General features: G+C 41.5%; 4 protein-coding genes across 4 annotated transcripts; all 4 read left to right on the forward strand.

The window, feature by feature from the left end:
- The first annotated feature begins 6,015 nt into the window (after positions 1-6,015).
- Positions 6,016-8,714, forward strand: LOC309500737 (extracellular superoxide dismutase [Cu-Zn]-like). The gene is made up of 2 exons (XM_082172450.1): positions 6,016-6,769; positions 7,993-8,714. The coding sequence occupies exon 2, from the start codon at positions 8,008-8,010 to the stop codon at positions 8,644-8,646; it is 639 nt and encodes a 212-aa protein (XP_082028576.1). The 5' UTR covers positions 6,016-6,769; positions 7,993-8,007; the 3' UTR covers positions 8,647-8,714.
- Positions 8,715-16,859: 8,145 nt separating this feature from the next.
- On the forward strand, positions 16,860-17,613 carry LOC309500229 (extracellular superoxide dismutase [Cu-Zn]-like). Its single transcript, XM_082171798.1, has one exon. It carries the CDS (start codon positions 16,907-16,909, stop codon positions 17,543-17,545), a length of 639 nt encoding a protein of 212 aa, XP_082027924.1. The 5' UTR covers positions 16,860-16,906; the 3' UTR covers positions 17,546-17,613.
- Positions 17,614-28,200: 10,587 nt separating this feature from the next.
- On the forward strand, positions 28,201-28,954 carry LOC309500238 (extracellular superoxide dismutase [Cu-Zn]-like). The gene has a single exon (XM_082171803.1). It carries the CDS (start codon positions 28,248-28,250, stop codon positions 28,884-28,886), a length of 639 nt encoding a protein of 212 aa, XP_082027929.1. The 5' UTR covers positions 28,201-28,247; the 3' UTR covers positions 28,887-28,954.
- Positions 28,955-39,761: 10,807 nt separating this feature from the next.
- On the forward strand, positions 39,762-52,071 carry LOC309502013 (extracellular superoxide dismutase [Cu-Zn]-like). Its single transcript, XM_082174335.1, has 2 exons — positions 39,762-40,433; positions 51,977-52,071. Exons 1-2 carry the CDS (start codon positions 39,809-39,811, stop codon positions 51,991-51,993), a joined length of 642 nt encoding a protein of 213 aa, XP_082030461.1. The 5' UTR covers positions 39,762-39,808; the 3' UTR covers positions 51,994-52,071.
- Positions 52,072-56,580: the final 4,509 nt, after the last annotated feature.

The raw sequence follows: 56,580 nt of genomic DNA on the forward strand, positions 1-56,580 counted from the left end.
GTGAGGCAGCTTTCTATGAAGTTTCGGGCCCCTAGCACCTCCAGGGGCCGAACGAGGTTCAGAGTGGTCCGATTGCCCCGAAATTGACACATACGTCCCGTCACGGGCCCCTGGGACGGTGTCCAGAGTTCCGTGTCCCTCTGACCTTTTTTCGCGCTAATTGGCCACCAACAGCCCTATGGAATAAGTTGCAGGTGGGACGTCAAACAAACAGGGGCCAAAAGGGGTCGAAAGGTCGCAGCGACCCCAAATTCGACACGGTGGTAGTCCAGGGGCCCCCGGTTCTAGATCCTGGATTTGGTGGTTCTAGATCGGTTCTAAGTATGTGTTTCAGCAAAACGACTTGATGGAAAGGCCCGATCGGCCCGAAATTGACACATGCGTCTCGTCACGGGCCCCGGGGACGGGTTCTAGAGTTCCGTGTCCCCGTCCGCTCGTTTGGCCGGAAAAAGACCCCCTTGACCTGGAAGCGCCTGTGAAGTTTGAACTGAATAAGTTGCACGTGGGAGGGCGGAAACACAGGGGTCGAAAGGTCGCAGCATGCTTTCAATATGGAACTAGGCAAAGCTAGACAGACTTTCTTCTCAAATATTATAAACAGCAATTTAAACAACACACGCACTCTTTTTGCTACTGTAGAGAGACTGACAAACCCCCCAAGCCAGATTCCTAGTGAAATGCTCTCAAACAGCAAGTGCAGTGAGTTTGCTTCTTTCTTCTCTGAGAAAATCAATAATATCAGAAAGGTGATCAGCACATCCTTGAGTTGCACTGGGGTCAGACAGATCAGACCACCTGAGAAAGTAGTTACTATGTCTGACTTCAAAGAAATTGATGGCAAAATTTTGGAAGAAACCGTACAACACCTTAAAACATCAACATGCGCCCTTGACACACTTCCCACATCTTTCTTCAAAATTGTGCTAAACAGTTTAGAAGCAGATCTTCTAGAAGTGGTAAATGCCTCACTTCTCTCTGGGAGTTTTCCAAACTCCCTGAAAACTGCAGTTGTCAAGCCCCTCCTGAAAAAGAGAAATCTGGATAAGACCATATTAAGCAACTATAGACCGATCTCAAATCTTCCTTTCATAGGCAAGATCATTGAAAAAGTTGTCTTCAATCAGCTGAACAAATTCTTAAGCTCGAATGGATACTTTGACAATTTTCAATCTGGTTTCCGACCGCACCACAGCACAGAGACAGCGCTCATAAAGATAATAAACGATATTCGCTTAAATACTGATTCAGGAAAATTATCAGTGCTGGTACTACTCGACCTCAGTGCTGCATTTGACACTGTCGATCACAACATACTTCTTGACAGGCTGGAAAACTGGGTGGGGCTTTCTGGGATAGTCCTTAAATGGTTCAGGTCATACTTAGATGGGAGAGGTTATTATGTGAGTATAGGAGACCATAAGTCTGAGTGGACATCCATGACATGCGGAGTCCCTCAAGGCTCAATTCTTGCGCCACTCCTGTTCAACCTGTATATGCTCCCAATGAGCCAAATAATGAGAAATAACCAAATTGCTTACCACAGCTATGCAGACGACACACAGCTGTACTTAGCCCTATCGCCCAACGATTACAGCCCCATTGACTCCCTGTGCCGATGCATTGATGAAGTCAACAGTTGGATGTGTCAAAACTTTCTTCAATTAAACAAAGACAAAACTGAAGTTATTGCGTTTGGAAACAAAGATGAAGTTCTCAAAGTGAACGCATACCTTCACTCTAGGGGTAAAACAACTAAACATCAAGTCAGGAATCTTGGTGTGACACTAGAGTCAGACCTTAGTTTCAGTAGTCATGTCAAAGCAATAACTAAATCAGCATACTATCATCTGAAAAATATTGCAAGAATTAGATGCTTTGTTTCCAGACAAGACTTAGAGAAACTTGTGCATGCTTTCATCACCAGCAGGGTGGATTATTGTAATGGACTCCTCACTGGCCTTCCCAAAAAGACCATAAGACAGTTGCAGCTCATACAGAACGCTGCCGCCAGGATTCTGAGCAGAACCAGAAAATATGAACATATCACACCAGTCCTCAGGTCTTTACACTGGCTCCCAGTTAGATTTAGGATTGATTTTAAAGTATTATTACTGGTATATAAATCATTCAATGGCCTAGGACCTCAATACATTGCAGATATGCTCACTGAATATAAACCCAACAGATCACTCAGATCATTAGGATCATATCAGCTAGAAATACCAAGGGTTCATTCTAAACATGGTGAGTCTGCTTTTAGCTATTATGCCAGCCACAGCTGGAACCAGCTTCCAGAAGAGATCAGAGGTGCTCCTACAGTGGTCACATTCAAATCCAGACTCAAAACACTTCTGTTTAGCTGTGCATTTACTGAATGAGCACTGTGCCGCTGTTCGTCCGACTGTTTGTACTGTACTGTATTTTACTCTATTTTTCTAAACTGTTTTAATTATTCTTATTTCTTTTAATTATTTTAATTTCTCCTATGTCAGCAGGGCATTTAGCCCGAAACTGTAAATGCCCACTCAGAAGGTGATAATGTGAAAGTGATTAATGTGGGTTTGAAAGTAGAACAGTATTTAAATGACGATATTAAAGTTTTCGTCTGAGAAAGAATGTGAACGCAGTGCTAAAGTGCTAAAGAAAGTGAAAACAACATGTGAGTAAATGAGGGAGAAAAGAAAGTTAAAGGAAAGTTGATAGATGGAAGTCGTAAGAAGATTGAAGGTTAAAAGAAGGTTGAAAGATTTAAGTCTTAAGGGAATCCTTTGAAAGAAAGATCTATAATAAATATTATTTTTTATTTTTTAAAAGTACTGTATTTTATTTTATTTTTCTAAACTGTTTTAATTATTCTTATTTCTTTTCATTATTTTAATTTCTTCTATGTAAAGCACTTTGAATTGCCATTGTGTATGAAATGTGCTATATAAATAAACTTGCCTTGCCTTGCCTTGCCTTGCCTTGCAGCGCCTCCAAATTCGTCACCCTGGTAGTCGAGGGGCCCCCGGTTCTAGATCCCGGATCGCAGGGTTCTAGATCGGTTCCAAGTGTGTCTTTTTGCAGTGCGAAATTCTCCTCCCTTTGGTTCACTTTGACCATATGTCTGTCTATGTGTGCGAGAGGGCCTGCATTAATTGGACCATGTGCTTCGTGAAAGGTGGACAGAAAGGTCCGATTGGCCCGAAATTGACGTATGCATTATGGACCATGGCAAGCAGACTTTGGGACAAAAGGAGAACTAAAACGAGGATCAATATCGGCGTGGTGTTTTCGAGATGCCGAGAGCTCCACGTCCGTGACAAACTTCGACTTGACAGAGACGTCTTGCATGCACTTTATTAGACAGGTGAGCAAATGTACATAAAAGTAATCAATGTTATATAGCTCAACATGATGAAATGTTAGAATATGATCAGTATGTTATTCTAATGTTCATCTAGCTTACTGCTAGTCTCATACAGACAAACAAACACATAGAATAACATTATAACTTTCAACACACTCAAATGCAGTTTAGTGTGATAGTGTAGACCAAGTGAAACAGCGCTGCGTTACCTCACAAGTTTAATTCGCCAAATAAACTGACTTGTTAACCCTTTTCCACCAAGGCAGTGCTGGTGCTGGTTCGGAGCTAGAGCCTAGTTTCAAATCGGTTCTTTGTTTTTCGACACCCAAAGCACCAGCTCTGAACCAGGAAAAGTGGTACTTAAGTAGCACCAAAACATTGCTGGTCTAGAAGTATGAACCGCTTGCGTCAGGGGCTGGGGGCGGGGTTACCGTGACCAACAAGACGAACAGAAACTTGTCACCGCCATTTTTCAAATAGCAGCTCATCGAGCTAATAGCAGCTTGATTGTAATCTCCGTCTATGCAAGTTACGGCGAGCTGCACGAACACGTTGGATTCGCCGTGTTTGGATGCCGATGTAGGTTCGCAAAGCCATGAGCATCAATAGTAACGCAACGACCTCCATTGTTGATGGAAGGCTTGTTCGAGATGCATCGGAGCGGCACGGACCGATCGGAGCTGCGGGAGTGTTTGGAGAGCATACGACTCCTTGAGCTTTTGGATCGCTTTCGCAGTGCTTTGATGTCATGAGCCGATCGGTCTGCGAGAAGCCGAACCATCTCGAACAAGCCTGGTGTGTTTGTGTTTGGCGCTGCCACGCTAGCGTTGCTGGGCAACATGAGATGTATACAGTGACGTAAGATCTGCCTCTCTGGTGGCTCTTTGGCCTTGTGGAAAGGCAAACCGGATCTTAGAGAGCTCGTCAGTCGAACCAACTCCGGACTGGCTCTGGCTCTGAACTGGCACCCGGCTCATGCTGGTGGAAAAGGGGTATGTGTGAGTATTAATTCAGCACTTGCGGGTAGATCGGTAGAAGGAAATGTCCTTATTCCTTTATATCTGCGGGACTCGCATGTGGCGCTGATATCTGTCTCTCATTAGCAATCGCGACCTGCTTCATACCACAGTCATGTTAAAAACATCAATGTATTCACTCATCCATAAACATTATTAGATCCTTCGGCATGACGACAAGTTCCATAATTCCGCTTATGCGTCATCAACCTACACCTTTTTTATTGTAAGAGGTTAGCAAGCCTGGTTAGTACCTGGATGGGAGACCTCCTGAGAAAACCAGGTTGCTGCTGGAAGAGGTGTTCGTGAGGCCAGCAGGGGGTGCTCACCCTTGGTCTATGTGGGACCTAACGCCCCAGTGTAGTGATCGGGACACTATACTGTCAAAGAGCACCATCCTTCCAATGAGACGTTAAACCGAGGTCCTGACTCTCTTTAAAATCCCAGGATGTCCTTCGAAAAAGAGTAGGGGTGTAACCCCGGCATCCTGGCCAAATTTGCCCCTTGGCCTCTGTCCATCATGGCCTCCTAATCATCCCCATACACTGATTGGCTTCATCACTGTCTCCTCTCCACCATTAAGCTGGTGTGTGGTGGGCGTTCTGGCGCAATATGGCTGCCGCACATTGGTGGTGGTTGAGGATATTCCCCCTTCCATGTAAAGCGCTTTGAGTACCCAGAAAAGCGCTATATAAATGTAACGAATTATTATTATTATTAAAATGTAGATGCAGAATATAACGCTTTAAAATATGGACACAATTTAAGTTAATTTACAGTGTGCAACAGACAGAAAAAAAGTTTTACAATATGGTTACCATTTTAAATTTTCCTCTTATTGAATTTTTGTTAGCCTATTTGTTGTTGCATGTGTTGTAGTTCCATTTGTAATATGTTGTAGAGTTCATTAAAGGGGTCATATAATGTCATTTTTGTACAAGCTAATATGATTCTTTAGGGTCTAAATTAAAAGTTTGTAATATACTTTAATTAAAAATTCTCATTAGTATTGTAAGAAAACACTAATTTTACCTGGTCAAAAACAGCTCTGTTTTCAGCACGCCGTTTAAGTGCATGGGTCTTTAAATGATAATGAGCTTTGCTCACGTACCCCGCCCCTCTGTTCTGTGCGTACACCGTTTGTAACACAATAACCATAACGCGTTGTTCATTATAAACATGGGATTATGAATTATATTGAGGACGTCATACATAGAAAACATGGCGTAATGTACCCTGAGTGTAAAAATAGCCGCATTCATCGTGAAGCGTGCAAGCGATTTGCAAAGATTAATATAAAGATTAATATAAAGGTTAATAAAACGTTACACTCACTTCAGTTCTTCTGGAGGTGCAGCAGGAACACGAATAGTTGGTACCGATCCTTTTTTCAGGAGCAGCTTCTTAGCAAATAACCAGCTTTTTACTGACCTCATTTGTAAAGCAGTCTATCTATGTGCTTTTGGGTCTGTTAAATATGCGGTGGAATATGTTTGTCTGATGTGTTAATAAATCATGTGTTTTTAAGATCCAGGATCATTTTTGATAAATTAGGGATGGGTCACATTACCTGAAAAGAAATTTGTCTGGAGTGCATGATCTCAAAATGTTTATTGGTATATACCTTGCAAATAACACATATCAACTGTATTCAAAATGAAATATTAAAGTCGGACCTTAAAGTTAACAAAAGTAGTAAAAAGAAATAAACATCTAGGTACTGAATCTAAATGACACGTTTAACAAAAAGTGTCCCACCTTACCTGCATTCAATCAATCGATTTTAACATCGATGCCATAGAAGAATCATTCCCTTAGAAATGTTTACTTCTGCCTTCAAAGACAATTAAATAACAGTCCAATTGCATGTGTAATTGTCAGGCTTGGTACATCAGAGTCTGTAGAAATGGTTTCTTGAAAAAGAAGAACTGTCAGCTATTCACTTATGTGAGATGAATATCTGCTATAAGAAGTGGTGTCAAGCATGAACGTCAAGTGGAATTGTACACTAAGAATTAATGAGTCACAAATGAGCCAACAAATGAAGAGAAGAGGAATCTATGGCAGTACTTCTTTTAATAAACACAAAACAATGGACATAATCTACACTGGAGAACACATTGTGCAATGCAAGACAAAGAACTGAATAAACTGAGTGCTATATATAAACAGGCAAACAAAGGGAGCTAAATGAAACACAGGTGAACTTAATTAGTGACTAACAGACTATCATGGTTAACTTGTAGCTCAACATGAGTTCCTAAAAGAGCAGCCAAAAGTGTGATTGCAAAGGAACATTCTCTCAACCCCAGGTCAGGACTGCACACAGATTAAGTGTTGTAGTATTTTTGTGACTGCAATATTCAGGCTCCACACGGATTGAAGACAACTTTTCAGCTATACGGTGATGCACCTTTGCTGTTTTAGGCTTGTGTTTTTTTTCTCCATTCCATTTTCTCCATCAACTGACTTGATTTAGTAGGTTACAACAAAAAAAAAGTTAAAGCAAAAGTATAGATATTGTCTTTTATTTTACCTGTCCTTGTGAAGAAGTACACTTTAGCATGCTTTAAAGAAGAGTGCATATTATTGAAATTAAACCTATAAAAAAATATATACTTAAGTGCAAGAATGTAATGTAGTTTTCAGACTTAATTGCATGTTTATGCATATTTTAAATGTAAATTAAGCAGTCCTTTGTTTGACTGAAGTACATCTTTATTTGTAATCCATTTCATAATTACTTGTATTGTCTTTGAAATATGGTTAAAGTGCACTGCTGAATGTACTGATATTTACTGTGCATTTATGGTCAACAAAAATATATTTTAATACAATTTATATTTCATCTTATGTAATGCATTTAAAAATATACATGCAATGAAACATGAACTTTATATTTAATATTGAATAGCAAGTCTACTTCTTTAAAGCACAACAACATTTTTTTTAAAAAACATAATGTACTTTTAAAGTAAAACTCTTAGTTTGACATTACTTTTTTTTTCTTCTTTTTTTTGTGTACATGTACTTAATGTCTCTCCTGCCAGCAGAAGCGCTATGATAGCCACCAGAGGGCACTTCTCCCTAGACCTTTTCCATTTCCATAAACCTTTGCCTGCATTACATCCACCTGTATGTCATTGGTTTGTTCATGTTTGTGTGTATATATCATAAGCACTTTGGCTGGCAGGTGTGACACTTTAGTGGCTTTTTATAATTCATCAATGTTATTATCTGCAAGTGGACCTACAGGGTTTTTTATTATTATTATTATTGTATTTTCAAGATACTACAGGTACACATCCAATGCCAATAAGTGCTTTTTTTTTCACAAGGGTACATAGCAATGCAAAAATTATAGAGTTTTCCAGACAGCAACATGGTGTCGGCCCAGATCCAGCCCACATCTGGTACACATGGATTACACACGGCCCAGATGTGGGCCGACACTATGTTGCTGTCTGGGATATGGTTTTCCGTTGCAAACTAATCTGGTTGTGCTATTTTACCTAATGCAACTTCCATTCTCAAAGCTCCCTGCAACAAAGCATTGACCTTTTATCAAAAAATATTACATTCTTAAACCAAACGGCATGATTTCACTGAATCCACTCTTCATTGTAGGCTTTAAAGATCAACATGGAGAAAATCATCCTAATATTCCCTCTGATATTGCTGGTGCTGCATATACAAGGAGGAGAGTTCTCCAAAGATCCAGTTTGTTTGCCTGCCGAAGCTCCACAGCCGGAAGTCGTGGAGTTCGACAACACAATCTATGCCACTTGTGAAGTAACTCCCAGCCCCAATTTGCCACGTAACCAGCCAAAGATCTTTGGGCAAATCCTCTTCAAGCAGCTCTTCCCCAATGGAGATTTAGAAGTGAAAATCAACCTCCGTGGTTTGCCTGCCAACGATCATCAAGAGCGTGCCATGCACGTCCATCGGTATGGAGACCTGAGTCAAGGCAGCATCACTGTTGGTCCTCATTACAATCCAAACGGCGTTGACCACCCTCCTGGAGACCTGGGCAACTTTGCTTCCAAGCAAGGAGTTATAAGGCAGTCCCTGACGCTTCCAGACGCCAAGCTCTTTGGGCCTTATTCCATTCTGGGACGTGCGGTGGTGGTTCATGAGAAGGAGGATGATCCGGGAATGGATTCAGATGAGGAGAGTGCTGGACAGATAATTGCTTTGGGTGTGATTGGTATTACTACTCCAAGTCTGTGGCAGAAGACTGAAGTGCCCCCCAAGGAAAAATGTGGAGGTAGATTCAAATAGGATAATCATGATTTTCCTTGTGTATTCTTTGTATGTGTCCTACATTAAAGTATATTTCATAAAATGAACATTCCCATGTTTGTTTTTGTTTTGTTTTTTCTCTTGGTCTTTTCAGAGGCTTTTTGGCCATAGCTTCCAATAGTAAATGCACTCTTAAAAATAAATGTAGGGTGAATGCAGGTAAAGTGGGCCGTTTAGTTTGATTTACTGTGCTCAATGGGTTAACACTTTAAGAGCATGACAATGGCCTTTAATTAAAGATCCACTATTTCTTTAAATGATCAAATGGTTTTGGTTGATGCAATATGACACTGGAGGGTGTGGCTACATCTCAGGGGAGGACACCCTTATTGTTGAAGGTAGACATAACCTCTGACATAAGATTTTATTAAATATGATAAAACGTATAATTTAAGGTAGCAGATTGTTTTGGCTTTATAGTGGTTCTTAATAAAGTTATTTTCCAGCTAAAGTTAGTTTCGATTGATTCGCTTCCGTAGCAACGATCATTTGTTATTAAATTAGGGGCCGCCAAGACGACACCATTCTCTCTACACAGACCATAAACGAGAACCTGTGAGAAACGCTGATGGCGTTCACATGCGCATTAAGAATTGGTTCTATAGTTATGTGCGTTTCAATATATGTGCGCAGGTTTGGAATTCCCTACAAACCAAGCCTAAATAAAGTACTGGTCTTTCCTTTATACATTTTGATACAGTATTTTATTTTATCACTTCGGGGTAGGTACGCAAAATGAATTTCTCGCCAACGCTTTAACTGTAGAGTGGTAAAGTTGGCACTTCAGCACTGCGTTGTCATCGGGTCCAGGCGAAGGTCCTTCGTCAGATCTGGATACGGCCTGGATCCGGCAGGCTGTGGGAAAACCTCGGGATAAACAAAGACACTAAAATTAGCGTAGATGCCATTCTTCTTATGATGTAACGAGTAGATCAGGATTTATGGGAAGTGTTCCCGGTTCCGGCTGACCAAATCTATGCAGCCTAACATTGAATTATAGAAGTCTATAATGTATTATGTGAATGCTAGGTCAAAAAGATGTGTCTTTAATCTAGCTTTGAACTGACAGAGTGTGTGTGTCTGCTTCCCGGACAATGTTAGGAAGACTGTTCCAAAGTTTTGGTGCTAAATAGGAAAAGGATCTACCGCCAGCAGTCGATTTTGATATTCTAGGTATTATTAACTGGCCGGAATTTTGAGATCGCAATAGACGTGAAGGACTATAATGCGTTAAGAGCTCGCTCAAGTACTGCGGAGCTAAACCATTTAGTGCTTTGCACTATGTACGATGTTTAATAGGCAGCCAATGCAGTGTTGACAGAACCGGGCTAATATGGTCATACTTCCTGGTTCTGGTAATTCAATTCAATTCAATTCAAATTTATTTGTATAGCGCTTTTCACAATACATATTGTCTCAAAGCAGCTTTACAGAAAGTGTATTTCAAAAAATTGTACATAGAAAAATACAGTTAGTTAATCATGCATTAATTTAGGGCATAACATATCGCCGGCGTCGAGTCGTCGCCGGTAAGAACTCGAGCTGCTGCGTTTTGAACTAGCTGTAGTTTGTTTATTAAGCGTGCAGGGCAACCGTTTTTGGTACGTATCCTAGAGACAAAGACAAATTAATGATATTAAGAAGAGGATCTATGACCTCTGGGAGCATCTCTCCCCGTAGCTTAGTCGGAATAGGGTCTAACATACGTGTTGTCGATTTAGATGAATTAACGAGTTTGCAAAATTCTTCCTCTCCTATAGCAATAAATGAATCAAATTTTTCCTCAGGGAGACTACAATGCACTGCCTGATTCGATACTGTAGTAGACGATTGCATAGTTATAATTTTGTCCCTGATATTATCACTCTTATAAGTGAAGAAGTTCATAAAGTCATTACTGCTGTGTTGCTTGGAAACTTCTGGGCTTTCGTTAGTTTAGCCACCGTTTCAAATAAATACCTAGGATTATGTTTATTTTCTTCTAATAGGGTTGAAAAATAAGCAGATCTAGCAGCTTTTAAGGCCTCTCTGTATGCAATCGAGCTCTCCTTCCATGAAATCCGAAATACCTCTAGTAAGGGAAACTAGGCTGTTCGTGGGAATTTTCCCATTCATTTAAGTTGCCATTGTCGGCCTAGGCACTCGGAGGTCCGCGTGCTCGAAATGGACGACACGAGCTGCTTAACCTAATGGTGACGTGGACGTTTTGTAAAATCGCATATAAAGTGGCCAAAATTACCATAAATTACCATAGGCCCTGTGTGGACGCCTCTGGGGGTGCCAGTGCACTACGGGGAGGTCCACCAAGTGCTTTTGGGGTCCGCCAACTACCTACTCTTCACCATAGTCCTCCTCAGTGCCACGAAGCACCTATTTTGACGCCTAACCACCTATCCTCTTCTTCATTGCCACGAAGTTCCTATGGGGTCCCCTGACCACCTACTCTTCACCATAGTCCTCCTCGTTGTCCACGAAGTGCCTATTTTGACCCCTAACCACCTATCCTCTTCTTCATAGCCACGAAGTGCCTATGGGGTCCCCTGACCACCTAAACTTCACCATAGTCTTCCTCGTTGTCCACGAAGTGCCTATTTTGACCCCTAACCACCTATCCTCTTCTCCATAGCCACGAAGTGCCTATGGGGTCCCCTGACCACCTAAACTTCACCATAGTCTTCCTCAGTACCACGAAGTGCCTATTTTGACCACTAACCACCTATCCTCTTCTTCATTGCCACAAAGTGCCTATGATGCCCCCTGACCACCTAAACTTCACCATAGTCTTCCTCATAGTCCACGAAGTGCCTATTTTGACCCCTAACCACCAAGTGTTTTTTTGTGTAGACGTTCCCCTCTCTGTATGTTTTTGGGGGCCGTGTGAGGCAGCTTTCTATGAAGTTTCGGGCCCCTAGCACCTCCAGGGGCCGAACGAGGTTCAGAGTGGTCCGATTGCCCCGAAATTGACACATACGTCCCGTCACGGGCCCCTGGGACGGTGTCCAGAGTTCCGTGTCCCTCTGACCTTTTTTCGCGCTAATTGGCCACCAACAGCCCTATGGAATAAGTTGCAGGTGGGACGTCAAACAAACAGGGGCCAAAAGGGGTCGAAAGGTCGCAGCGACCCCAAATTCGACACGGTGGTAGTCCAGGGGCCCCCGGTTCTAGATCCTGGATTTGGTGGTTCTAGATCGGTTCTAAGTATGTGTTTCAGCAAAACGACTTGATGGAAAGGCCCGATCGGCCCGAAATTGACACATGCGTCTCGTCACGGGCCCCGGGGACGGGTTCTAGAGTTCCGTGTCCCCGTCCGCTCGTTTGGCCGGAAAAAGACCCCCTTGACCTGGAAGCGCCTGTGAAGTTTGAACTGAATAAGTTGCACGTGGGAGGGCGGAAACACAGGGGTCGAAAGGTCGCAGCGCCTCCAAATTCGCCACCCTGGTAGTCGAGGGGCCCCCGGTTCTAGATCCCGGATCGCAGGGTTCTAGATCGGTTCCAAGTGTGTCTTTTTGCAGTGCGAAATTCTCCTCCCTTTGGTTCACTTTGACCATATGTCTGTCTATGTGTGCGAGAGGGCCTGCATTAATTGGACCATGTGCTTCGTGAAAGGTGGACAGAAAGGTCCGATTGGCCCGAAATTGACGTATGCATTATGGACCATGGCAAGCAGACTTTGGGACAAAAGGAGAACTAAAACGAGGATCAATATCGGCGTGGTGTTTTCGAGATGCCGAGAGCTCCACGTCCGTGACAAACTTCGACTTGACAGAGACGTCTTGCATGCACTTTATTAGACAGGTGAGCAAATGTACATAAAAGTAATCAATGTTATATAGCTCAACATGATGAAATGTTAGAATATGATCAGTATGTTATTCTAATGTTCATCTAGCTTACTGCTAGTCTCATACAGACAAACAAACACATAGAATAACATTATAACTTTCAACACACTCAAATGCAGTTTAGTGTGATAGTGTAGACCAAGTGAAACAGCGCTGCGTTACCTCACAAGTTTAATTCGCCAAATAAACTGACTTGTTAACCCTTTTCCACCAAGGCAGTGCTGGTGCTGGTTCGGAGCTAGAGCCTAGTTTCAAATCGGTTCTTTGTTTTTCGACACCCAAAGCACCAGCTCTCCAAAACATTGCTGGTCTAGAAGTATGAACCGCTTGCGTCAGGGGCTGGGGGCGGGGTTACCGTGACCAACAGACGAACAGAAACTTGTCACCGCCATTTTTCAAATAGCAGCTCATCGAGCTAATAGCAGCTTGATTGTAATCTCCGTCTATGCAAGTTACGGCGAGCTGCACGAACACGTTGGATTCGCCGTGTTTGGATGCCGATGTAGGTTCGCAAAGCCATGAGCATCAATAGTAACGCAACGACCTCCATTGTTGATGGAAGGCTTGTTCGAGATGCATCGGAGCGGCACGGACCGATCGGAGCTGCGGGAGTGTTTGGAGAGCATACGACTCCTTGAGCTTTTGGATCGCTTTCGCAGTGCTTTGATGTCATGAGCCGATCGGTCTGCGAGAAGCCGAACCATCTCGAACAAGCCTGGTGTGTTTGTGTTTGGCGCTGCCACGCTAGCGTTGCTGGGCAACATGAGATGTATACAGTGACGTAAGATCTGCCTCTCTGGTGGCTCTTTGGCCTTGTGGAAAGGCAAACCGGATCTTAGAGAGCTCGTCAGTCGAACCAACTCCGGACTGGCTCTGGCTCTGAACTGGCACCCGGCTCATGCTGGTGGAAAAGGGGTATGTGTGAGTATTAATTCAGCACTTGCGGGTAGATCGGTTGAAGGAAATGTCCTTATTCCTTTATATCTGCGGGACTCGCATGTGGCGCTGATATCTGTCTCTCATTAGCAATCGCGACCTGCTTCATACCACAGTCATGTTAAAAACATCAATGTATTCACTCATCCATAAACATTATTAGATCCTTCGGCATGACGACAAGTTCCATAATTCCGCTTATGCGTCATCAACCTACACCTTTTTTATTGTAAGAGGTTAGCAAGCCTGGTTAGTACCTGGATGGGAGACCTCCTGAGAAAACCAGGTTGCTGCTGGAAGAGGTGTTCGTGAGGCCAGCAGGGGGTGCTCACCCTTGGTCTATGTGGGACCTAACGCCCCAGTGTAGTGATCGGGACACTATACTGTCAAAGAGCACCATCCTTCCAATGAGACGTTAAACCGAGGTCCTGACTCTCTTTAAAATCCCAGGATGTCCTTCGAAAAAGAGTAGGGGTGTAACCCCGGCATCCTGGCCAAATTTGCCCCTTGGCCTCTGTCCATCATGGCCTCCTAATCATCCCCATACACTGATTGGCTTCATCACTGTCTCCTCTCCACCATTAAGCTGGTGTGTGGTGGGCGTTCTGGCGCAATATGGCTGCCGCACATTGGTGGTGGTTGAGGATATTCCCCCTTCCATGTAAAGCGCTTTGAGTACCCAGAAAAGCGCTATATAAATGTAACGAATTATTATTATTATTAAAATGTAGATGCAGAATATAACGCTTTAAAATATGGACACAATTTAAGTTAATTTACAGTGTGCAACAGACAGAAAAAAAGTTTTACAATATGGTTACCATTTTATATTTTCCTCTTATTGAATTTTTGTTAGCCTATTTGTTGTTGCATGTGTTGTAGTTCCATTTGTAATATGTTGTAGAGTTCATTAAAGGGGTCATATAATGTCATTTTTGTACAAGCTAATATGATTCTTTAGGGTCTAAATTAAAAGTTTGTAATATACTTTAATTAAAAATTCTCATTAGTATTGTAAGAGAACACTAATTTTACCTGGTCAAAAACAGCTCTGTTTTCAGCACGCCGTTTAAGTGCATGGGTCTTTAAATGATAATGAGCTTTGATTAATATACAAAGATTAATATAAAGGTTAATAAAACGTTACACTCACTTCAGTTCTTCTGGAGGTGCAGCAGGAACACGAATAGTTGGTACCGATCCTTTTTTCAGGAGCAGCTTCTTAGCAAATAACCAGCTTTTTACTGACCTCATTTGTAAAGCAGTCTATCTATGTGCTTTTGGGTCTGTTAAATATGCGGTGGAATATGTTTGTCTGATGTGTTAATAAATCATGTGTTTTTAAGATCCAGGATCATTTTTGATAAATTAGGGATGGGTCACATTACCTGAAAAGAAATTTGTCTGGAGTGCATGATCTCAAAATGTTTATTGGTATATACCTTGCAAATAACACATATCAACTGTATTCAAAATGAAATATTAAAGTCGGACCTTAAAGTTAACAAAAGTAGTAAAAAGAAATAAACATCTAGGTACTGAATCTAAATGACACGTTTAACAAAAAGTGTCCCACCTTACCTGCATTCAATCAATCGATTTTAACATCGATGCCATAGAAGAATCATTCCCTTAGAAATGTTTACTTCTGCCTTCAAAGACAATTAAATAACAGTCCAATTGCATGTGTAATTGTCAGGCTTGGTACATCAGAGTCTGTAGAAATGGTTTCTTGAAAAAGAAGAACTGTCAGCTATTCACTTATGTGAGATGAATATCTGCTATAAGAAGTGGTGTCAAGCATGAACGTCAAGTGGAATTGTACACTAAGAATTAATGAGTCACAAATGAGCCAACAAATGAAGAGAAGAGGAATCTATGGCAGTACTTCTTTTAATAAACACAAAACAATGGACATAATCTACACTGGAGAACACATTGTGCAATGCAAGACAAAGAACTGAATAAACTGAGTGCTATATATAAACAGGCAAACAAAGGGAGCTAAATGAAACACAGGTGAACTTAATTAGTGACTAACAGACTATCATGGTTAACTTGTAGCTCAACATGAGTTCCTAAAAGAGCAGCCAAAAGTGTGATTGCAAAGGAACATTCTCTCAACCCCAGGTCAGGACTGCACACAGATTAAGTGTTGTAGTATTTTTGTGACTGCAATATTCAGGCTCCACACGGATTGAAGACAGCTTTTCAGCTATACGGTGATGCACCTTTGCTGTTTTAGGCTTGTGTTTTTTTTCTCCATTCCATTTTCTCCATCAACTGACTTGATTTAGTAGGTTACAACAAAAAAAAAAGTTAAAGCAAAAGTATAGATATTGTCTTTTATTTTACCTGTCCTTGTGAAGAAGTACACTTTAGCATGCTTTAAAGAAGAGTGCATATTATTGAAATTAAACCTATAAAAAAATATATACTTAAGTGCAAGAATGTAATGTAGTTTTCAGACTTAATTGCATGTTCATGCATATTTTAAATGTAAATTAAGCAGTCCTTTGTTTGACTGAAGTACATCTTTATTTGTAATCCATTTCATAATTACTTGTATTGTCTTTGAAATATGGTTAAAGTGCACTGCTGAATGTACTGATATTTACTGTGCATTTATGGTCAACAAAAATATATTTTAATACAATTTATATTTCATCTTATGTAATGCATTTAAAAATATACATGCAATGAAACATGAACTTTATATTTAATATTGAATAGCAAGTCTACTTCTTTAAAGCACAACAACATTTTTTTTAAAAAACATAATGTACTTTTAAAGTAAAACTCTTAGTTTGACATTACTTTTTTTTTCTTCTTTTTTTTGTGTACATGTACTTAATGTCTCTCCTGCCAGCAGAAGCGCTATGATAGCCACCAGAGGGCACTTCTCCCTAGACCTTTTCCATTTCCATAAACCTTTGCCTGCATTACATCCACCTGTATGTCATTGGTTTGTTCATGTTTGTGTGTATATATCATAAGCACTTTGGCTGGCAGGTGTGACACTTTAGTGGCTTTTTATAATTCATCAATGTTATTATCTGCAAGTGGACCTACAGGGTTTTTTATTATTATTATTATTGTATTTTCAAGATACTACAGGTACACATCCAATGCCAATAAGTGCTTTTTTTTTCACAAGGGTACATAGCAATGCAAAAATTATAGAGTTTTCCAGACAGCAACATGGTGTCGGCCCAGATCCAGCCCACATCTGGTACACATGGATTACACACGGCCCAGATGTGGGCCGACACTATGTTGCTGTCTGGGATATGGTTTTCCGTTGCAAACTAATCTGGTTGTGCTATTTTACCTAATGCAACTTCCATTCTCAAAGCTCCCTGCAACAAAGCATTGACCTTTTATCAAAAAATATTACATTCTTAAACCAAACGGCATGATTTCACTGAATCCACTCTTCATTGTAGGCTTTAAAGATCAACATGGAGAAAATCATCCTAATATTCCCTCTGATATTGCTGGTGCTGCATATACAAGGAGGAGAGTTCTCCAAAGATCCAGTTTGTTTGCCTGCCGAAGCTCCACAGCCGGAAGTCGTGGAGTTCGACAACACAATCTATGCCACTTGTGAAGTAACTCCCAGCCCCAATTTGCCACGTAACCAGCCAAAGATCTTTGGGCAAATCCTCTTCAAGCAGCTCTTCCCCAATGGAGATTTAGAAGTGAAAATCAACCTCCGTGGTTTGCCTGCCAACGATCATCAAGAGCGTGCCATGCACGTCCATCGGTATGGAGACCTGAGTCAAGGCAGCATCACTGTTGGTCCTCATTACAATCCAAACGGCGTTGACCACCCTCCTGGAGACCTGGGCAACTTTGCTTCCAAGCAAGGAGTTATAAGGCAGTCCCTGACGCTTCCAGACGCCAAGCTCTTTGGGCCTTATTCCATTCTGGGACGTGCGGTGGTGGTTCATGAGAAGGAGGATGATCCGGGAATGGATTCAGATGAGGAGAGTGCTGGACAGATAATTGCTTTGGGTGTGATTGGTATTACTACTCCAAGTCTGTGGCAGAAGACTGAAGTGCCCCCCAAGGAAAAATGTGGAGGTAGATTCAAATAGGATAATCATGATTTTCCTTGTGTATTCTTTGTATGTGTCCTACATTAAAGTATATTTCATAAAATGAACATTCCCATGTTTGTTTTTGTTTTGTTTTTTCTCTTGGTCTTTTCAGAGGCTTTTTGGCCATAGCTTCCAATAGTAAATGCACTCTTAAAAATAAATGTAGGGTGAATGCAGGTAAAGTGGGCCGTTTAGTTTGATTTACTGTGCTCAATGGGTTAACACTTTAAGAGCATGACAATGGCCTTTAATTAAAGATCCACTATTTCTTTAAATGATCAAATGGTTTTGGTTGATGCAATATGACACTGGAGGGTGTGGCTACATCTCAGGGGAGGACACCCTTATTGTTGAAGGTAGACATAACCTCTGACATAAGATTTTATTAAATATGATAAAACGTATAATTTAAGGTAACAGATTGTTTTGGCTTTATAGTGGTTCTTAAGTTATTTTCCAGCTAAAGTTAGTTTCGATTGATTCGCTTCCGTAGCAACGATCATTTGTTATTAAATTAGGGGCCGCCAAGACGACACCATTCTCTCTACACAGACTATAAACGAGAACCTGTGAGAAACGCTGATGGCGTTCACATGCGCATTAAGAATTGGTTCTATAGTTATGTGCGTTTCAATATATGTGCGCAGGTTTGGAATTCCCTACAAACCAAGCCTAAATAAAGTACTGGTCTTTCCTTTATACATTTTGATACAGTATTTTATTTTATCACTTCGGGGTAGGTACGCAAAATGAATTTCTCGCCAACGCTTTAACTGTAGAGTGGTAAAGTTGGCACTTCAGCACTGCGTTGTCATCGGGTCCAGGCGAAGGTCCTTCGTCAGATCTGGATACGGCCTGGATCCGGCAGGCTGTGGGAAAACCTCGGGATAAACAAAGACACTAAAATTAGCGTAGATGCCATTCTTCTTATGATGTAACGAGTAGATCAGGATTTATGGGAAGTGTTCCCGGTTCCGGCTGACCAAATCTATGCAGCCTAACATTGAATTATAGAAGTCTATAATGTATTATGTGAATGCTAGGTCAAAAAGATGTGTCTTTAATCTAGCTTTGAACTGACAGAGTGTGTGTGTCTGCTTCCCGGACAATGTTAGGAAGACTGTTCCAAAGTTTTGGTGCTAAATAGGAAAAGGATCTACCGCCAGCAGTCGATTTTGATATTCTAGGTATTATTAACTGGCCGGAATTTTGAGATCGCAATAGACGTGAAGGACTATAATGCGTTAAGAGCTCGCTCAAGTACTGCGGAGCTAAACCATTTAGTGCTTTGCACTATGTACGATGTTTAATAGGCAGCCAATGCAGTGTTGACAGAACCGGGCTAATATGGTCATACTTCCTGGTTCTGGTAATTCAATTCAATTCAATTCAAATTTATTTGTATAGCGCTTTTCACAATACATATTGTCTCAAAGCAGCTTTACAGAAAGTGTATTTCAAAAAATTGTACATAGAAAAATACAGTTAGTTAATCATGCATTAATTTAGGGCATAACATATCGCCGGCGTCGAGTCGTCGCCGGTAAGAACTCGAGCTGCTGCGTTTTGAACTAGCTGTAGTTTGTTTATTAAGCGTGCAGGGCAACCGTTTTTGGTACGTATCCTAGAGACAAAGACAAATTAATGATATTAAGAAGAGGATCTATGACCTCTGGGAGCATCTCTCCCCGTAGCTTAGTCGGAATAGGGTCTAACATACGTGTTGTCGATTTAGATGAATTAACGAGTTTGCAAAATTCTTCCTCTCCTATAGCAATAAATGAATCAAATTTTTCCTCAGGGAGACTACAATGCACTGCCTGATTCGATACTGTAGTAGACGATTGCATAGTTATAATTTTGTCCCTGATATTATCACTCTTATAAGTGAAGAAGTTCATAAAGTCATTACTGCTGTGTTGCTTGGAAACTTCTGGGCTTTCGTTAGTTTAGCCACCGTTTCAAATAAATACCTAGGATTATGTTTATTTTCTTCTAATAGGGTTGAAAAATAAGCAGATCTAGCAGCTTTTAAGGCCTCTCTGTATGCAATCGAGCTCTCCTTCCATGAAATCCGAAATACCTCTAGTAAGGGAAACTAGGCTGTTCGTGGGAATTTTCCCATTCATTTAAGTTGCCATTGTCGGCCTAGGCACTCGGAGGTCCGCGTGCTCGAAATGGACGACACGAGCTGCTTAACCTAATGGTGACGTGGACGTTTTGTAAAATCGCATATAAAGTGGCCAAAATTACCATAAATTACCATAGGCCCTGTGTGGACGCCTCTGGGGGTGCCAGTGCACTACGGGGAGGTCCACCAAGTGCTTTTGGGGTCCGCCAACTACCTACTCTTCACCATAGTCCTCCTCAGTGCCACGAAGCACCTATTTTGACGCCTAACCACCTATCCTCTTCTTCATTGCCACGAAGTTCCTATGGGGTCCCCTGACCACCTACTCTTCACCATAGTCCTCCTCGTTGTCCACGAAGTGCCTATTTTGACCCCTAACCACCTATCCTCTTCTTCATAGCCACGAAGTGCCTATGGGGTCCCCTGACCACCTAAACTTCACCATAGTCTTCCTCGTTGTCCACGAAGTGCCTATTTTGACCCCTAACCACCTATCCTCTTCTCCATTGCCACGAAGTGCCTATGGGGTCCCCTGACCACCTAAACTTCACCATAGTCTTCCTCAGTACCACGAAGTGCCTATTTTGACCACTCACCACCTATCCTCTTCTTCATTGCCACAAAGTGCCTATGATGCCCCCTGACCACCTAAACTTCACCATAGTCTTCCTCATAGTCCACGAAGTGCCTATTTTGACCCCTAACCACCAAGTGTTTTTTTGTGTAGACGTTCCCCTCTCTGTATGTTTTTGGGGGCCGTGTGAGGCAGCTTTCTATGAAGTTTCGGGCCCCTAGCACCTCCAGGGGCCGAACGAGGTTCAGAGTGGTCCGATTGCCCCGAAATTGACACATACGTCCCGTCACGGGCCCCTGGGACGGTGTCCAGAGTTCCGTGTCCCTCTGACCTTTTTTCGCGCTAATTGGCCACCAACAGCCCTATGGAATAAGTTGCAGGTGGGACGTCAAACAAACAGGGGCCAAAAGGGGTCGAAAGGTCGCAGCGACCCCAAATTCGACACGGTGGTAGTCCAGGGGCCCCCGGTTCTAGATCCTGGATTTGGTGGTTCTAGATCGGTTCTAAGTATGTGTTTCAGCAAAACGACTTGATGGAAAGGCCCGATCGGCCCGAAATTGACACATGCGTCTCGTCACGGGCCCCGGGGACGGGTTCTAGAGTTCCGTGTCCCCGTCCGCTCGTTTGGCCGGAAAAAGACCCCCTTGACCTGGAAGCGCCTGTGAAGTTTGAACTGAATAAGTTGCACGTGGGAGGGCGGAAACACAGGGGTCGAAAGGTCGCAGCATGCTTTCAATATGGAACTAGGCAAAGCTAGACAGACTTTCTTCTCAAATATTATAAACAGCAATTTAAACAACACACGCACTCTTTTTGCTACTGTAGAGAGACTGACAAACCCCCCAAGCCAGATTCCTAGTGAAATGCTCTCAAACAGCAAGTGCAGTGAGTTTGCTTCTTTCTTCTCTGAGAAAATCAATAATATCAGAAAGGTGATCAGCACATCCTTGAGTTGCACTGGGGTCAGACAGATCAGACCACCTGAGAAAGTAGTTACTATGTCTGACTTCAAAGAAATTGATGGCAAAATTTTGGAAGAAACCGTACAACACCTTAAAACATCAACATGCGCCCTTGACACACTTCCCACATCTTTCTTCAAAATTGTGCTAAACAGTTTAGAAGCAGATCTTCTAGAAGTGGTAAATGCCTCACTTCTCTCTGGGAGTTTTCCAAACTCCCTGAAAACTGCAGTTGTCAAGCCCCTCCTGAAAAAGAGAAATCTGGATAAGACCATATTAAGCAACTATAGACCGATCTCAAATCTTCCTTTCATAGGCAAGATCATTGAAAAAGTTGTCTTCAATCAGCTGAACAAATTCTTAAGCTCGAATGGATACTTTGACAATTTTCAATCTGGTTTCCGACCGCACCACAGCACAGAGACAGCGCTCATAAAGATAATAAACGATATTCGCTTAAATACTGATTCAGGAAAATTATCAGTGCTGGTACTACTCGACCTCAGTGCTGCATTTGACACTGTCGATCACAACATACTTCTTGACAGGCTGGAAAACTGGGTGGGGCTTTCTGGGATAGTCCTTAAATGGTTCAGGTCATACTTAGATGGGAGAGGTTATTATGTGAGTATAGGAGACCATAAGTCTGAGTGGACATCCATGACATGCGGAGTCCCTCAAGGCTCAATTCTTGCGCCACTCCTGTTCAACCTGTATATGCTCCCAATGAGCCAAATAATGAGAAATAACCAAATTGCTTACCACAGCTATGCAGACGACACACAGCTGTACTTAGCCCTATCGCCCAACGATTACAGCCCCATTGACTCCCTGTGCCGATGCATTGATGAAGTCAACAGTTGGATGTGTCAAAACTTTCTTCAATTAAACAAAGACAAAACTGAAGTTATTGCGTTTGGAAACAAAGATGAAGTTCTCAAAGTGAACGCATACCTTCACTCTAGGGGTAAAACAACTAAACATCAAGTCAGGAATCTTGGTGTGACACTAGAGTCAGACCTTAGTTTCAGTAGTCATGTCAAAGCAATAACTAAATCAGCATACTATCATCTGAAAAATATTGCAAGAATTAGATGCTTTGTTTCCAGACAAGACTTAGAGAAACTTGTGCATGCTTTCATCACCAGCAGGGTGGATTATTGTAATGGACTCCTCACTGGCCTTCCCAAAAAGACCATAAGACAGTTGCAGCTCATACAGAACGCTGCCGCCAGGATTCTGAGCAGAACCAGAAAATATGAACATATCACACCAGTCCTCAGGTCTTTACACTGGCTCCCAGTTAGATTTAGGATTGATTTTAAAGTATTATTACTGGTATATAAATCATTCAATGGCCTAGGACCTCAATACATTGCAGATATGCTCACTGAATATAAACCCAACAGATCACTCAGATCATTAGGATCATATCAGCTAGAAATACCAAGGGTTCATTCTAAACATGGTGAGTCTGCTTTTAGCTATTATGCCAGCCACAGCTGGAACCAGCTTCCAGAAGAGATCAGAGGTGCTCCTACAGTGGTCACATTCAAATCCAGACTCAAAACACTTCTGTTTAGCTGTGCATTTACTGAATGAGCACTGTGCCGCTGTTCGTCCGACTGTTTGTACTGTACTGTATTTTACTCTATTTTTCTAAACTGTTTTAATTATTCTTATTTCTTTTAATTATTTTAATTTCTCCTATGTCAGCAGGGCATTTAGCCCGAAACTGTAAATGCCCACTCAGAAGGTGATAATGTGAAAGTGATTAATGTGGGTTTGAAAGTAGAACAGTATTTAAATGACGATATTAAAGTTTTCGTCTGAGAAAGAATGTGAACGCAGTGCTAAAGTGCTAAAGAAAGTGAAAACAACATGTGAGTAAATGAGGGAGAAAAGAAAGTTAAAGGAAAGTTGATAGATGGAAGTCGTAAGAAGATTGAAGGTTAAAAGAAGGTTGAAAGATTTAAGTCTTAAGGGAATCCTTTGAAAGAAAGATCTATAATAAATATTATTTTTTATTTTTTAAAAGTACTGTATTTTATTTTTCTAAACTGTTTTAATTATTCTTATTTCTTTTCATTATTTTAATTTATTCTATGTAAAGCACTTTGAATTGCCATTGTGTATGAAATGTGCTATATAAATAAACTTGCCTTGCCTTGCCTTGCCTTGCCTTGCCTTGCCTTGCCTTGCCTTGCAGCGCCTCCAAATTCGTCACCCTGGTAGTCGAGGGGCCCCCGGTTCTAGATCCCGGATCGCAGGGTTCTAGATCGGTTCCAAGTGTGTCTTTTTGCAGTGCGAAATTCTCCTCCCTTTGGTTCACTTTGACCATATGTCTGTCTATGTGTGCGAGAGGGCCTGCATTAATTGGACCATGTGCTTCGTGAAAGGTGGACAGAAAGGTCCGATTGGCCCGAAATTGACGTATGCATTATGGACCATGGCAAGCAGACTTTGGGACAAAAGGAGAACTAAAACGAGGATCAATATCGGCGTGGTGTTTTCGAGATGCCGAGAGCTCCACGTCCGTGACAAACTTCGACTTGACAGAGACGTCTTGCATGCACTTTATTAGACAGGTGAGCAAATGTACATAAAAGTAATCAATGTTATATAGCTCAACATGATGAAATGTTAGAATATGATCAGTATGTTATTCTAATGTTCATCTAGCTTACTGCTAGTCTCATACAGACAAACAAACACATAGAATAACATTATAACTTTCAACACACTCAAATGCAGTTTAGTGTGATAGTGTAGACCAAGTGAAACAGCGCTGCGTTACCTCACAAGTTTAATTCGCCAAATAAACTGACTTGTTAACCCTTTTCCACCAAGGCAGTGCTGGTGCTGGTTCGGAGCTAGAGCCTAGTTTCAAATCGGTTCTTTGTTTTTCGACACCCAAAGCACCAGCTCTCCAAAACATTGCTGGTCTAGAAGTATGAACCGCTTGCGTCAGGGGCTGGGGGCGGGGTTACCGTGACCAACAGACGAACAGAAACTTGTCACCGCCATTTTTCAAATAGCAGCTCATCGAGCTAATAGCAGCTTGATTGTAATCTCCGTCTATGCAAGTTACGGCGAGCTGCACGAACACGTTGGATTCGCCGTGTTTGGATGCCGATGTAGGTTCGCAAAGCCATGAGCATCAATAGTAACGCAACGACCTCCATTGTTGATGGAAGGCTTGTTCGAGATGCATCGGAGCGGCACGGACCGATCGGAGCTGCGGGAGTGTTTGGAGAGCATACGACTCCTTGAGCTTTTGGATCGCTTTCGCAGTGCTTTGATGTCATGAGCCGATCGGTCTGCGAGAAGCCGAACCATCTCGAACAAGCCTGGTGTGTTTGTGTTTGGCGCTGCCACGCTAGCGTTGCTGGGCAACATGAGATGTATACAGTGACGTAAGATCTGCCTCTCTGGTGGCTCTTTGGCCTTGTGGAAAGGCAAACCGGATCTTAGAGAGCTCGTCAGTCGAACCAACTCCGGACTGGCTCTGGCTCTGAACTGGCACCCGGCTCATGCTGGTGGAAAAGGGGTATGTGTGAGTATTAATTCAGCACTTGCGGGTAGATCGGTAGAAGGAAATGTCCTTATTCCTTTATATCTGCGGGACTCGCATGTGGCGCTGATATCTGTCTCTCATTAGCAATCGCGACCTGCTTCATACCACAGTCATGTTAAAAACATCAATGTATTCACTCATCCATAAACATTATTAGATCCTTCGGCATGACGACAAGTTCCATAATTCCGCTTATGCGTCATCAACCTACACCTTTTTTATTGTAAAAGGTTAGCAAGCCTGGTTAGTACCTGGATGGGAGACCTCCTGAGAAAACCAGGTTGCTGCTGGAAGAGGTGTTCGTGAGGCCAGCAGGGGGTGCTCACCCTTGGTCTATGTGGGACCTAACGCCCCAGTGTAGTGATCGGGACACTATACTGTCAAAGAGCACCATCCTTCCAATGAGACGTTAAACCGAGGTCCTGACTCTCTTTAAAATCCCAGGATGTCCTTCGAAAAAGAGTAGGGGTGTAACCCCGGCATCCTGGCCAAATTTGCCCCTTGGCCTCTGTCCATCATGGCCTCCTAATCATCCCCATACACTGATTGGCTTCATCACTGTCTCCTCTCCACCATTAAGCTGGTGTGTGGTGGGCGTTCTGGCGCAATATGGCTGCCGCACATTGGTGGTGGTTGAGGATATTCCCCCTTCCATGTAAAGCGCTTTGAGTACCCAGAAAAGCGCTATATAAATGTAACGAATTATTATTATTATTAAAATGTAGATGCAGAATATAACGCTTTAAAATATGGACACAATTTAAGTTAATTTACAGTGTGCAACAGACAGAAAAAAAGTTTTACAATATGGTTACCATTTTATATTTTCCTCTTATTGAATTTTTGTTAGCCTATTTGTTGTTGCATGTGTTGTAGTTCCATTTGTAATATGTTGTAGAGTTCATTAAAGGGGTCATATAATGTCATTTTTGTACAAGCTAATATGATTCTTTAGGGTCTAAATTAAAAGTTTGTAATATACTTTAATTAAAAATTCTCATTAGTATTGTAAGAGAACACTAATTTTACCTGGTCAAAAACAGCTCTGTTTTCAGCACGCCGTTTAAGTGCATGGGTCTTTAAATGATAATGAGCTTTGATTAATATACAAAGATTAATATAAAGGTTAATAAAACGTTACACTCACTTCAGTTCTTCTGGAGGTGCAGCAGGAACACGAATAGTTGGTACCGATCCTTTTTTCAGGAGCAGCTTCTTAGCAAATAACCAGCTTTTTACTGACCTCATTTGTAAAGCAGTCTATCTATGTGCTTTTGGGTCTGTTAAATATGCGGTGGAATATGTTTGTCTGATGTGTTAATAAATCATGTGTTTTTAAGATCCAGGATCATTTTTGATAAATTAGGGATGGGTCACATTACCTGAAAAGAAATTTGTCTGGAGTGCATGATCTCAAAATGTTTATTGGTATATACCTTGCAAATAACACATATCAACTGTATTCAAAATGAAATATTAAAGTCGGACCTTAAAGTTAACAAAAGTAGTAAAAAGAAATAAACATCTAGGTACTGAATCTAAATGACACGTTTAACAAAAAGTGTCCCACCTTACCTGCATTCAATCAATCGATTTTAACATCGATGCCATAGAAGAATCATTCCCTTAGAAATGTTTACTTCTGCCTTCAAAGACAATTAAATAACAGTCCAATTGCATGTGTAATTGTCAGGCTTGGTACATCAGAGTCTGTAGAAATGGTTTCTTGAAAAAGAAGAACTGTCAGCTATTCACTTATGTGAGATGAATATCTGCTATAAGAAGTGGTGTCAAGCATGAACGTCAAGTGGAATTGTACACTAAGAATTAATGAGTCACAAATGAGCCAACAAATGAAGAGAAGAGGAATCTATGGCAGTACTTCTTTTAATAAACACAAAACAATGGACATAATCTACACTGGAGAACACATTGTGCAATGCAAGACAAAGAACTGAATAAACTGAGTGCTATATATAAACAGGCAAACAAAGGGAGCTAAATGAAACACAGGTGAACTTAATTAGTGACTAACAGACTATCATGGTTAACTTGTAGCTCAACATGAGTTCCTAAAAGAGCAGCCAAAAGTGTGATTGCAAAGGAACATTCTCTCAACCCCAGGTCAGGACTGCACACAGATTAAGTGTTGTAGTATTTTTGTGACTGCAATATTCAGGCTCCACACGGATTGAAGACAGCTTTTCAGCTATACGGTGATGCACCTTTGCTGTTTTAGGCTTGTGTTTTTTTTCTCCATTCCATTTTCTCCATCAACTGACTTGATTTAGTAGGTTACAACAAAAAAAAAAGTTAAAGCAAAAGTATAGATATTGTCTTTTATTTTACCTGTCCTTGTGAAGAAGTACACTTTAGCATGCTTTAAAGAAGAGTGCATATTATTGAAATTAAACCTATAAAAAAATATATACTTAAGTGCAAGAATGTAATGTAGTTTTCAGACTTAATTGCATGTTCATGCATATTTTAAATGTAAATTAAGCAGTCCTTTGTTTGACTGAAGTACATCTTTATTTGTAATCCATTTCATAATTACTTGTATTGTCTTTGAAATATGGTTAAAGTGCACTGCTGAATGTACTGATATTTACTGTGCATTTATGGTCAACAAAAATATATTTTAATACAATTTATATTTCATCTTATGTAATGCATTTAAAAATATACATGCAATGAAACATGAACTTTATATTTAATATTGAATAGCAAGTCTACTTCTTTAAAGCACAACAACATTTTTTTTAAAAAACATAATGTACTTTTAAAGTAAAACTCTTAGTTTGACATTACTTTTTTTTTCTTCTTTTTTTTGTGTACATGTACTTAATGTCTCTCCTGCCAGCAGAAGCGCTATGATAGCCACCAGAGGGCACTTCTCCCTAGACCTTTTCCATTTCCATAAACCTTTGCCTGCATTACATCCACCTGTATGTCATTGGTTTGTTCATGTTTGTGTGTATATATCATAAGCACTTTGGCTGGCAGGTGTGACACTTTAGTGGCTTTTTATAATTCATCAATGTTATTATCTGCAAGTGGACCTACAGGGTTTTTTATTATTATTATTATTGTATTTTCAAGATACTACAGGTACACATCCAATGCCAATAAGTGCTTTTTTTTTCACAAGGGTACATAGCAATGCAAAAATTATAGAGTTTTCCAGACAGCAACATGGTGTCGGCCCAGATCCAGCCCACATCTGGTACACATGGATTACACACGGCCCAGATGTGGGCCGACACTATGTTGCTGTCTGGGATATGGTTTTCCGTTGCAAACTAATCTGGTTGTGCTATTTTACCTAATGCAACTTCCATTCTCAAAGCTCCCTGCAACAAAGCATTGACCTTTTATCAAAAAATATTACATTCTTAAACCAAACGGCATGATTTCACTGAATCCACTCTTCATTGTAGGCTTTAAAGATCAACATGGAGAAAATCATCCTAATATTCCCTCTGATATTGCTGGTGCTGCATATACAAGGAGGAGAGTTCTCCAAAGATCCAGTTTGTTTGCCTGCCGAAGCTCCACAGCCGGAAGTCGTGGAGTTCGACAACACAATCTATGCCACTTGTGAAGTAACTCCCAGCCCCAATTTGCCACGTAACCAGCCAAAGATCTTTGGGCAAATCCTCTTCAAGCAGCTCTTCCCCAATGGAGATTTAGAAGTGAAAATCAACCTCCGTGGTTTGCCTGCCAACGATCATCAAGAGCGTGCCATGCACGTCCATCGGTATGGAGACCTGAGTCAAGGCAGCATCACTGTTGGTCCTCATTACAATCCAAACGGCGTTGACCACCCTCCTGGAGACCTGGGCAACTTTGCTTCCAAGCAAGGAGTTATAAGGCAGTCCCTGACGCTTCCAGACGCCAAGCTCTTTGGGCCTTATTCCATTCTGGGACGTGCGGTGGTGGTTCATGAGAAGGAGGATGATCCGGGAATGGATTCAGATGAGGAGAGTGCTGGACAGATAATTGCTTTGGGTGTGATTGGTATTACTACTCCAAGTCTGTGGCAGAAGACTGAAGTGCCCCCCAAGGAAAAATGTGGAGGTAGATTCAAATAGGATAATCATGATTTTCCTTGTGTATTCTTTGTATGTGTCCTACATTAAAGTATATTTCATAAAATGAACATTCCCATGTTTGTTTTTGTTTTGTTTTTTCTCTTGGTCTTTTCAGAGGCTTTTTGGCCATAGCTTCCAATAGTAAATGCACTCTTAAAAATAAATGTAGGGTGAATGCAGGTAAAGTGGGCCGTTTAGTTTGATTTACTGTGCTCAATGGGTTAACACTTTAAGAGCATGACAATGGCCTTTAATTAAAGATCCACTATTTCTTTAAATGATCAAATGGTTTTGGTTGATGCAATATGACACTGGAGGGTGTGGCTACATCTCAGGGGAGGACACCCTTATTGTTGAAGGTAGACATAACCTCTGACATAAGATTTTATTAAATATGATAAAACGTATAATTTAAGGTAACAGATTGTTTTGGCTTTATAGTGGTTCTTAAGTTATTTTCCAGCTAAAGTTAGTTTCGATTGATTCGCTTCCGTAGCAACGATCATTTGTTATTAAATTAGGGGCCGCCAAGACGACACCATTCTCTCTACACAGACTATAAACGAGAACCTGTGAGAAACGCTGATGGCGTTCACATGCGCATTAAGAATTGGTTCTATAGTTATGTGCGTTTCAATATATGTGCGCAGGTTTGGAATTCCCTACAAACCAAGCCTAAATAAAGTACTGGTCTTTCCTTTATACATTTTGATACAGTATTTTATTTTATCACTTCGGGGTAGGTACGCAAAATGAATTTCTCGCCAACGCTTTAACTGTAGAGTGGTAAAGTTGGCACTTCAGCACTGCGTTGTCATCGGGTCCAGGCGAAGGTCCTTCGTCAGATCTGGATACGGCCTGGATCCGGCAGGCTGTGGGAAAACCTCGGGATAAACAAAGACACTAAAATTAGCGTAGATGCCATTCTTCTTATGATGTAACGAGTAGATCAGGATTTATGGGAAGTGTTCCCGGTTCCGGCTGACCAAATCTATGCAGCCTAACATTGAATTATAGAAGTCTATAATGTATTATGTGAATGCTAGGTCAAAAAGATGTGTCTTTAATCTAGCTTTGAACTGACAGAGTGTGTGTGTCTGCTTCCCGGACAATGTTAGGAAGACTGTTCCAAAGTTTTGGTGCTAAATAGGAAAAGGATCTACCGCCAGCAGTCGATTTTGATATTCTAGGTATTATTAACTGGCCGGAATTTTGAGATCGCAATAGACGTGAAGGACTATAATGCGTTAAGAGCTCGCTCAAGTACTGCGGAGCTAAACCATTTAGTGCTTTGCACTATGTACGATGTTTAATAGGCAGCCAATGCAGTGTTGACAGAACCGGGCTAATATGGTCATACTTCCTGGTTCTGGTAATTCAATTCAATTCAATTCAAATTTATTTGTATAGCGCTTTTCACAATACATATTGTCTCAAAGCAGCTTTACAGAAAGTGTATTTCAAAAAATTGTACATAGAAAAATACAGTTAGTTAATCATGCATTAATTTAGGGCATAACATATCGCCGGCGTCGAGTCGTCGCCGGTAAGAACTCGAGCTGCTGCGTTTTGAACTAGCTGTAGTTTGTTTATTAAGCGTGCAGGGCAACCGTTTTTGGTACGTATCCTAGAGACAAAGACAAATTAATGATATTAAGAAGAGGATCTATGACCTCTGGGAGCATCTCTCCCCGTAGCTTAGTCGGAATAGGGTCTAACATACGTGTTGTCGATTTAGATGAATTAACGAGTTTGCAAAATTCTTCCTCTCCTATAGCAATAAATGAATCAAATTTTTCCTCAGGGAGACTACAATGCACTGCCTGATTCGATACTGTAGTAGACGATTGCATAGTTATAATTTTGTCCCTGATATTATCACTCTTATAAGTGAAGAAGTTCATAAAGTCATTACTGCTGTGTTGCTTGGAAACTTCTGGGCTTTCGTTAGTTTAGCCACCGTTTCAAATAAATACCTAGGATTATGTTTATTTTCTTCTAATAGGGTTGAAAAATAAGCAGATCTAGCAGCTTTTAAGGCCTCTCTGTATGCAATCGAGCTCTCCTTCCATGAAATCCGAAATACCTCTAGTAAGGGAAACTAGGCTGTTCGTGGGAATTTTCCCATTCATTTAAGTTGCCATTGTCGGCCTAGGCACTCGGAGGTCCGCGTGCTCGAAATGGACGACACGAGCTGCTTAACCTAATGGTGACGTGGACGTTTTGTAAAATCGCATATAAAGTGGCCAAAATTACCATAAATTACCATAGGCCCTGTGTGGACGCCTCTGGGGGTGCCAGTGCACTACGGGGAGGTCCACCAAGTGCTTTTGGGGTCCGCCAACTACCTACTCTTCACCATAGTCCTCCTCAGTGCCACGAAGCACCTATTTTGACGCCTAACCACCTATCCTCTTCTTCATTGCCACGAAGTTCCTATGGGGTCCCCTGACCACCTACTCTTCACCATAGTCCTCCTCGTTGTCCACGAAGTGCCTATTTTGACCCCTAACCACCTATCCTCTTCTTCATAGCCACGAAGTGCCTATGGGGTCCCCTGACCACCTAAACTTCACCATAGTCTTCCTCGTTGTCCACGAAGTGCCTATTTTGACCCCTAACCACCTATCCTCTTCTCCATTGCCACGAAGTGCCTATGGGGTCCCCTGACCACCTAAACTTCACCATAGTCTTCCTCAGTACCACGAAGTGCCTATTTTGACCACTCACCACCTATCCTCTTCTTCATTGCCACAAAGTGCCTATGATGCCCCCTGACCACCTAAACTTCACCATAGTCTTCCTCATAGTCCACGAAGTGCCTATTTTGACCCCTAACCACCAAGTGTTTTTTTGTGTAGACGTTCCCCTCTCTGTATGTTTTTGGGGGCCGTGTGAGGCAGCTTTCTATGAAGTTTCGGGCCCCTAGCACCTCCAGGGGCCGAACGAGGTTCAGAGTGGTCCGATTGCCCCGAAATTGACACATACGTCCCGTCACGGGCCCCTGGGACGGTGTCCAGAGTTCCGTGTCCCTCTGACCTTTTTTCGCGCTAATTGGCCACCAACAGCCCTATGGAATAAGTTGCAGGTGGGACGTCAAACAAACAGGGGCCAAAAGGGGTCGAAAGGTCGCAGCGACCCCAAATTCGACACGGTGGTAGTCCAGGGGCCCCCGGTTCTAGATCCTGGATTTGGTGGTTCTAGATCGGTTCTAAGTATGTGTTTCAGCAAAACGACTTGATGGAAAGGCCCGATCGGCCCGAAATTGACACATGCGTCTCGTCACGGGCCCCGGGGACGGGTTCTAGAGTTCCGTGTCCCCGTCCGCTCGTTTGGCCGGAAAAAGACCCCCTTGACCTGGAAGCGCCTGTGAAGTTTGAACTGAATAAGTTGCACGTGGGAGGGCGGAAACACAGGGGTCGAAAGGTCGCAGCATGCTTTCAATATGGAACTAGGCAAAGCTAGACAGACTTTCTTCTCAAATATTATAAACAGCAATTTAAACAACACACGCACTCTTTTTGCTACTGTAGAGAGACTGACAAACCCCCCAAGCCAGATTCCTAGTGAAATGCTCTCAAACAGCAAGTGCAGTGAGTTTGCTTCTTTCTTCTCTGAGAAAATCAATAATATCAGAAAGGTGATCAGCACATCCTTGAGTTGCACTGGGGTCAGACAGATCAGACCACCTGAGAAAGTAGTTACTATGTCTGACTTCAAAGAAATTGATGGCAAAATTTTGGAAGAAACCGTACAACACCTTAAAACATCAACATGCGCCCTTGACACACTTCCCACATCTTTCTTCAAAATTGTGCTAAACAGTTTAGAAGCAGATCTTCTAGAAGTGGTAAATGCCTCACTTCTCTCTGGGAGTTTTCCAAACTCCCTGAAAACTGCAGTTGTCAAGCCCCTCCTGAAAAAGAGAAATCTGGATAAGACCATATTAAGCAACTATAGACCGATCTCAAATCTTCCTTTCATAGGCAAGATCATTGAAAAAGTTGTCTTCAATCAGCTGAACAAATTCTTAAGCTCGAATGGATACTTTGACAATTTTCAATCTGGTTTCCGACCGCACCACAGCACAGAGACAGCGCTCATAAAGATAATAAACGATATTCGCTTAAATACTGATTCAGGAAAATTATCAGTGCTGGTACTACTCGACCTCAGTGCTGCATTTGACACTGTCGATCACAACATACTTCTTGACAGGCTGGAAAACTGGGTGGGGCTTTCTGGGATAGTCCTTAAATGGTTCAGGTCATACTTAGATGGGAGAGGTTATTATGTGAGTATAGGAGACCATAAGTCTGAGTGGACATCCATGACATGCGGAGTCCCTCAAGGCTCAATTCTTGCGCCACTCCTGTTCAACCTGTATATGCTCCCAATGAGCCAAATAATGAGAAATAACCAAATTGCTTACCACAGCTATGCAGACGACACACAGCTGTACTTAGCCCTATCGCCCAACGATTACAGCCCCATTGACTCCCTGTGCCGATGCATTGATGAAGTCAACAGTTGGATGTGTCAAAACTTTCTTCAATTAAACAAAGACAAAACTGAAGTTATTGCGTTTGGAAACAAAGATGAAGTTCTCAAAGTGAACGCATACCTTCACTCTAGGGGTAAAACAACTAAACATCAAGTCAGGAATCTTGGTCTGACACTAGAGTCAGACCTTAGTTTCAGTAGTCATGTCAAAGCAATAACTAAATCAGCATACTATCATCTGAAAAATATTGCAAGAATTAGATGCTTTGTTTCCAGACAAGACTTAGAGAAACTTGTGCATGCTTTCATCACCAGCAGGGTGGATTATTGTAATGGACTCCTCACTGGCCTTCCCAAAAAGACCATAAGACAGTTGCAGCTCATACAGAACGCTGCCGCCAGGATTCTGAGCAGAACCAGAAAATATGAACATATCACACCAGTCCTCAGGTCTTTACACTGGCTCCCAGTTAGATTTAGGATTGATTTTAAAGTATTATTACTGGTATATAAATCATTCAATGGCCTAGGACCTCAATACATTGCAGATATGCTCACTGAATATAAACCCAACAGATCACTCAGATCATTAGGATCATATCAGCTAGAAATACCAAGGGTTCATTCTAAACATGGTGAGTCTGCTTTTAGCTATTATGCCAGCCACAGCTGGAACCAGCTTCCAGAAGAGATCAGAGGTGCTCCTACAGTGGTCACATTCAAATCCAGACTCAAAACACTTCTGTTTAGCTGTGCATTTACTGAATGAGCACTGTGCCGCTGTTCGTCCGACTGTTTGTACTGTACTGTATTTTACTCTATTTTTCTAAACTGTTTTAATTATTCTTATTTCTTTTAATTATTTTAATTTCTCCTATGTCAGCAGGGCATTTAGCCCGAAACTGTAAATGCCCACTCAGAAGGTGATAATGTGAAAGTGATTAATGTGGGTTTGAAAGTAGAACAGTATTTAAATGACGATATTAAAGTTTTCGTCTGAGAAAGAATGTGAACGCAGTGCTAAAGTGCTAAAGAAAGTGAAAACAACATGTGAGTAAATGAGGGAGAAAAGAAAGTTAAAGGAAAGTTGATAGATGGAAGTCGTAAGAAGATTGAAGGTTAAAAGAAGGTTGAAAGATTTAAGTCTTAAGGGAATCCTTTGAAAGAAAGATCTATAATAAATATTATTTTTTATTTTTTAAAAGTACTGTATTTTATTTTTCTAAACTGTTTTAATTATTCTTATTTCTTTTCATTATTTTAATTTATTCTATGTAAAGCACTTTGAATTGCCATTGTGTATGAAATGTGCTATATAAATAAACTTGCCTTGCCTTGCCTTGCCTTGCCTTGCCTTGCCTTGCCTTGCCTTGCCTTGCAGCGCCTCCAAATTCGTCACCCTGGTAGTCGAGGGGCCCCCGGTTCTAGATCCCGGATCGCAGGGTTCTAGATCGGTTCCAAGTGTGTCTTTTTGCAGTGCGAAATTCTCCTCCCTTTGGTTCACTTTGACCATATGTCTGTCTATGTGTGCGAGAGGGCCTGCATTAATTGGACCATGTGCTTCGTGAAAGGTGGACAGAAAGGTCCGATTGGCCCGAAATTGACGTATGCATTATGGACCATGGCAAGCAGACTTTGGGACAAAAGGAGAACTAAAACGAGGATCAATATCGGCGTGGTGTTTTCGAGATGCCGAGAGCTCCACGTCCGTGACAAACTTCGACTTGACAGAGACGTCTTGCATGCACTTTATTAGACAGGTGAGCAAATGTACATAAAAGTAATCAATGTTATATAGCTCAACATGATGAAATGTTAGAATATGATCAGTATGTTATTCTAATGTTCATCTAGCTTACTGCTAGTCTCATACAGACAAACAAACACATAGAATAACATTATAACTTTCAACACACTCAAATGCAGTTTAGTGTGATAGTGTAGACCAAGTGAAACAGCGCTGCGTTACCTCACAAGTTTAATTCGCCAAATAAACTGACTTGTTAACCCTTTTCCACCAAGGCAGTGCTGGTGCTGGTTCGGAGCTAGAGCCTAGTTTCAAATCGGTTCTTTGTTTTTCGACACCCAAAGCACCAGCTCTGAACCAGGAAAAGTGGTACTTAAGTAGCACCAAAACATTGCTGGTCTAGAAGTATGAACCGCTTGCGTCAGGGGCTGGGGGCGGGGTTACCGTGACCAACAAGACGAACAGAAACTTGTCACCGCCATTTTTCAAATAGCAGCTCATCGAGCTAATAGCAGCTTGATTGTAATCTCCGTCTATGCAAGTTACGGCGAGCTGCACGAACACGTTGGATTCGCCGTGTTTGGATGCCGATGTAGGTTCGCAAAGCCATGAGCATCAATAGTAACGCAACGACCTCCATTGTTGATGGAAGGCTTGTTCGAGATGCATCGGAGCGGCACGGACCGATCGGAGCTGCGGGAGTGTTTGGAGAGCATACGACTCCTTGAGCTTTTGGATCGCTTTCGCAGTGCTTTGATGTCATGAGCCGATCGGTCTGCGAGAAGCCGAACCATCTCGAACAAGCCTGGTGTGTTTGTGTTTGGCGCTGCCACGCTAGCGTTGCTGGGCAACATGAGATGTATACAGTGACGTAAGATCTGCCTCTCTGGTGGCTCTTTGGCCTTGTGGAAAGGCAAACCGGATCTTAGAGAGCTCGTCAGTCGAACCAACTCCGGACTGGCTCTGGCTCTGAACTGGCACCCGGCTCATGCTGGTGGAAAAGGGGTATGTGTGAGTATTAATTCAGCACTTGCGGGTAGATCGGTAGAAGGAAATGTCCTTATTCCTTTATATCTGCGGGACTCGCATGTGGCGCTGATATCTGTCTCTCATTAGCAATCGCGACCTGCTTCATACCACAGTCATGTTAAAAACATCAATGTATTCACTCAACCATAAACATTATTAGATCCTTCGGCATGACGACAAGTTCCATAATTCCGCTTATGCGTCATCAACCTACACCTTTTTTATTGTAAGAGGTTAGCAAGCCTGGTTAGTACCTGGATGGGAGACCTCCTGAGAAAACCAGGTTGCTGCTGGAAGAGGTGTTCGTGAGGCCAGCAGGGGGTGCTCACCCTTGGTCTATGTGGGACCTAACGCCCCAGTGTAGTGATCGGGACACTATACTGTCAAAGAGCACCATCCTTCCAATGAGACGTTAAACCGAGGTCCTGACTCTCTTTAAAATCCCAGGATGTCCTTCGAAAAAGAGTAGGGGTGTAACCCCGGCATCCTGGCCAAATTTGCCCCTTGGCCTCTGTCCATCATGGCCTCCTAATCATCCCCATACACTGATTGGCTTCATCACTGTCTCCTCTCCACCATTAAGCTGGTGTGTGGTGGGCGTTCTGGCGCAATATGGCTGCCGCACATTGGTGGTGGTTGAGGATATTCCCCCTTCCATGTAAAGCGCTTTGAGTACCCAGAAAAGCGCTATATAAATGTAACGAATTATTATTATTATTAAAATGTAGATGCAGAATATAACGCTTTAAAATATGGACACAATTTAAGTTAATTTACAGTGTGCAACAGACAGAAAAAAAGTTTTACAATATGGTTACCATTTTAAATTTTCCTCTTATTGAATTTTTGTTAGCCTATTTGTTGTTGCATGTGTTGTAGTTCCATTTGTAATATGTTGTAGAGTTCATTAAAGGGGTCATATAATGTCATTTTTGTACAAGCTAATATGATTCTTTAGGGTCTAAATTAAAAGTTTGTAATATACTTTAATTAAAAATTCTCATTAGTATTGTAAGAAAACACTAATTTTACCTGGTCAAAAACAGCTCTGTTTTCAGCACGCCGTTTAAGTGCATGGGTCTTTAAATGATAATGAGCTTTGCTCACGTACCCCGCCCCTCTGTTCTGTGCGTACACCGTTTGTAACACAATAACCATAACGCGTTGTTCATTATAAACATGGGATTATGAATTATATTGAGGACGTCATACATAGAAAACATGGCGTAATGTACCCTGAGTGTAAAAATAGCCGCATTCATCGTGAAGCGTGCAAGCGATTTGCAAAGATTAATATAAAGATTAATATAAAGGTTAATAAAACGTTACACTCACTTCAGTTCTTCTGGAGGTGCAGCAGGAACACGAATAGTTGGTACCGATCCTTTTTTCAGGAGCAGCTTCTTAGCAAATAACCAGCTTTTTACTGACCTCATTTGTAAAGCAGTCTATCTATGTGCTTTTGGGTCTGTTAAATATGCGGTGGAATATGTTTGTCTGATGTGTTAATAAATCATGTGTTTTTAAGATCCAGGATCATTTTTGATAAATTAGGGATGGGTCACATTACCTGAAAAGAAATTTGTCTGGAGTGCATGATCTCAAAATGTTTATTGGTATATACCTTGCAAATAACACATATCAACTGTATTCAAAATGAAATATTAAAGTCGGACCTTAAAGTTAACAAAAGTAGTAAAAAGAAATAAACATCTAGGTACTGAATCTAAATGACACGTTTAACAAAAAGTGTCCCACCTTACCTGCATTCAATCAATCGATTTTAACATCGATGCCATAGAAGAATCATTCCCTTAGAAATGTTTACTTCTGCCTTCAAAGACAATTAAATAACAGTCCAATTGCATGTGTAATTGTCAGGCTTGGTACATCAGAGTCTGTAGAAATGGTTTCTTGAAAAAGAAGAACTGTCAGCTATTCACTTATGTGAGATGAATATCTGCTATAAGAAGTGGTGTCAAGCATGAACGTCAAGTGGAATTGTACACTAAGAATTAATGAGTCACAAATGAGCCAACAAATGAAGAGAAGAGGAATCTATGGCAGTACTTCTTTTAATAAACACAAAACAATGGACATAATCTACACTGGAGAACACATTGTGCAATGCAAGACAAAGAACTGAATAAACTGAGTGCTATATATAAACAGGCAAACAAAGGGAGCTAAATGAAACACAGGTGAACTTAATTAGTGACTAACAGACTATCATGGTTAACTTGTAGCTCAACATGAGTTCCTAAAAGAGCAGCCAAAAGTGTGATTGCAAAGGAACATTCTCTCAACCCCAGGTCAGGACTGCACACAGATTAAGTGTTGTAGTATTTTTGTGACTGCAATATTCAGGCTCCACACGGATTGAAGACAGCTTTTCAGCTATACGGTGATGCACCTTTGCTGTTTTAGGCTTGTGTTTTTTTTCTCCATTCCATTTTCTCCATCAACTGACTTGATTTAGTAGGTTACAACAAAAAAAAAAGTTAAAGCAAAAGTATAGATATTGTCTTTTATTTTACCTGTCCTTGTGAAGAAGTACACTTTAGCATGCTTTAAAGAAGAGTGCATATTATTGAAATTAAACCTATAAAAAAATATATACTTAAGTGCAAGAATGTAATGTAGTTTTCAGACTTAATTGCATGTTCATGCATATTTTAAATGTAAATTAAGCAGTCCTTTGTTTGACTGAAGTACATCTTTATTTGTAATCCATTTCATAATTACTTGTATTGTCTTTGAAATATGGTTAAAGTGCACTGCTGAATGTACTGATATTTACTGTGCATTTATGGTCAACAAAAATATATTTTAATACAATTTATATTTCATCTTATGTAATGCATTTAAAAATATACATGCAATGAAACATGAACTTTATATTTAATATTGAATAGCAAGTCTACTTCTTTAAAGCACAACAACATTTTTTTTAAAAAACATAATGTACTTTTAAAGTAAAACTCTTAGTTTGACATTACTTTTTTTTTCTTCTTTTTTTTGTGTACATGTACTTAATGTCTCTCCTGCCAGCAGAAGCGCTATGATAGCCACCAGAGGGCACTTCTCCCTAGACCTTTTCCATTTCCATAAACCTTTGCCTGCATTACATCCACCTGTATGTCATTGGTTTGTTCATGTTTGTGTGTATATATCATAAGCACTTTGGCTGGCAGGTGTGACACTTTAGTGGCTTTTTATAATTCATCAATGTTATTATCTGCAAGTGGACCTACAGGGTTTTTTATTATTATTATTATTGTATTTTCAAGATACTACAGGTACACATCCAATGCCAATAAGTGCTTTTTTTTTCACAAGGGTACATAGCAATGCAAAAATTATAGAGTTTTCCAGACAGCAACATGGTGTCGGCCCAGATCCAGCCCACATCTGGTACACATGGATTACACACGGCCCAGATGTGGGCCGACACTATGTTGCTGTCTGGGATATGGTTTTCCGTTGCAAACTAATCTGGTTGTGCTATTTTACCTAATGCAACTTCCATTCTCAAAGCTCCCTGCAACAAAGCATTGACCTTTTATCAAAAAATATTACATTCTTAAACCAAACGGCATGATTTCACTGAATCCACTCTTCATTGTAGGCTTTAAAGATCAACATGGAGAAAATCATCCTAATATTCCCTCTGATATTGCTGGTGCTGCATATACAAGGAGGAGAGTTCTCCAAAGATCCAGTTTGTTTGCCTGCCGAAGCTCCACAGCCGGAAGTCGTGGAGTTCGACAACACAATCTATGCCACTTGTGAAGTAACTCCCAGCCCCAATTTGCCACGTAACCAGCCAAAGATCTTTGGGCAAATCCTCTTCAAGCAGCTCTTCCCCAATGGAGATTTAGAAGTGAAAATCAACCTCCGTGGTTTGCCTGCCAACGATCATCAAGAGCGTGCCATGCACGTCCATCGGTATGGAGACCTGAGTCAAGGCAGCATCACTGTTGGTCCTCATTACAATCCAAACGGCGTTGACCACCCTCCTGGAGACCTGGGCAACTTTGCTTCCAAGCAAGGAGTTATAAGGCAGTCCCTGACGCTTCCAGACGCCAAGCTCTTTGGGCCTTATTCCATTCTGGGACGTGCGGTGGTGGTTCATGAGAAGGAGGATGATCCGGGAATGGATTCAGATGAGGAGAGTGCTGGACAGATAATTGCTTTGGGTGTGATTGGTATTACTACTCCAAGTCTGTGGCAGAAGACTGAAGTGCCCCCCAAGGAAAAATGTGGAGGTAGATTCAAATAGGATAATCATGATTTTCCTTGTGTATTCTTTGTATGTGTCCTACATTAAAGTATATTTCATAAAATGAACATTCCCATGTTTGTTTTTGTTTTGTTTTTTCTCTTGGTCTTTTCAGAGGCTTTTTGGCCATAGCTTCCAATAGTAAATGCACTCTTAAAAATAAATGTAGGGTGAATGCAGGTAAAGTGGGCCGTTTAGTTTGATTTACTGTGCTCAATGGGTTAACACTTTAAGAGCATGACAATGGCCTTTAATTAAAGATCCACTATTTCTTTAAATGATCAAATGGTTTTGGTTGATGCAATATGACACTGGAGGGTGTGGCTACATCTCAGGGGAGGACACCCTTATTGTTGAAGGTAGACATAACCTCTGACATAAGATTTTATTAAATATGATAAAACGTATAATTTAAGGTAACAGATTGTTTTGGCTTTATAGTGGTTCTTAAGTTATTTTCCAGCTAAAGTTAGTTTCGATTGATTCGCTTCCGTAGCAACGATCATTTGTTATTAAATTAGGGGCCGCCAAGACGACACCATTCTCTCTACACAGACTATAAACGAGAACCTGTGAGAAACGCTGATGGCGTTCACATGCGCATTAAGAATTGGTTCTATAGTTATGTGCGTTTCAATATATGTGCGCAGGTTTGGAATTCCCTACAAACCAAGCCTAAATAAAGTACTGGTCTTTCCTTTATACATTTTGATACAGTATTTTATTTTATCACTTCGGGGTAGGTACGCAAAATGAATTTCTCGCCAACGCTTTAACTGTAGAGTGGTAAAGTTGGCACTTCAGCACTGCGTTGTCATCGGGTCCAGGCGAAGGTCCTTCGTCAGATCTGGATACGGCCTGGATCCGGCAGGCTGTGGGAAAACCTCGGGATAAACAAAGACACTAAAATTAGCGTAGATGCCATTCTTCTTATGATGTAACGAGTAGATCAGGATTTATGGGAAGTGTTCCCGGTTCCGGCTGACCAAATCTATGCAGCCTAACATTGAATTATAGAAGTCTATAATGTATTATGTGAATGCTAGGTCAAAAAGATGTGTCTTTAATCTAGCTTTGAACTGACAGAGTGTGTGTGTCTGCTTCCCGGACAATGTTAGGAAGACTGTTCCAAAGTTTTGGTGCTAAATAGGAAAAGGATCTACCGCCAGCAGTCGATTTTGATATTCTAGGTATTATTAACTGGCCGGAATTTTGAGATCGCAATAGACGTGAAGGACTATAATGCGTTAAGAGCTCGCTCAAGTACTGCGGAGCTAAACCATTTAGTGCTTTGCACTATGTACGATGTTTAATAGGCAGCCAATGCAGTGTTGACAGAACCGGGCTAATATGGTCATACTTCCTGGTTCTGGTAATTCAATTCAATTCAATTCAAATTTATTTGTATAGCGCTTTTCACAATACATATTGTCTCAAAGCAGCTTTACAGAAAGTGTATTTCAAAAAATTGTACATAGAAAAATACAGTTAGTTAATCATGCATTAATTTAGGGCATAACATATCGCCGGCGTCGAGTCGTCGCCGGTAAGAACTCGAGCTGCTGCGTTTTGAACTAGCTGTAGTTTGTTTATTAAGCGTGCAGGGCAACCGTTTTTGGTACGTATCCTAGAGACAAAGACAAATTAATGATATTAAGAAGAGGATCTATGACCTCTGGGAGCATCTCTCCCCGTAGCTTAGTCGGAATAGGGTCTAACATACGTGTTGTCGATTTAGATGAATTAACGAGTTTGCAAAATTCTTCCTCTCCTATAGCAATAAATGAATCAAATTTTTCCTCAGGGAGACTACAATGCACTGCCTGATTCGATACTGTAGTAGACGATTGCATAGTTATAATTTTGTCCCTGATATTATCACTCTTATAAGTGAAGAAGTTCATAAAGTCATTACTGCTGTGTTGCTTGGAAACTTCTGGGCTTTCGTTAGTTTAGCCACCGTTTCAAATAAATACCTAGGATTATGTTTATTTTCTTCTAATAGGGTTGAAAAATAAGCAGATCTAGCAGCTTTTAAGGCCTCTCTGTATGCAATCGAGCTCTCCTTCCATGAAATCCGAAATACCTCTAGTAAGGGAAACTAGGCTGTTCGTGGGAATTTTCCCATTCATTTAAGTTGCCATTGTCGGCCTAGGCACTCGGAGGTCCGCGTGCTCGAAATGGACGACACGAGCTGCTTAACCTAATGGTGACGTGGACGTTTTGTAAAATCGCATATAAAGTGGCCAAAATTACCATAAATTACCATAGGCCCTGTGTGGACGCCTCTGGGGGTGCCAGTGCACTACGGGGAGGTCCACCAAGTGCTTTTGGGGTCCGCCAACTACCTACTCTTCACCATAGTCCTCCTCAGTGCCACGAAGCACCTATTTTGACGCCTAACCACCTATCCTCTTCTTCATTGCCACGAAGTTCCTATGGGGTCCCCTGACCACCTACTCTTCACCATAGTCCTCCTCGTTGTCCACGAAGTGCCTATTTTGACCCCTAACCACCTATCCTCTTCTTCATAGCCACGAAGTGCCTATGGGGTCCCCTGACCACCTAAACTTCACCATAGTCTTCCTCGTTGTCCACGAAGTGCCTATTTTGACCCCTAACCACCTATCCTCTTCTCCATTGCCACGAAGTGCCTATGGGGTCCCCTGACCACCTAAACTTCACCATAGTCTTCCTCAGTACCACGAAGTGCCTATTTTGACCACTCACCACCTATCCTCTTCTTCATTGCCACAAAGTGCCTATGATGCCCCCTGACCACCTAAACTTCACCATAGTCTTCCTCATAGTCCACGAAGTGCCTATTTTGACCCCTAACCACCAAGTGTTTTTTTGTGTAGACGTTCCCCTCTCTGTATGTTTTTGGGGGCCGTGTGAGGCAGCTTTCTATGAAGTTTCGGGCCCCTAGCACCTCCAGGGGCCGAACGAGGTTCAGAGTGGTCCGATTGCCCCGAAATTGACACATACGTCCCGTCACGGGCCCCTGGGACGGTGTCCAGAGTTCCGTGTCCCTCTGACCTTTTTTCGCGCTAATTGGCCACCAACAGCCCTATGGAATAAGTTGCAGGTGGGACGTCAAACAAACAGGGGCCAAAAGGGGTCGAAAGGTCGCAGCGACCCCAAATTCGACACGGTGGTAGTCCAGGGGCCCCCGGTTCTAGATCCTGGATTTGGTGGTTCTAGATCGGTTCTAAGTATGTGTTTCAGCAAAACGACTTGATGGAAAGGCCCGATCGGCCCGAAATTGACACATGCGTCTCGTCACGGGCCCCGGGGACGGGTTCTAGAGTTCCGTGTCCCCGTCCGCTCGTTTGGCCGGAAAAAGACCCCCTTGACCTGGAAGCGCCTGTGAAGTTTGAACTGAATAAGTTGCACGTGGGAGGGCGGAAACACAGGGGTCGAAAGGTCGCAGCATGCTTTCAATATGGAACTAGGCAAAGCTAGACAGACTTTCTTCTCAAATATTATAAACAGCAATTTAAACAACACACGCACTCTTTTTGCTACTGTAGAGAGACTGACAAACCCCCCAAGCCAGATTCCTAGTGAAATGCTCTCAAACAGCAAGTGCAGTGAGTTTGCTTCTTTCTTCTCTGAGAAAATCAATAATATCAGAAAGGTGATCAGCACATCCTTGAGTTGCACTGGGGTCAGACAGATCAGACCACCTGAGAAAGTAGTTACTATGTCTGACTTCAAAGAAATTGATGGCAAAATTTTGGAAGAAACCGTACAACACCTTAAAACATCAACATGCGCCCTTGACACACTTCCCACATCTTTCTTCAAAATTGTGCTAAACAGTTTAGAAGCAGATCTTCTAGAAGTGGTAAATGCCTCACTTCTCTCTGGGAGTTTTCCAAACTCCCTGAAAACTGCAGTTGTCAAGCCCCTCCTGAAAAAGAGAAATCTGGATAAGACCATATTAAGCAACTATAGACCGATCTCAAATCTTCCTTTCATAGGCAAGATCATTGAAAAAGTTGTCTTCAATCAGCTGAACAAATTCTTAAGCTCGAATGGATACTTTGACAATTTTCAATCTGGTTTCCGACCGCACCACAGCACAGAGACAGCGCTCATAAAGATAATAAACGATATTCGCTTAAATACTGATTCAGGAAAATTATCAGTGCTGGTACTACTCGACCTCAGTGCTGCATTTGACACTGTCGATCACAACATACTTCTTGACAGGCTGGAAAACTGGGTGGGGCTTTCTGGGATAGTCCTTAAATGGTTCAGGTCATACTTAGATGGGAGAGGTTATTATGTGAGTATAGGAGACCATAAGTCTGAGTGGACATCCATGACATGCGGAGTCCCTCAAGGCTCAATTCTTGCGCCACTCCTGTTCAACCTGTATATGCTCCCAATGAGCCAAATAATGAGAAATAACCAAATTGCTTACCACAGCTATGCAGACGACACACAGCTGTACTTAGCCCTATCGCCCAACGATTACAGCCCCATTGACTCCCTGTGCCGATGCATTGATGAAGTCAACAGTTGGATGTGTCAAAACTTTCTTCAATTAAACAAAGACAAAACTGAAGTTATTGCGTTTGGAAACAAAGATGAAGTTCTCAAAGTGAACGCATACCTTCACTCTAGGGGTAAAACAACTAAACATCAAGTCAGGAATCTTGGTGTGACACTAGAGTCAGACCTTAGTTTCAGTAGTCATGTCAAAGCAATAACTAAATCAGCATACTATCATCTGAAAAATATTGCAAGAATTAGATGCTTTGTTTCCAGACAAGACTTAGAGAAACTTGTGCATGCTTTCATCACCAGCAGGGTGGATTATTGTAATGGACTCCTCACTGGCCTTCCCAAAAAGACCATAAGACAGTTGCAGCTCATACAGAACGCTGCCGCCAGGATTCTGAGCAGAACCAGAAAATATGAACATATCACACCAGTCCTCAGGTCTTTACACTGGCTCCCAGTTAGATTTAGGATTGATTTTAAAGTATTATTACTGGTATATAAATCATTCAATGGCCTAGGACCTCAATACATTGCAGATATGCTCACTGAATATAAACCCAACAGATCACTCAGATCATTAGGATCATATCAGCTAGAAATACCAAGGGTTCATTCTAAACATGGTGAGTCTGCTTTTAGCTATTATGCCAGCCACAGCTGGAACCAGCTTCCAGAAGAGATCAGAGGTGCTCCTACAGTGGTCACATTCAAATCCAGACTCAAAACACTTCTGTTTAGCTGTGCATTTACTGAATGAGCACTGTGCCGCTGTTCGTCCGACTGTTTGTACTGTACTGTATTTTACTCTATTTTTCTAAACTGTTTTAATTATTCTTATTTCTTTTAATTATTTTAATTTCTCCTATGTCAGCAGGGCATTTAGCCCGAAACTGTAAATGCCCACTCAGAAGGTGATAATGTGAAAGTGATTAATGTGGGTTTGAAAGTAGAACAGTATTTAAATGACGATATTAAAGTTTTCGTCTGAGAAAGAATGTGAACGCAGTGCTAAAGTGCTAAAGAAAGTGAAAACAACATGTGAGTAAATGAGGGAGAAAAGAAAGTTAAAGGAAAGTTGATAGATGGAAGTCGTAAGAAGATTGAAGGTTAAAAGAAGGTTGAAAGATTTAAGTCTTAAGGGAATCCTTTGAAAGAAAGATCTATAATAAATATTATTTTTTATTTTTTAAAAGTACTGTATTTTATTTTTCTAAACTGTTTTAATTATTCTTATTTCTTTTCATTATTTTAATTTCTTCTATGTAAAGCACTTTGAATTGCCATTGTGTATGAAATGTGCTATATAAATAAACTTGCCTTGCCTTGCCTTGCCTTGCCTTGCCTTGCCTTGCCTTGCCTTGCAGCGCCTCCAAATTCGTCACCCTGGTAGTCGAGGGGCCCCCGGTTCTAGATCCCGGATCGCAGGGTTCTAGATCGGTTCCAAGTGTGTCTTTTTGCAGTGCGAAATTCTCCTCCCTTTGGTTCACTTTGACCATATGTCTGTCTATGTGTGCGAGAGGGCCTGCATTAATTGGACCATGTGCTTCGTGAAAGGTGGACAGAAAGGTCCGATTGGCCCGAAATTGACGTATGCATTATGGACCATGGCAAGCAGACTTTGGGACAAAAGGAGAACTAAAACGAGGATCAATATCGGCGTGGTGTTTTCGAGATGCCGAGAGCTCCACGTCCGTGACAAACTTCGACTTGACAGAGACGTCTTGCATGCACTTTATTAGACAGGTGAGCAAATGTACATAAAAGTAATCAATGTTATATAGCTCAACATGATGAAATGTTAGAATATGATCAGTATGTTATTCTAATGTTCATCTAGCTTACTGCTAGTCTCATACAGACAAACAAACACATAGAATAACATTATAACTTTCAACACACTCAAATGCAGTTTAGTGTGATAGTGTAGACCAAGTGAAACAGCGCTGCGTTACCTCACAAGTTTAATTCGCCAAATAAACTGACTTGTTAACCCTTTTCCACCAAGGCAGTGCTGGTGCTGGTTCGGAGCTAGAGCCTAGTTTCAAATCGGTTCTTTGTTTTTCGACACCCAAAGCACCAGCTCTGAACCAGGAAAAGTGGTACTTAAGTAGCACCAAAACATTGCTGGTCTAGAAGTATGAACCGCTTGCGTCAGGGGCTGGGGGCGGGGTTACCGTGACCAACAAGACGAACAGAAACTTGTCACCGCCATTTTTCAAATAGCAGCTCATCGAGCTAATAGCAGCTTGATTGTAATCTCCGTCTATGCAAGTTACGGCGAGCTGCACGAACACGTTGGATTCGCCGTGTTTGGATGCCGATGTAGGTTCGCAAAGCCATGAGCATCAATAGTAACGCAACGACCTCCATTGTTGATGGAAGGCTTGTTCGAGATGCATCGGAGCGGCACGGACCGATCGGAGCTGCGGGAGTGTTTGGAGAGCATACGACTCCTTGAGCTTTTGGATCGCTTTCGCAGTGCTTTGATGTCATGAGCCGATCGGTCTGCGAGAAGCCGAACCATCTCGAACAAGCCTGGTGTGTTTGTGTTTGGCGCTGCCACGCTAGCGTTGCTGGGCAACATGAGATGTATACAGTGACGTAAGATCTGCCTCTCTGGTGGCTCTTTGGCCTTGTGGAAAGGCAAACCGGATCTTAGAGAGCTCGTCAGTCGAACCAACTCCGGACTGGCTCTGGCTCTGAACTGGCACCCGGCTCATGCTGGTGGAAAAGGGGTATGTGTGAGTATTAATTCAGCACTTGCGGGTAGATCGGTAGAAGGAAATGTCCTTATTCCTTTATATCTGCGGGACTCGCATGTGGCGCTGATATCTGTCTCTCATTAGCAATCGCGACCTGCTTCATACCACAGTCATGTTAAAAACATCAATGTATTCACTCATCCATAAACATTATTAGATCCTTCGGCATGACGACAAGTTCCATAATTCCGCTTATGCGTCATCAACCTACACCTTTTTTATTGTAAGAGGTTAGCAAGCCTGGTTAGTACCTGGATGGGAGACCTCCTGAGAAAACCAGGTTGCTGCTGGAAGAGGTGTTCGTGAGGCCAGCAGGGGGTGCTCACCCTTGGTCTATGTGGGACCTAACGCCCCAGTGTAGTGATCGGGACACTATACTGTCAAAGAGCACCATCCTTCCAATGAGACGTTAAACCGAGGTCCTGACTCTCTTTAAAATCCCAGGATGTCCTTCGAAAAAGAGTAGGGGTGTAACCCCGGCATCCTGGCCAAATTTGCCCCTTGGCCTCTGTCCATCATGGCCTCCTAATCATCCCCATACACTGATTGGCTTCATCACTGTCTCCTCTCCACCATTAAGCTGGTGTGTGGTGGGCGTTCTGGCGCAATATGGCTGCCGCACATTGGTGGTGGTTGAGGATATTCCCCCTTCCATGTAAAGCGCTTTGAGTACCCAGAAAAGCGCTATATAAATGTAACGAATTATTATTATTATTAAAATGTAGATGCAGAATATAACGCTTTAAAATATGGACACAATTTAAGTTAATTTACAGTGTGCAACAGACAGAAAAAAAGTTTTACAATATGGTTACCATTTTAAATTTTCCTCTTATTGAATTTTTGTTAGCCTATTTGTTGTTGCATGTGTTGTAGTTCCATTTGTAATATGTTGTAGAGTTCATTAAAGGGGTCATATAATGTCATTTTTGTACAAGCTAATATGATTCTTTAGGGTCTAAATTAAAAGTTTGTAATATACTTTAATTAAAAATTCTCATTAGTATTGTAAGAAAACACTAATTTTACCTGGTCAAAAACAGCTCTGTTTTCAGCACGCCGTTTAAGTGCATGGGTCTTTAAATGATAATGAGCTTTGCTCACGTACCCCGCCCCTCTGTTCTGTGCGTACACCGTTTGTAACACAATAACCATAACGCGTTGTTCATTATAAACATGGGATTATGAATTATATTGAGGACGTCATACATAGAAAACATGGCGTAATGTACCCTGAGTGTAAAAATAGCCGCATTCATCGTGAAGCGTGCAAGCGATTTGCAAAGATTAATATAAAGATTAATATAAAGGTTAATAAAACGTTACACTCACTTCAGTTCTTCTGGAGGTGCAGCAGGAACACGAATAGTTGGTACCGATCCTTTTTTCAGGAGCAGCTTCTTAGCAAATAACCAGCTTTTTACTGACCTCATTTGTAAAGCAGTCTATCTATGTGCTTTTGGGTCTGTTAAATATGCGGTGGAATATGTTTGTCTGATGTGTTAATAAATCATGTGTTTTTAAGATCCAGGATCATTTTTGATAAATTAGGGATGGGTCACATTACCTGAAAAGAAATTTGTCTGGAGTGCATGATCTCAAAATGTTTATTGGTATATACCTTGCAAATAACACATATCAACTGTATTCAAAATGAAATATTAAAGTCGGACCTTAAAGTTAACAAAAGTAGTAAAAAGAAATAAACATCTAGGTACTGAATCTAAATGACACGTTTAACAAAAAGTGTCCCACCTTACCTGCATTCAATCAATCGATTTTAACATCGATGCCATAGAAGAATCATTCCCTTAGAAATGTTTACTTCTGCCTTCAAAGACAATTAAATAACAGTCCAATTGCATGTGTAATTGTCAGGCTTGGTACATCAGAGTCTGTAGAAATGGTTTCTTGAAAAAGAAGAACTGTCAGCTATTCACTTATGTGAGATGAATATCTGCTATAAGAAGTGGTGTCAAGCATGAACGTCAAGTGGAATTGTACACTAAGAATTAATGAGTCACAAATGAGCCAACAAATGAAGAGAAGAGGAATCTATGGCAGTACTTCTTTTAATAAACACAAAACAATGGACATAATCTACACTGGAGAACACATTGTGCAATGCAAGACAAAGAACTGAATAAACTGAGTGCTATATATAAACAGGCAAACAAAGGGAGCTAAATGAAACACAGGTGAACTTAATTAGTGACTAACAGACTATCATGGTTAACTTGTAGCTCAACATGAGTTCCTAAAAGAGCAGCCAAAAGTGTGATTGCAAAGGAACATTCTCTCAACCCCAGGTCAGGACTGCACACAGATTAAGTGTTGTAGTATTTTTGTGACTGCAATATTCAGGCTCCACACGGATTGAAGACAGCTTTTCAGCTATACGGTGATGCACCTTTGCTGTTTTAGGCTTGTGTTTTTTTTCTCCATTCCATTTTCTCCATCAACTGACTTGATTTAGTAGGTTACAACAAAAAAAAAAGTTAAAGCAAAAGTATAGATATTGTCTTTTATTTTACCTGTCCTTGTGAAGAAGTACACTTTAGCATGCTTTAAAGAAGAGTGCATATTATTGAAATTAAACCTATAAAAAAATATATACTTAAGTGCAAGAATGTAATGTAGTTTTCAGACTTAATTGCATGTTCATGCATATTTTAAATGTAAATTAAGCAGTCCTTTGTTTGACTGAAGTACATCTTTATTTGTAATCCATTTCATAATTACTTGTATTGTCTTTGAAATATGGTTAAAGTGCACTGCTGAATGTACTGATATTTACTGTGCATTTATGGTCAACAAAAATATATTTTAATACAATTTATATTTCATCTTATGTAATGCATTTAAAAATATACATGCAATGAAACATGAACTTTATATTTAATATTGAATAGCAAGTCTACTTCTTTAAAGCACAACAACATTTTTTTTAAAAAACATAATGTACTTTTAAAGTAAAACTCTTAGTTTGACATTACTTTTTTTTTCTTCTTTTTTTTGTGTACATGTACTTAATGTCTCTCCTGCCAGCAGAAGCGCTATGATAGCCACCAGAGGGCACTTCTCCCTAGACCTTTTCCATTTCCATAAACCTTTGCCTGCATTACATCCACCTGTATGTCATTGGTTTGTTCATGTTTGTGTGTATATATCATAAGCACTTTGGCTGGCAGGTGTGACACTTTAGTGGCTTTTTATAATTCATCAATGTTATTATCTGCAAGTGGACCTACAGGGTTTTTTATTATTATTATTATTGTATTTTCAAGATACTACAGGTACACATCCAATGCCAATAAGTGCTTTTTTTTTCACAAGGGTACATAGCAATGCAAAAATTATAGAGTTTTCCAGACAGCAACATGGTGTCGGCCCAGATCCAGCCCACATCTGGTACACATGGATTACACACGGCCCAGATGTGGGCCGACACTATGTTGCTGTCTGGGATATGGTTTTCCGTTGCAAACTAATCTGGTTGTGCTATTTTACCTAATGCAACTTCCATTCTCAAAGCTCCCTGCAACAAAGCATTGACCTTTTATCAAAAAATATTACATTCTTAAACCAAACGGCATGATTTCACTGAATCCACTCTTCATTGTAGGCTTTAAAGATCAACATGGAGAAAATCATCCTAATATTCCCTCTGATATTGCTGGTGCTGCATATACAAGGAGGAGAGTTCTCCAAAGATCCAGTTTGTTTGCCTGCCGAAGCTCCACAGCCGGAAGTCGTGGAGTTCGACAACACAATCTATGCCACTTGTGAAGTAACTCCCAGCCCCAATTTGCCACGTAACCAGCCAAAGATCTTTGGGCAAATCCTCTTCAAGCAGCTCTTCCCCAATGGAGATTTAGAAGTGAAAATCAACCTCCGTGGTTTGCCTGCCAACGATCATCAAGAGCGTGCCATGCACGTCCATCGGTATGGAGACCTGAGTCAAGGCAGCATCACTGTTGGTCCTCATTACAATCCAAACGGCGTTGACCACCCTCCTGGAGACCTGGGCAACTTTGCTTCCAAGCAAGGAGTTATAAGGCAGTCCCTGACGCTTCCAGACGCCAAGCTCTTTGGGCCTTATTCCATTCTGGGACGTGCGGTGGTGGTTCATGAGAAGGAGGATGATCCGGGAATGGATTCAGATGAGGAGAGTGCTGGACAGATAATTGCTTTGGGTGTGATTGGTATTACTACTCCAAGTCTGTGGCAGAAGACTGAAGTGCCCCCCAAGGAAAAATGTGGAGGTAGATTCAAATAGGATAATCATGATTTTCCTTGTGTATTCTTTGTATGTGTCCTACATTAAAGTATATTTCATAAAATGAACATTCCCATGTTTGTTTTTGTTTTGTTTTTTCTCTTGGTCTTTTCAGAGGCTTTTTGGCCATAGCTTCCAATAGTAAATGCACTCTTAAAAATAAATGTAGGGTGAATGCAGGTAAAGTGGGCCGTTTAGTTTGATTTACTGTGCTCAATGGGTTAACACTTTAAGAGCATGACAATGGCCTTTAATTAAAGATCCACTATTTCTTTAAATGATCAAATGGTTTTGGTTGATGCAATATGACACTGGAGGGTGTGGCTACATCTCAGGGGAGGACACCCTTATTGTTGAAGGTAGACATAACCTCTGACATAAGATTTTATTAAATATGATAAAACGTATAATTTAAGGTAACAGATTGTTTTGGCTTTATAGTGGTTCTTAAGTTATTTTCCAGCTAAAGTTAGTTTCGATTGATTCGCTTCCGTAGCAACGATCATTTGTTATTAAATTAGGGGCCGCCAAGACGACACCATTCTCTCTACACAGACTATAAACGAGAACCTGTGAGAAACGCTGATGGCGTTCACATGCGCATTAAGAATTGGTTCTATAGTTATGTGCGTTTCAATATATGTGCGCAGGTTTGGAATTCCCTACAAACCAAGCCTAAATAAAGTACTGGTCTTTCCTTTATACATTTTGATACAGTATTTTATTTTATCACTTCGGGGTAGGTACGCAAAATGAATTTCTCGCCAACGCTTTAACTGTAGAGTGGTAAAGTTGGCACTTCAGCACTGCGTTGTCATCGGGTCCAGGCGAAGGTCCTTCGTCAGATCTGGATACGGCCTGGATCCGGCAGGCTGTGGGAAAACCTCGGGATAAACAAAGACACTAAAATTAGCGTAGATGCCATTCTTCTTATGATGTAACGAGTAGATCAGGATTTATGGGAAGTGTTCCCGGTTCCGGCTGACCAAATCTATGCAGCCTAACATTGAATTATAGAAGTCTATAATGTATTATGTGAATGCTAGGTCAAAAAGATGTGTCTTTAATCTAGCTTTGAACTGACAGAGTGTGTGTGTCTGCTTCCCGGACAATGTTAGGAAGACTGTTCCAAAGTTTTGGTGCTAAATAGGAAAAGGATCTACCGCCAGCAGTCGATTTTGATATTCTAGGTATTATTAACTGGCCGGAATTTTGAGATCGCAATAGACGTGAAGGACTATAATGCGTTAAGAGCTCGCTCAAGTACTGCGGAGCTAAACCATTTAGTGCTTTGCACTATGTACGATGTTTAATAGGCAGCCAATGCAGTGTTGACAGAACCGGGCTAATATGGTCATACTTCCTGGTTCTGGTAATTCAATTCAATTCAATTCAAATTTATTTGTATAGCGCTTTTCACAATACATATTGTCTCAAAGCAGCTTTACAGAAAGTGTATTTCAAAAAATTGTACATAGAAAAATACAGTTAGTTAATCATGCATTAATTTAGGGCATAACATATCGCCGGCGTCGAGTCGTCGCCGGTAAGAACTCGAGCTGCTGCGTTTTGAACTAGCTGTAGTTTGTTTATTAAGCGTGCAGGGCAACCGTTTTTGGTACGTATCCTAGAGACAAAGACAAATTAATGATATTAAGAAGAGGATCTATGACCTCTGGGAGCATCTCTCCCCGTAGCTTAGTCGGAATAGGGTCTAACATACGTGTTGTCGATTTAGATGAATTAACGAGTTTGCAAAATTCTTCCTCTCCTATAGCAATAAATGAATCAAATTTTTCCTCAGGGAGACTACAATGCACTGCCTGATTCGATACTGTAGTAGACGATTGCATAGTTATAATTTTGTCCCTGATATTATCACTCTTATAAGTGAAGAAGTTCATAAAGTCATTACTGCTGTGTTGCTTGGAAACTTCTGGGCTTTCGTTAGTTTAGCCACCGTTTCAAATAAATACCTAGGATTATGTTTATTTTCTTCTAATAGGGTTGAAAAATAAGCAGATCTAGCAGCTTTTAAGGCCTCTCTGTATGCAATCGAGCTCTCCTTCCATGAAATCCGAAATACCTCTAGTAAGGGAAACTAGGCTGTTCGTGGGAATTTTCCCATTCATTTAAGTTGCCATTGTCGGCCTAGGCACTCGGAGGTCCGCGTGCTCGAAATGGACGACACGAGCTGCTTAACCTAATGGTGACGTGGACGTTATGTAAAATCGCATATAAAGTGGCCAAAATTACCATAGGCCCTGTGTGGACGCCTCTGGGGGTGCCAGTGCACTACGGGGAGGTCCACCAAGTGCTTTTGGGGTCCGCCAACTACCTACTCTTCACCATAGTCCTCCTCAGTGCCACGAAGCACCTATTTTGACCCCTAACCACCTATCCTCTTCTTCATTGCCACGAAGTTCCTATGGGGTCCCCTGACAACCTACTCTTCACCATAGTCCTCCTCGTTGTCCATGAAGTGCCTATTTTGACCCCTAACCACCTATCCTCTTCTTCATAGCCACGAAGTGCCTATGGGGTCCCCTGACCACCTAAACTTCACCATAGTCTTCCTCGTTGTCCACGAAGTGCCTATTTTGACCCCTAACCACCTATCTTCTTCTTCATTGCCACAAAGTGCTTATGGGGTCCCCTGACCACCTAAACTTCACCATAGTCTTCCTCGTTGTCCACGAAGTGCCTATTTTGACCCCTAACCACCTATCCTCTTCTCCATTGCCACGAAGTGCCTATGGGGTCCCCTGACCACCTAAACTTCACCATAGTCTTCCTCAGTACCACGAAGTGCCTATTTTGACCACTAACCACCTATCCTCTTCTTCATTGCCACAAAGTGCCTATGATGCCCCCTGACCACCTAAACTTCACCATAGTCTTCCTCGTTGTCCACGAAGTGCCTATCTTGACCCCTAACCACCTATTCTCTTCTCCATTGCCACGAAGTGCCTATGGGGTCCCCTGACCACCTAAACTTCACCATAGTCTTCCTCAGTACCACGAAGTGCCTATTTTGACCACTAACCACCAAGTGTTTTTTTGTAAGTGTGTGTAGACGTTCCCCTCTCTGTATGTTTTTGGGGGCCGTGTGACGCAGCTTTCTATGAAGTTTCGGGCCCCTAGCACCTCCAGGGGCCGAACGAGGTTCAGTGTGGTCCGATTGCCCCGAAATTGACACATACGTCCCGTCACAGGCCCCTGGGATATATATATAGACTTTGATTTGGACTTTTGGTTACTAGTCAAAGGGTATTTAACATTTTGGAGATGTTATCTGACAGAAGATCCGCTCCGAATCTGCTTGGGTGTAAGCCATCAGCACGGAAAAGCCTAGGACGCTCCCAAAACAGATTCCAATTATTTACAAAGAGCAGTTTCTGCTCATTGCACCATGACATTAACCATTCATTTAGCGCAAATAATCTGCTGAACTTTTCATGCCCTAATCGGTACGTGGGAAGCGGTCCTGACACAATGATCGTTGTTTCAGGCGATGTGCTGCGTACCGTATCGATTAGATTCCTGAAGTCTTTCTTCAGAATCTTCGTCTGGCGCAGCCTGATGTCGTTCACTCCCGCGTGCAGGACCACAGTTCCGACGCGCTCGTCACCATTCAGGATCTCGGGAACGCCTGCAGCGATTTCAGAAACACGAGCACCAGGAAAGCAGTGACTGTGCACCTTACTTTTACCTAACGTAGCGTGTACGTGCCGAACGATGGAATCGCCAATGATCACAGCATCGCGTTCTGTTTCGCGTAGAGGGGAGAAGCGGTTTTGTGTGGATAACTCGAAAACCGGGAGGGTCGGAGAAAGTCTTGGTCTAAACCTGACTCGCGTCTTCCGCTGCGGAACCAGTTGAACGAAACAAAGAGCTGCTCCGTCTGTCTGAAGACAGTCGAGCGAGACACATAAGCCCTTATAGTCCGTGAGGCAGACCCCCAAATTTCAGAAATTAGTATCATAAGAGGGCACCAATGTTGCTCTTTTTTATTCAACAGAGGGATGTCCCTGGACCACAAAAATGCATGATAGCAATTCTTAGTAAGTAGCTTAAGGTACAAAAATCACCAATTTTATGTATGACCCTCCCAAAATTTGGCGAATTCCACGTAAGGTCAGTTATCTCTTTAATTCATTATTTTTGGTATCAAAACATTTATACTTGGTGATATCTAGGTTGGAATATTGTCAAAACTTTAACTTGTCTCAATAATATAGTTATTATGATTATTTTTCTACATAAAACATAGTGGTGTACAGCTTTCACTCATTGTTTTAAACTGAAGACCAGTCTGTATATGCTTCCATGTAACAGGCAAGAATGGATTTTGCAATGTTATATATTATACAATTATTGGTTAATCTATCAAGTCAATTCATTGTATGCTAATTACCATGGATAACTAAACAACAAGTGAAGTGAATGCTAATTGCCCAAATTGTACATTTGTTGACTGTCCGTGTACTGGTGCTTGAGATATCTTTATAATAGATGCACACTAAATGCAGAAACACACATAAGCAGACATTTACTATATTACACTCCTGAAGGCA

The sequence above is a fragment of the Leuciscus leuciscus genome (assembly GCF_965113295.1).
Source record: "Leuciscus leuciscus genome assembly, chromosome: 6".
NCBI classification, from domain to species: Eukaryota; Metazoa; Chordata; class Actinopteri; order Cypriniformes; family Leuciscidae; genus Leuciscus; species Leuciscus leuciscus.

Excerpts from the sequence above, each read along its gene's own strand:
- LOC309500737 (XM_082172450.1), top strand. The coding sequence starts at position 8,008 with ATGGAGAAAATCATCCTAATATTCCCTCTGATATTGCTGGTGCTGCAT.
- LOC309502013 (XM_082174335.1), top strand. The coding sequence starts at position 39,809 with ATGGAGAAAATCATCCTAATATTCCCTCTGATATTGCTGGTGCTGCAT.
- LOC309500229 (XM_082171798.1), top strand. The coding sequence starts at position 16,907 with ATGGAGAAAATCATCCTAATATTCCCTCTGATATTGCTGGTGCTGCAT.
- LOC309500238 (XM_082171803.1), top strand. The coding sequence starts at position 28,248 with ATGGAGAAAATCATCCTAATATTCCCTCTGATATTGCTGGTGCTGCAT.